Source organism: Homo sapiens, chromosome Y (assembly GCF_000001405.40).
Source record: "Homo sapiens chromosome Y, GRCh38.p14 Primary Assembly".
Lineage (NCBI taxonomy): Eukaryota > Metazoa > Chordata > Mammalia > Primates > Hominidae > Homo > Homo sapiens.
The window spans coordinates 4,667,328-4,739,416 of record NC_000024.10 but is presented as its reverse complement, the minus strand read 5'-3'; positions in this window follow the sequence as shown (position 1 = coordinate 4,739,416).

Here is a 72,089-nt window from a genome sequence, read left to right as displayed (position 1 = left end):
AGCCGAGCGTGGTGGTGCACGCCTGTAATCCCAGCTACTCAGGCTGAGGCAGGAGAATTGCTTGAACCCAGGAGGCAGAGGTTGCAGTGAGCCGAGATGGTATCAATGCACTCCAGCCTGGGGGACAGAGAAAGACTCTATCTAAAAATATATATATTTTAATTAAAGGTTTACAATATTCTCTGTATATGCTCCATGATATAATAGTATAAGTTAATCTTTTAAAAAAGCTCTAGCTTGCATGTTCTGAACACAAATTAGAATGACAGTTCTTCATTTCCAAATGTGGAGGCTTACAGGTGTTATTTCAGTAAGAAGAAGAAAATGTCAGTTAGATTTTATTAACCAAAAAGTGACTGAGACTGGTGCCTCAATTGGTAGAGTTTTATGTACCCGAAGTTTCAGGATGTGCCCAGCAAAACAGAAGGGACAGGAGTGTCTGTGTCCTGTGCTTTTTTCCAAAGAGGGTTTTGGGAATTTCAATATTTAAAGAGGCAAGAGCAAACAGGAGGAAAGAAAGGAAGAGAGTGTAGGCAGTAAGGGAAAACTTGTATTTTAACTTCAGGGGTATATGTGCAGGTTTGTTACACAGGTAAACTCATGTTACGGGGGTTTGTGTTACAGGTTATTTCATCACCCAGGTATTCAGCCTAGTACCCATTAGTTATTTTTCATGATCCTCTCCCTCCTCCCACACTCCACCTTCCAAAAGACCCCAGTGTGTGTTGTTCCCCTCTACGTGTTCTTATGTTCTCATCATTTAGCTCCCACTTACAAGTGAGAACATGTGGCATTTGTTTTTCCGTTCCTCCTGAATTTGCTAAGGATAATAGTCTCAATCTAAAGAAAATGTGGTACATATGCACCATAAAATACTATGCAGCCATAGAAAACAACATCGTGTCCTTTGCAAATGGTTACGTTCTTTTGTGCCTCCAATTAGTGCTCAGTAAATCTACATTTTACATATAAAAAGAGAGTAGAGAAGAAAAAGTCAGTTATGCATCCCTGTCCCAATTGGTAAATCTCAATTTTACATAAAATAAATATGAAAGGAGAAATTAGAGAAAAAGCCAACTAACTGTGCATTAGTCTCAGAATATGCAGAGGGATGATTTCTGGTCTTGTCCTTGTCCTGTACCTGTGAGGATAAGCTGGTTATTAATATTGTCGGGGAGAGATTCAATGGAGCTTGGTTTTAGGGCTACTTTATAGGGGAGATATATATCCTGATAGACTTAGGGGCTCACAAGGAATTCCACTGTCAGAAATTTGTGAGCGAGGCCATCCAAGGAGATATATGGCCTTCCATCATTGTGAGAACCTGGCTTATGGATGAAGGTTTTGAAATTACAGCTATACAGTTGAAAACAAAAGGAAACAAATACTGTGTGACTCAGTTCCTAAGCTTCACTTCCTTTTGCATAGTGAATTAGAGGCCCTGAGATTCCATTTTCTTTCACAGTTTAGAGTGTTTGCTAGCTACAGAAATTTACTAGACTTTTTTATTTCATAAACCTCCTTATGTTCACAAACCAGCTAATGTTGTAATTTTCACCATGTTACTACATAAGAAAAATTTCCATTATGTTCTGGGTTATCTAGAAAAGAAATTGAAGAATTTGAATATTATGGAGTTAGTTAATACAGACCTGTTAAATTACAGTAATAGAATATACTTACTCTCATAACTAACAGTGGTTTCAAGCCTGGGCTTACCATTTTTACTGCTTTTACTACCATCTGCATGTGCGTGTGTGGGTGTGTGCACGCGCTTTCATGAATTTTGTTCGGTACTTGAAAGTACACAGAAATCATCGAAAGAAATATATTGTAATGATTTTTAATGCCAGAACAATTATTTCAACTTATTAATCAACTTTGTGTATAAAAATACCTCTTCAGTAAGTAACTTTTTCAGAAATAAAAAAGAATAGATTTGAAATGTAGACCTTTAAGAATGTTTATTTAACTGCATATGTGGTATAAAGAACAAAACTAACGAAAGGAAGCAAATAATAAAATAGAAAAAAAGTGCCAGTTATTCAATTTCTTAGTAATAAAATAAAATTCCATCATGTACAATTTTCTTCCAAAAATTTTCAAGAACAGGAAACCAAATACCACATGTTCTCACTTATAAGTGAAAGCTAAATGATGAGAGCTACTTTTACTTAAGAATTGCGGTGGATAAATGATGAGAGCTATGTTTACTTAAGAATTGCGGTAGATAAACTATTGATTGAGGTGCGTATCTCTTCATCTTAATTTGCAAAAATTATTTTTTAATGATATACACTTTTTAAAAATTTGAAGAAATTCACAAATTTATAGAAAAAGTTATAAGTATGGTTCAGGGAATAGTTTATGCCAAAGCATTTGAAAGTAGGTTAACAACATGATTTTCATCACCTTTCTAATACCAGTTTAACGTCTATTACTTATGAACAAGGACATTCTTGATATAACTACAATACAACTATCAAAATCATATATTTTTCTTCTTCAGCCCTGGAATCAGTCATGTCTTTAACCAGTTCTGGTTCCTTTTATTACAAAGTAGTATTTATAAGTCAGGATCTGAGCACTATATTTGCTCTTTGAGATTATGATGTTGCTGCTCCAAAGCCTGTCCTCTCAGTAAATAAGCTAGGGTATGTATGTATTAGTGCATACGCAAAAACAAACCAAAGTTTATGGTAGTATTTCTTTTCATAGCTCTATATTTCGAAAACCATGAGCTCATACTGTATCTCAAATTCCAGTCTATACTACTGGGTTTATTCTAGTTTTATACTTTATCATACTTGAATTTCCTTTTTATTCTGATAGTGGAAAACCTAGCTTACATTATGCTTCGTATATTTACTCATTTGATCAGTCCCCCTGTATGTAATTAATCTCCTGACTTTAACTTCAGCCACTCCTCTGCACATATAACCTCATTGTCATGCTCAAGTCTGAGATTGTGCCCCAACTCATATCTCCATGTGGAGATCCTCCTCATCCTGCATAGTCCTGAATATCCCACACCAGGCTGACCACCACGCTGCTCTCACCCTGCTTGGATGCTGACATCTTGTGCTTAGCCACCTGGCTGCATGTGCCTGATATGGTTTGGATTTGTGTCCTCACCCAAATTTCATGTCAAATAGTAATTCCTAATGGAGAAGGAACCTGGTGGGAGGTGCTGGGATCAGGGGGGCAGATTTCCCCCTTGCAGTTCTTGTGATAGTTAGTTCTCATGAGATCTGGTTGTTTAAAAGTGTGTAGCACCTCCCATTTCACTCTCTTCCTCCTGCTCCAACCATGTAGGATGTGCCTGCTTCGCCTTCACCTTCTGCCATGATTGTAACTTTTCTGAGGCCTCCACAGCCATGCTTCCTGTAGAGCCTGTGGAACCACGAGCCAATTAAACCTCTTTTCTTTATAAATTACCCAGTCTAAGGTAGCTGTTTATAGCAATAGGAGAAGAGACTAATAAGGAAAATTGGTACAAGGAGTGGGATACTGTTATAAAGATGCCTGAACACATGGAAGCAGCTTTGAAAGTGGGTAATGGACAGAGTTTGGAACACTTTGGATGGCCCAGAAGAAGAAAGAAAGATGAAGGAATGTTTAGAACATTATAAAGACTTGTTGTATGGTTGCTGACAGTGATATAGACAACGAAGTCCAGGCTGAGGAGATCTCAGATGGAGATGAGGAACTTATTGGACACTGGAGTAAAGATCACTCTTGTTATGTGTTAGCAAAGAGGTTGGAGGCATTGTGCCCCTGCCCTAGAGATCTGTGGAAGTTTGAGTCTGAGAGTAATGATTTAGGGTATCCAGTGGAAGAAATTTCTAAGCAGCAAAACATTCAAGATTTGGCCTGGCAGCCGGTTGCAGTGGCTCATGCCTGTAATTCCAGCACTTTGGGAGGCTGAGGTGAGTGGATCACCTGAGGTCAGGAGTTCGAGACCAGCCTGGCCTACATGGTGAAACCTCATCTCTACTGAAAATACAAAAATTAGCTAAGCATGGTGGCACGTGCCTGGAATCCCAGCTACTCGGGAGGCTGAGACAGGAGAATTGTTTGAACCCAGGAGGCGGATGCTGCAGTGAGCTGAGATCTCACCACTGCACTCCAGCCTGGTGATAGAGTGAGACTCCGTCTCAAAACAAAGAAAGGATTTATCCTGGCTGCTTCTAACAATGTATGGTCATATGTTTGAGCAAAGATATGACCTGAAACCACAACTTATATTTAAAAGGAAAGCAGAATATAAAAGTTTAGAAAATTTGCAGCCTGACCATATGACAGAAAAGATTTTTAAAAAACCTTTTTCTGGGGAGGAATTCAAGCCGGCTGCAGAAATTTGCATAAGTAAAGAGGAGCCCAATGTTAATAGCCAAGATGATGGAGAAAATGCCTGAAACGCATTTTGGAGACCTTCACAGCAGCCCCTCCCATCACAGCCCTGGAGGCCTAGGAGGGAAGAATGGTTTTGAGGGCTGGGCTCAGGGCCCTGATACCTTGTGCAACTTTGGGACACTTCTTCCTTTGTCCTAGCCCCTCCAGCTCCAGCCATGGCTGAGAGGGCCCCAGATATGTCTCAGGCTGCTGCTCCAGAGGGCACAAGCCATAAGCCTTGGCAGCTTCAATGTGGTATTAAGCCTGCGGGTGCACAGATGTTAACAGATGAGCCATGGAAGCCTTAGCCTACAGTTTAGAGGATGTATGGGAATGCCTGGATATCCAGGCAGAAGTCTGTTGCAGGGGAGGGACCCTCATGGAGAACCTCTAACAGGACAGTACCGAGGGTAAATGTCGGTTTTGAGTCTCCACACAGAGTCCCCACCTGGTAATTGCTTAGTGGAGCTGTGAGAAGAAGGCCACAATCCTCCAGACCCCAGAATGGTAGCTCCATTGACACCTTGCAGTGTGCACCTGGAAAAGCTGCAGGCACTCAATGCTGACCCATGAAAGCAAGGTACAGCTTTGGGGGCTGTACCCTGCAGAGTACAATCTCAGAGCTCATGCCCAGTGCAGTGTCTTCTACCCTGTGTTCCATGTTTGACTACGTTTCACATCCAGGCCACACTAATGCAAGGGGTCGGCTCCCAAGGCCTTGTGCAGCTCTGCCCCTGTGCCTCTGCATGAGGGTGGAGCTGCACAAGGTCTTGGGAGCCCACCCCTTGCATCAGTGTGGCCTAGCTTGGGAACATAGAGTCAAAGGGCATTATTTTGGAGCTTCACAATTTAATGACTACCCTGCTTGGTTTTGGACATGCATGGGGCCTGTAGCCCCTTTGTTTTGGCCAATTTCTCCCTTATAGAGTGGAATCATTTACCCAATGCCTCTACCCCCATTGTATCCTTGAATGACTACCTATTAGGTACTATGCCTATTTCCTAGATGACAAAATTATTTGTAAATCAAACCCCTGTGACATGAAATTTATCCATATAACAAATCTACATACATATCCCTGAATCTAAAATAAAAGTTAAAAAAAAATACAGTTCACATAAATGATTTTCCTGAAACTTTTTAAAAAGCCCAAATAATTGATTTTAAGAAAATATTTTCTTCTGGTTGAATTAGTTTTTCTCTTCTATAATAAACCTCATTGAGAACTTTCTAAAAATCTGTCACACATATATTCTCAGTGACCTGAATCCTGTCCACCAGAAATCCTGAAGGACCCTAAAAATGCTATTTGTGGACTAGTTAAGTATGTCAGCAGCTGTAGAGCTTGACAAATCATGACTTCTACACATCGCATTGCAAGATATTTGACCATAGAATTATTACTGAGTTTCAAGAAGGGTGACTAAAGTAATTTTGAAAAAAAAAATAGAGAGTTTAGACTACTTGATTTTAAGATAGTATGAAGCTTCAATAATTAAGCCAGTGTGGTACTGGTAAAAAGATAAACTAATAGATCAATGAAATAAAAAAGGGAGCCCAGAAATATCCCTATACATATATGATCAATTGGTTTTTGTCAAAGGCAGTTCAGTGGAGAAAATGAAGAAAGAATGGTCTTATCCAAAAATGGAGCAGAAACAATTGGACTGCCATAAGAGAAATAAGTAGTTAAACCTTGTCCTATATATTTCTCATAGTATATACAAAATGGATCACAGGCCAAAATGGAAAACCTTAACCTATAAAACAAATAATAGGAAACAAAAGGGAATGTATTTACTACCTTAGCCTTGGGTTAAATAAATGTGTTTTTAGATATGACACAGAAAGCATGATGCATAAAAGAAAAAAATGATTATCACCAAAATTAAAAATTACTATTCCAGATTCTGCTTCTGCTTCTTTAGCATTTACCTCATAGTCCAGGCAAACTAGACTATGAATTTCCCACTCTGTCAAAATTTGACCTATTCTTCATAACATAATTCTATCTTTCTGGAGCTCCCCAGGTCCAATTGCTATGATACTTTATTGTGTTTCTATACCATTTTGAGTTTATCTCACTTGTTTTATCTTTCAAACTTTGTTTTGCAACTTATATGAATTTTACGGGCTTAAAAACACCTTCAGAACAAAGATCACATCTTCACATTTTCATCTTTTCTTACCCTTAGACCCAACAAGAGGCCTTATATATGCTGGACACTGAATAAATGTTAAAATATATCTCATTACATGGGAGATAAGCATTCATTTGTTTTAGGTCACAAGCTATATTCATCTGTATCAAATAGAAGTTATGGGCAAATTTTTTCCTTCATATAATTGGACTTGCCTGTTCTATAGTAGAAATTATTCATGGAATATCAGTCTGGTTAGGTAACAAACCCAAATATAGCCTGTTCTGCACACCTGTGTATCCAGAATTTTGGGGCTTCTTATTGCTCTCTATAGTGGGTTAGCTAATTCAACGAAGGCTCAATCATCCCTATGCCTAATCAGGAGAAGAAGAGGTAAGAGCAAGTAGCATTAAAGAAAGAAGAATATGCTTCCTTAATGGTGTTCTAGAGAGGGAGCCTTGAGAAGCTGAAGGTATAATTGGAAATCTCAGCAATTCTTGGTTCTCATTTTGAGAGCATCAGCTCCCTGTATGATCATCTACAGCTTTTTCCATTGTAAAATACTGAGTGTATTGGATGACCCTGCTTTAGTAGTAAATACATTGTATTTTTAACTTTATATCTTCTTAAGCAAAGGGATAAAGAGCTGTTTTATTCAACAGGACACTTTCTTGTTATAGTAGATAGAACTTTGTAGTGAAGGATGCTGTTGTATAATGAAGGATGCCATTGTATATTGAGGGTCCTCAAATAAACACATATAAAATGGGCTAGATTCAAAAGGTTAAATTATGTTGTCAATTTTTATATATTCATCTTTTATTAATTGAATCAAATGCAAAACAGTGTTTTCTTGAATTATGGTAGTGCTGATATATTCTTTCTGACTCTATAAAGATGGCAAGAAATGTTACACTTAATTCTTTATAATTTGGGTGTATGACTAGAATTAATATAATTTTCCATTATTTGGAATATACATGTTTTAAATGTTTTATTTAGAAATGTAAGAAAGAACATGATATTCTGCATATACAAACTCACTTTTAATCCTAAGTTTATTTTGCACTAAACTAAGATTTTTTTCTATGTTGTCTGACAGAACAGAGTTTATGAATTTCAAGTACAAGCTGAACAAATTAAAATCAGTAACTTGCAGTATAGTACTAAAAATAGCAAAACTACAAAATAAAAAGATTCTGTCTGATTTGTAGATGCCAAATAGAAATAAGTATCTTTCCCTTTGGAATCAAGTATAGTGAGGTCTCAAAATAAATGTTTCAAATCTTTTGAAAACTATCCAAAATGCTTGAGATTTTTCTAAGTATCTGAGCCTAGTTTTAGATCTCACCAATTGCATCTGCATAGTGTTTCAGCTGAAACAGATGCAGATAACGGTTAGGCTTATTTGCAGAATGTATTCTTAAAAACATAATATAGGCATAGTTGCTGATTGAAAGTAAGGGGAACAAGGATAATGAAACATATTTAATGTAAAAAGCTCATTCTTCTAATAACTTTACCTTTCTTCAAACACATCTAAACACATCTTTTTTACCCAAGCTACTAAGAAACAAGAAATGCAATGTTTATAATTTTACTTTCTCTTACTTATATGCCTTCTCTGTTGTGAGAAGTGAGTCAGCTTAAATAAGAGGAAGGTGAAAGAAGTAAAGAAATTGGATACTTCACTAACATGATAAGCAGATTTTTCAGTAGCAAAAATGTGTGGTTTCAAGAGGAAAAAAATCAATTATTTTTAAAAATATTTTTTAATTAATACATTTCCCACAAATTAACTGCCAAGATGTAGTAATCTAAAATGATATAAGATCATTAATTAATAAATACACAGACATTTATTGAACACTGGGTACAAGACACTGCACTGGACACAATCTCTGAGACTGTTGATAAAATAGAATCACTGCTGAGATCACTTCATTTACTGTGTAGATTTGGAAATTCTCGCATGCTTTTATATTTCCATAAACTTATAGTTTGGACTCATTTCATTGGAATTTGCATGTTATGTATTAAAGTCATAGTGTGACTATTAGGGACTCTAAAACACAGTTTTCAATAACTTCTCTAATCATTAATTCAGATACTGTTAATCAAATTTTAAAAAGGCTTGAACAGATACTTCGCAAAAGAATACATATGAAAAGATGTTCAACTTCATTAGCTATCAGAGAAATGCAAAGTAAAGCCAGCACTACATAGCCACTAGATGAGCTAAAGTTAAATTGTAGGCAAGGATGTTGAACAAGTAAACTCTCATATATAGCTGGCAGTATTGTAAAATGGTACAACTACTTTGGAAAACAATTTCATACAGTAGTTTCATATGAAGTTAGTAATACACTTACTATATTATCTATTTCACTCCTAGATTTTCACCGAAAAGAAACAAAAATGTTTTTCTACACAAATACTTACACATAAATGTTCAAACTAATTCTATTTTTAATAGACAAAACTTGGAAATAGACCAGTTGTTTTTCAATGCATGAATGGTTAAACGAACTGTAACACATCTGTCCATACAATGGAATACCAGTGAGGACAAAGAAAAAACTATTAATATGCACGACCACATACATGGATCTCTAAAACATTATTATGAACAAAAGAAGCCAGACACAAAATAGAATATAAAGTATGATTCCACCAGTATGAAACTCTAGATGTGACAAATCTAACCTATAGTCACAGAAAGCACTAGTTTTCTAGGATTGGTAGTGGAGGTGGGGATGGGAATTTACTGCAAAGCAGCATAAGGAATTTTTTGGGGCAATACAAATATCCTATAATTGATTTGGAATGGTAGTTACATGGGCGTATACAGTTTTTAAAACCAGTGAATTGTGCACTTAAAGTGTATGTTTTTCTTGTTGAATATAGACTATACTTCAATAACGTTGATTTTAAAAAGAAAAAATACTGTTATTAAGCATACTCATATAGAATAATGGATATTTTAAATACATAGCCCCTAGATTTACTGCCTTAGCCAATTTTAAGTATACAATATATGTTATTAACTATAGTTACTATGCTGCACATTGGATTTCTGGAACTTATTCATTTTATAACTTAAACTTGAAATTTGCTTAAGGAATAGATCTTAAGTGTTTTCACCACACGCGCGCGCACACACACACACACACACACACAAATAGTAATTATGTTAAGGGCTAGATATGTTAGTTAGCTTGATTATGGGAATCATTAAACACGGTAAACAAAACATCATGTTGTACATGTTAACTATAAATAATTTGTCAATCACACCTCAATAAAAATTTAAAAAGTAAAAATAAACAAATAAATAGGTAGCCTGTAAAACAATTGAATCAATTTTTGAAATTTATCTAGGTAGTTAACCATAATATTTATCATCTAAACCAAACACTTTTGAGAGTGAAAGAGGGATGCCTTCAGAATAAGAGGCATAACTGAGGACTGTCCCAGGAAAATAGGGACATATGGTCACTGTAAATATTGGTAATTGTTATAATGTGACTAGCCTCCAATGGCATGGTTTCATTTACTCCTTACAAACTTTCTCTTTTCCTTCCATCTATTTTTGTTTCTCTACTTACTCTACTTAGCTTCTATTCTATTTATTTATCTCCCTTCATAGATCACCTATATGTCATGACAGATGACAAATACTGATTTTTTTTTTTTGAGACAGAGTCTTACTCTGTCACCCAGGCTGCAGTGCAGTGGCACAATCTCAGCTCACTGCAACCTCTGCCGCCCAGGTTCAGGCGATTCTCCTGCCTCAGCCTCCCGAGTAGCTGGGATTACAGGCACCTGCCACTGCACCAGGCTAATTTTTGTATTTTTAGTAGAGACGGGGTTTCACCATATTGGTCAGGCTGGTCTTGAACTGCTGACCTCAGGATCCACCTGCCTCGGCTTCCCAAAGTGCTGGGATTACAGGCATGAGCCACCGTGCCCGGCCAAATACTGATAATTTTTACTGAACTATGAAAATACTGTTTTGTTTTTAAATAAATATAAATGTAGCTTCCTTAATGATTCTCAAATTACTATACATTCTAGTTACCTATGAGATTCGTATTGCAGTTAATTAGATAGCACAGTAACTATAAGGCTGAGTATAAAGTAAAATGATGCTTAAGCATAACATGACAATTTTTGAATTTCCTATCAGCATTTATCTTCATTTTAGCAGAGAGTTGTATGGTAAGTCCATCTTTGATGGGCTTTTTGAATTTTTATAAAACTAATCTAGAAGATTATGCACATTCTAGGATTTATAAATGTGCAAAGTCATAATCACAAGGAACATCATTTATATGGTTTTCACCACATGAGTCTTGTGAAATAATTGATATAAAAAAATTCCTTGCTTCTATGGCCGTTATCCCTTTTCAACTTATTTGTGAACTCATTCAAGCAAAGGTTAGGCAATTACCTTCCAGGGATACTTGGAGTGACTCTGGCTTTTCAAGACAAGTTGGATAGCTGACCTCTAAGGTTGTTTGTAACTTTCAGTCCTATTATTCTGTTAGAGAGGAGAAAGCGAGGCAGCTAGGCAAAGAACAGATGTGAACGACGCCTACCAAGCAGCTTAAAGTGTTGTATCTCCATTTGCATATAACCTGAATACAAATGCAATTCAATGCATATTTTAAGTTGTGTCATACCTGTGTGACGTTATTTGCAACAGAATATTAAATATTAAATAACAAGTCACACAATACTTTTGGTGTTGTATACTTTTGAAGATTTCATGTCTGTCTTAGCATAAATTTTGATCAGAGAGACCCTCTTTCGTTGATAAAAGAGAATTGTTTTTGCTCTTTGTGGAACACATGTGATTTTTTATGCTATGATTTATGTCATTATTAACATTGCTTTATTTTAGTGGAAGATTGGGGCTATTTACTATATAATTTAAGGACAATTAAGATGCAGAACTTTGAAAAAATATAATGACTGATTACTAAACTGTTTAATAATACTTTTATTTATCTTATTTTTCACCAATACATGTGTAGAGTAAAATAAATATTAAATTTATTTTTCTAACTTTTCTCCACTTTGGAGCTCCAACTGATTTTCTTTAAATAAAATGAACTTCTTTCACTGCTAGCTTTGTAGGGAGAAGGAACGTAATTGTCCCGTTATCAGACCAAAGGCCTTTAAAATATTTCATTTGGAATTTGTGACAGAGCTGCATTAGAAAAACTCTCACATCCTTATTTTTGGCTCTCTATGTGGGTATAAGATCATGGATAGTTTTCTAAGTATGAAGACTTTGCTGAAAGGAGAAATTGTAGAATTTCTTTCCATGGAACTTTCTCCTGCATTCTAAGTGAGTGATTTAATATAAAGAATGAATATTGACAAAATCAGAGAGTAATGAAATTTGCTCTGTTTGGCTGTGGATAAAAATGCCACAATAGGTTCACATTTTCTTTCTAAGTGGGGGATACATAATCTTTCATATGAAATATGCCTTTTTATTTTTATCAAATATTCAGTTATTTTGGAAAGAAATATATTTTCAAATCCATATTCTGTCTTTTTTGTCCCTTCCAGGAGCCTTCAACCATTACTTCATTAATGGTTGATGACTAAACTACTCTAAGTCGTCTCCTTAAGCTATATTTATTTGTCCTTTAGAGACGTTTAAGGCATTCATAAATATCATTAAAAGTTAAATGATAAGCTGTGTGTTTAACACTGTTTAATAGAAGAATTTTTATCCAATAGTTATTCATTGAGTAATCTGAGAAACATTGAATTAACTTACTTTCCAGATTATGACTTTTTAATTTTTCTCTAGTTTTTTAAACCCCCAAACTAGATATTTGTGAAATGGTTTCTGAGCAGAAATTGCCACATCATGTTCTTTTGCATAGCAACATGCAGCATTTTGTAGTTAAGACTATACCGCAGTAATAATGGAATATTTTTGAAACCATGTTGGTTATAGCAGTAGCTCAAATATCATGAGTATAAGATGTGTTTACTCACATCATTTTCATAGAAACAAAATGTATGATTCGAATTTTTTTTAAATCTCTATGGCAATTTTCTCCAAATTGTTTTCCCACACCGTAGCATTCTTACAGAGGAGTGGAAAATCAGGTTGTATGCATCTGCAGTCTCCTGCAAAGTAAGCATGACAGGATGAGGAAAAGTGCTTCCTCCATTAAACCCAAGAGTACAGAAAATAGCTGTAGTTTGATCTAACACAGCATCTTTTTCTTTGTAAGCCATCCCTATAAAAAACTGCCACGTGCAAAAAAATTCTTAGTGTTTGTATTTTTCACAATATTTGTCACACACAACTGTAACCTCTCCTACTGTGAACTAAATAGCCTTTTCCATATTCTCAGAGAGCAGCACTGTTCAGTATGCAGTAACTCGTTTTTATCCTTAAGCAGCAAAGTGTGAGACAACTCTCTCTGTACCCATTAGTATAGCCACATAAATGCGTTTGGTTAGGTTTACCCCTTGTTTAATCTTAAAATAGACTACAAATGCAGAGGGCAAATGAAAATAAATTACATAGCAATTTAAATTATTAAATTAATAGAAAAATAATATTTGAATAGTGTTAGCTACCTAAGTAGCCTACAATTCATGACAATTAATTTGCATAAAGAAAATTGAATTAGTATATACATTTTTCCAATTTGAAATATGTTTCTAGGACAATGCTGCCTGGAGGTTGTTTCTCTATTCTTTCTTTTCCTGCAATAATGCACCTATGAATGTGTTGAGAACTGTGAAGGGTCTAAGATTTTACCCTTCTTACAAGCTAATGAGTTAGGCTGCCATAGTTTCATGGATACTGGCAGAAGACATGAGACATCAGTCAGAAAAAGTAAGTTTTTTACTAATGTCAATAACAGTAGCCAGAGTGTCGGCATCAGCATTTGTCCCAGTTCTGTAAGCCTTAGTTCTCACAGAGTGATGTAAGAGGTTCACATGATGCCTATACATGCAATAGGTTACATTACAGAAAAGGAACCCTGAGCTCAGGGAACTTAAACTTTTTTCAGAGTCAGTAAGCCTATGTGATTATTGTCATGGAGGGAGACATTGTCTTTATTATACTGGACAGTAAACAAAACTGTTCCATGCTCTGGGGGAGAAATTATCCCTATCTTCTAAAGCAGTTCATGATATAAGCATTCTCAAAAAGATAGTCTGGAAGAAAGTCAGACAATGACTCTCTTTGCAAGACTTGCAGCAATGTGAGAAACCTACAGATAATTGTCTCCTAACTGTGTGTGTCTTTTAGCCAACATAAAAAGGAATAGAAAAATCTTAGATAAAATAAATCACTATATACTTGATTTAAAAGAGTATTTTGACATTTTGCAATTAGAGATTGTTTTCTTTTGATGTAACTATTTGAAGAAGGATTATCCAAATAGTCCAAAGTTTCACTATTGTAACTAGGAAATTTTCCACTGGCCTATGATCCTCAGATAGGCATAAAAGAAATAGGTGCAGAGAAAGAAGAAGGCTTATTCTGTCAACAAATGACCATGTTCAATAATATAAAAATAATTTTTCAACTCTACAGTCATTATTCTGGATACACTGCCACAGATTCCTAACAATAATAGTAAGGGCTATTATTGATTTTAAAGGCTGACCTATAGTGTCCAGGGCACAAATACACAAACAGTTTTAAGAGTTCTTAAGAGTGATTTTCATAATATGGCACTTTAGAGGTATGTTGAAACACATTATCAATATTAAAATGTCCCAAAGTTATGTTCCTAAGAGGCTATTATTTCTAAGTCAGTGTGATTGAAAATATAAGCAAGGGACCAACGTCTTCTCTCTTCTAGACATGAACGCGAAATAATGCCATTTGGTTCATAGTAAAGGCGAGTAGCTGTCTATGAATGATGTGTTGCTGTGTACCTATTGATACTTAATGTTTTGTGCAACATTTACAGTGTTAAGATGACGTTGGTTGTAAATATGTTCATATCATTATGTATTTTTCCATTTAGTAGCAACTTCACTATATTCATATTTATTATCTATGTGTATTATTTACTCTGTTTCAGTGGTAGAAAAGAATTTGAAAAATGATCTTGATGAAATTCATTTAGAAACCATATTAAACATATTGCATGTTAATGTCTTATAAACAAAACTTTTTTTTTGATACATAGTGTCTCTCTGTCACCTAGGCTGGAGTGCTGTGGTGAGGTCTTGGCTCACTGCAACCTCCACCTCCCAGGTTCCAGCGATTCTTGTGCCTCAGCCTCCCGAGTAGCTGGGATTACAAGCACATGTCATCACAACCGGCTAATTTTTGTATTGTTATTAGTGATGGGGTTTCACCATGTTGGCCAGGCTGTTCTCCAACTCTTGACCTCAAGTGAGCCACCTGACTTGGCCTCCCAAAGTGCTGTTACAGGCATGAGCCACCATGCCTGGCCAGAAACAAAACATTTGAACAGTAATGATTACTTTGTCACCATGAACTTGGTTAGAAGCTGATTCATAGGCAAGATTCCTAAAACATTTGCCATCTTTCTCAATTTCATGTTCTACTTCTTTGTCTGTTAGTGTAACATTAAATGCTTCCCTACACAAATAGTACATATTGTTAAAGCCTTTCAATTCTAGATAATCAAATGTCGTTCAGTGTATACACACTTTTTATAGTACACTGATTTGTTTCTTTTCTGTTTTAGATATTCTACCAACTATCAAAGTATAAAGAAGAGTAAGTATTATACCCGAGGTAAAAGTGTTATAGGAATATAGAGAAGAAAAAATTGATTTTTAACAGAAAGCTTCATGAAAATGGTAATATTCTAGCTGAACCTTGAAGGTTGAATATGATTTCTGGGGCATCGAATATTGAGCATGAAGCTATGGATAAAGAGATCATTGTGGCCAGAACACAAGTAACATAGAAGGATATAATAGAAAATGAGACTGGAAAGTTTGTACGGCCAGGACACCTTGAATGCTTTGCTATGACGTATTGATGCAATTTCCTGCATAGTGAATATACTCAAAATATTTCTGAGCTGAGTAGTGGCATAACCTTACCTGTTGAGAATAACCCTAGAAAAATAATAGAGAAAGCAGAAATAATTGGGAGCTTTGGTAACACTCTGGGCAAGAATTAATAAAGGTGTGACATATGACCATGGATAGGAAAGAAAAGATATGAAAACATGGTGGAAGCATGATTAGAAGGTCTTTCAATTAAATGAATGTGGAATGAAAGGAAAGAGTTACAATGATTTTGAAATTTCTAATATGTTATTTTTAAAGCATGTTATTTTAAAGGTGAGAACTGAAATAACAAGGAGTAGGACCACAAGAGGAAGAACAGGTTTGGTGACTCAGATAAGTTTGGTATTAGAAATGTCAGGTTTGGGATCCTAGCGGCATATTCACAAGGAGACACATGCCATGCCATATGTTGAAAATGAGTCTAGAGCTTGAAAGAGGAAGCAGGGCAAGAATTATAGATGTGGTAGTCATCAGCCTGTACGTCATAACGTTATTGTGAAGAGGAAGAAAAAAGATTTTTAAAAATGAGATAGTGTTTACAATGGTGTTGATGAACAGTGTCAAATACCCAGCGAGGATTGAGAAGAAGCATTTGGTCTTGACAGTTAGGAGATAACCAATTACCTGCAAGAAAGGCACTTTCATTTTGAATGAAAACTCGATAATGAGGAACAAAGAAACAGTTTGTAAGAAAATGAAAACCAATTCTAGATCATACTTTTTAAAAGTTTTGAATGTGAAGGGAAGGGGAGATGTAACATGATAATATGGCAATGTAAGATTTTGATTTTTTGTCTTTATTTTTAAGGAAAGTTGAGTAAGTTGATAACGCTTTTAACTAAAAAGGCTGACTGGAAAATAGGTTGGAATATTACAAGTAAGTATATATTGAAATATCACTCCAAATGAAAGGACACTGATTATGTCACAGGCTTAATATTTTGACATAACACTGGCATTATTTCCCAAAGAACCACATTAGAAAACTTGAGTTCATTATAAGAACATATTCACAAATCCTCAGTGTTTAAATATCAGATTCCACTCCCTAACTTTCTATATTTTCATTTTTCATTAGAAAATATTTTATAAATACCTAATTTTATTCATATTTAACCCATAGTGAACCAGACAGAAAGTATTACAAATGTTTTAAGACCAAATAAATATAAAAACTTGTAATCTACATCTTTCTACTAGAAAATAATTTTGAATAACTGTAAAACACATTATTAAGAAGTCTTGGCTTGGTGTGGTGGCTCATGCCGGTAATCCCAGCACTTTGGGAGCTTGAGGCAGGAGGATTATTTGAGCTCAGTAGTTCTAGAACATCCTAGGAATCATAGCAAGACTTTGTCTCTACTAAAAATAAAAACAAAAAAAAATGGAGACAAAAGCCAGGATGGCTGACTAGATGCAACCAGGAAGAGCATCTCTCACCAAAATACCAGACCATCGAGAAGATCAGCATACTCCAAGCAGATCTTCAGAAGAAGGGCATTGAGAGTGGACAGAAGGAGAATGCAGACTCTGGACTGAAAGAGGAGAAAGCTGAGAACCCTGCATGAGGCTGACAAACACCAGGACTAGTTCCTGGTCCCAAACAGCTCTTGGGAAAGGGATGAGTTAAACAGGCGAGAAGTGGTCCAATCTGACCACAGACTTGTAGAATCCTAGCTGCAGGAGATCTGATAAGCCCCATGGATATTTGACCTGAAAGGGAGGGCTGCTTTAAGAAGTATCAGGGACAGGACTCCAGACTGTCTGGAGCCCAGATGGTTTGGCGAAGGAATGGCTGCAGATGAACATGGCCAGGAATGCCCATTCCCCAAGGCTTGCCATGCTTTTCTAGGTGAGATTGGCTTTTGTTGACTATTGGACTTGGAATAAAACAGGGTAGTCTTGCCGATGAGATGGGGCCAGTATGACCTGAGCACCTCCCTGTCTGCCAGCCTCTCTCAGGGATCATGCCTAGCCATGCCCACTAGCATTGTAGCCTTGAACACTCAACAGGAGTGCTTCCTGGCAGCTGCCACCACAGCTCCTTCACTAGCAGACCTTTCATAACTGTAAGAGAGCTTCAGCTGACAGGCCCCAACAAACATGCCCCCACCCACCAGAAGCCTCTCCCTATTGCTTTGCTGGAACATACTCACCCACAGTCCCCTCCACTGCTCTGTCAGTGCGTATATGTGGACTGTCTCATTGCCACTGGCATGCATGAGTGGTTATGTTGAACTGCTGCTCCGCCTCCACTATTGTGCACTTGGAACACACAGAGCCACCACCACAACCAGTACACCCTGATGCCTTCAGTGATTAAAGGAACATCAGCCCACACAGATGGGAAAGAACCAGTGTAAGAACTCTGGCAACTCAAAAAGTTAGAGTGTTTTCTTACTTCCAAAGGACTGCACTAGCACCCCAGAAATAGTTCTCAACCACGTGGAAATGGCTAAAATAAGAGACATAGAATTCAGAACCTGGATAGGAACAAAGATCATCAAAATTCAGGAGAAAGTAGAAACCCAATCAAAGAAACATAAGGAATTTAATACATCAATATAAGAGCTGAAAGATGAAATAGCCATTTTAAGAAAGAACCAAACTAAACTTCTAGAGCTAAAAATTCACTACATGAATGCCATAATATAACTGGAAGTATGAACAACAGAATAGACCAAGCTGAGGAAAGAATCTTGGAGCTCAAAGACAAGTTCTTCAAATCAACTCAGTCAGACAAAAATAAAGAAAAAATAAGAATCAATGAGCAAAACCTCTGAGAAATATGAAATTATGTAAAGAGACCAAACCTGCAACTCATTGGCATCCCTGTAAGAGAGGGAAAGAGAGCAAGAAACTTGAAAAAAATATTTGAGGATATTGTCCATGAAAATTTCCCCAACATTACTAGAGAGGTCAACCTTCAATTTCAGGAAATGCAGAGAACCCCTGTGAGACACAGGTTATGGGATAACCATCCCCAAGACACCTAGTCATCAGATTATCCAAGGTCAACACAAAAGTAAAAATACTAAAGGCAGCTAGAGAGAAGGGACAGATCACCTACAAAGGGAACCTTATCGGGCTAACAGCAAACCAGTTAGCAGAAATCCTACAAACAAGGAGAGATTGTGGGCCTACATTGAGCATCAAAAATTAAATTCCAACCAAGAATTTAATGTCCAGCTAAACTAAGCTTCTTATCTGTATCTACTTATCTGTATATCTTTATCAATATTTATTTCATCTATCTATCTATATCAAGAGTCTGATCAGATTTACCCAAATGTCTAAAATTACAGGCTTGAAGAACGCTAATATTCAATTTGCAGAGGCCCCCCATTTTCTTTAAACACAATTTCTAACTACTGCTATCTTTCCCACTTGTGGATGATAGAAGTTATCAAGTTAAAGAAACACATCCCATGCTCATGGATGGGTAGAATCAATATTGTGAAAATGACCATACTGCCAAAAGCAGTCTACAAATTCAGTGCAATCCCCATCAAAATACCACTGTCATTTTCCGCAGAACTAGAAAAGACAATCCTAAAATTTATATGGAACAAAAGAGCCTGCACGGTCAAAGCAAGACTAAGCAAAAAGAACAAATCTGGAGGCATCTGACTTCAAACTATGCCACAGTCACCAAAACGGCATGATACTGGTATAAAAATAGGCACAGAGACCAAAGGAACAGAATAGAGAACCCAAAAATAAAGCCAAATACTTACAGCCAACTGATCTTCAACAAAGCAAACAAAAAAATAAGATGGGGAGATAATACTCTATTCAACAAATCGTGCTGGAATCACATGAAAGCCACATATAGAAGAATGAAACTTGATCCTTATCTCTCACCTTATACAAAAATCAACTCAAGATGGATCAAGGACTTAAATCTAAGACCTGAAACCATAAAGATTCTAGAAGACAACATCAAAAAACCCTTCTAGACGTTGGCTTAGGCAAAGAATTCATTACCAAGAACCCCAAAGCAAATGCAACAAAAACAATGAAAAATAGGTGGGACTTAATTAAACTAAGAAGTTTCTGAATGGCAAAAGAAACAGTCAGAAGAGTAAACAGACAACTCACAGAGTGGAAGAAAATCTTCACAATCTATACATCCAACAAAGGACTAATATCGAGAATCTACAAATAACTCAAACAATGATAGACAGGATAAAGAAAATGTGGCACATATACACCATGGAATACTATGCAGCCATAAAAAAGGATGAGTTCATGTCCTTTGTAGGGACATGGATGAAGCTGGAAACCATCATTCTCAGCAAACTGACACAAGAACAGAAAACCAAACACTGCATGTTCTCACTCATAAGTGGAAGTTGAACAATGAGAACACATGTACACAGGGAGGGGAACATCACACACTGGGGCCTGTTGAGGGGGTGAGGGGCTAGGGGAGGGATAGTATTAGGAGAAATACCTAATGTAGATGATGGGTTGATGGGTGCAGCAAATCACCATGGCACGTGTGTACCTATGTAACAAACCTGCACATTTTGCACATGTATCCCAGAACATAAAGTATAATTTAAAAAAAAAATTTTAAAGAACTCAAACAAATTAGCAAGGAAAAAACAAACAATCCCATAAAAAATTATGAATGGACAATTCTCAAAAGAAGATATATAAATGGCCAACAAACATATGAAAAAATGTTCAGCATCACTAATGATGAGGTAAATGCAAATCAAAACCGCAATGCGCAAAACCACCTTGCTCCTGCAAGAATGGCCATAATAAAAAAATAATGGATGTTGTTGGGGATGCAGTGAAAAGGGAATATTTTTACACTGCTGGTGGAAATGTAAACTAGTACAAACATTATTAAAAAACAGTGTGGAGATTCCTTAAAGAGCTGAAAGTAGAACTACCACTTGATCCAGCAATCCCACTACTCAGCATCTACCCAGAGTAAAAGAAGTCATTATACAAAACAGATACTTGCACAGGCATGTTTATAGCAGCACAATTCACAATTGCCAAAATATGTAACCAGCCCAAATGTCCATCAATCAATGAGTGGATAAAGAAATTGTGATATACATATATATAATGGAATGCTATTCAGCCATTTAAAAGGAATGAAGTGACGGCATTCACAGCAACCTGGATGGAATTGGAGACCACTATTCTAAGTGAAGTAACTCAGGAATGGGAAACGAAACATCATATGTTCTCACTCATAAGTGAGAGTTAAGCTATGAGGATGCATAGGCATAAGAATGATACAGTGGACTTTGGGGACTTGGGGGAATGTAGGGGAGGGGGATGAGTGATAAAAGACTATAAATTGGCTACAGTGTATACTGCTCAGGTGATGGGTTCACCAAAATCTCACAAATCACCACAACTTACTGATGTAACCAACTACTACCTGTTTCCCAAAAACCTTTGGAAATAAGAAAAAAAATTTTAAAGTTCATGACAGAATAGGAAAAAAAAAAAGACTCAGAAACTAAAGGCCCGACTTAAAAAAAAAAAGAAGTTACCAAGTCAATCATGTTTCTCTGATTCAAATTGATATTAGTTTTATGACATGAAGAACCATAATTGATAAGTCAAAACTTTAAAATCATTTGTGGAAAAGTAATGATTTTAAAGAGTCTAAATCCATAGACTCCCATCTGATTAAAGCTATCTCTTATTATTCATTTTCAACTCCCTATAAAAGATGTTTCCTTTCATGCATATTCCTTTTGCCTACCACCATCTAAAATAATAATTTTGATTTGAAATAGTAATTTAGCTTTTAGTAACCAGAAAGAGAAATGTAAAGTCCTCTGAAATATAACTTACACTCAGTTTATAGAAAAGCTGCCTTTAAAATGGCCAGTGCAATATCAGACACAGAGACTCAGCAGGTAAAAGGCACATGGATGGACAGCACAGCTGCAGCCATTTATTTGCAGGGAGAAAGACTGCATCCTGAGGTTTGCCTTGTCAGAATTTCTTACAGGCTCTTCACAAAGGTGAAAGATATTTATTCTTTGGCATGCCAAGTGAATTTCTCCACAGTGCTCTGCTATGTGGTTAGAAGTTTGTCTACTGTCCAAATTCAACCCCTTATTAAAAATATCATTGAATAATAAAAATATCTGGTGTCTTTGAATATATAATATCACTTACTAGTTTTATTAATTCATACCTCAATAATGAATTACACTCCTCTAATTATGTGGAAATTAACTTTTCATTAAAGTGGCAATTCTATACCTATTTTTCTTTCTTGTCAAGTCCAGAACCATGATTTAGACATATGAAATACTGTTCTCATCAAGGATTGGTTCTGTCTTGTATTTTGTTTCAATGAAAATATTAAAAGAGAAAGTAATTCATTTAAATTTTAGCTGTAAATGATGGGCCTTACATTTTTGTCCCCTATGAATTACTTATGGTGGTTGACAAAAATATAGATTCCTGGGATCCATACCTTGATATTATTTACTCGGTATTTATTGGGTTGGACCCAGGAATTTTCATTTTGAAAATCAACTTGGGTGATTGAGATGCAATGATTCGTAGAACACACTTTGAGTCTTATTGGAAAAATTCCCCTTGGTAGAAAATGTTTAAGTGTTTTTTTAATCCTATCTTACCAACTCCTGATTTGATACCAGAGCTTGTTTAAATTAAACCCTGTTTAAATTAAAGTCTGTTTAAATTAAAGCCTATTTCTGGTAATACAACTAGCTATGTATCCATATTAACACTGTTACTGAAACTATTTAAAGATGTTGGATGAAATATTTTAAAAAATTTAAATACATGGAAGAATAAACAAGACAGAAAAGATTTATCAGGTGAATGAAGCCATTAAAATGGTAAGAAAACTACCGAGCTATTTTTGCTCGAATATTGTTTTCCAAAGCTGGCATCATTTAGTATGTATTTTTATGATGTTGAGTGATTTGAGAACACTGCAAGCAAAAGCCAAGGCATAACCAAGATGAGATGTGAATCAGAAGACACCTTCCTCACAAAGCTGGAAAGCCAAATACCTATGCCATCAACACAGTTTCCAACCAGAAACAAACTCTGTTATATTAACATACCTACTAGAAACATACAGCTAAAGTTTCTTTGGTACTGAGCAATGCAAGATTGAAATAAACGGCAATGAAACATAATCATAAACACAAACTATTTCTTGAAGTATTTTAACCTCAAGTTCATACTGCCAAGATAAGCCATAAAAACTCAAACCTTTCATTAAGGCAGAGTACCCCCATACTGGTGGTGCCCAAACACATCTTGCAGAAGTAAATGCAAGTCCTATCCAGATAATTCCACCTTTTTTCTATCTTTCAAATAATCCCAACAATTATTTTTAAGGAGTTTTAGCAGCTCTCTGTCAAAAACTAATTGACATAAAAGAAAAGAATACAAAACAGAATGCTATGTATGAGGTATCAGAAAAATAAAACAATAGAAACATGTCCACAAAGACTTCATTTCGTTGACTTATCTGATTCAAATTTTAAAATAACTATGTTTACAATATTTAGGAAATATATGACAAGCATGAAAATATCTGCAAAGAAGTGTAAATCATAAAAATGATGTAACAGATTTGAAAAAGTAAAAAATGTAAATTATAAATATGAGAAAATATTTAAAAATGGTAATAGATGACCATAACAGCATATTTTAGGCACAACAAAGCAGTTTAGAGACTGACATTACTAAGATGGTGGACTAGGAAGCTCCAGGACCTTGTTTTTCCATCAAAACACCAAACAAACAAACAAACACATACATATTAGCTAAAATAACTTCATGGGAGCTCTGGAACACAATCTAGTATCTATAACAACCAAGCCAATGCTCAATCAAGACACATTCAAAACGGTAGAAAATTTTATAACACTTTTACTCACTCTTGCCACACGCCCTCTCCAGCATAGTGCAGCAAGGTCAGGAAGAAGCGGCTTATTTCCTGGTTCCCTCCCTTGTGACGGAAATAACAGAATGGAAATAGTTGTCAATGTTTTAGTCTATCTGTGGGCTGCCAGAGTGACTGGTCTATCTTATTAAACTTAAAGTTCAAATGGAATTGATGGCACATTTGATTAATGTCTAAAGATGAAAGTCACAGAAGGCAGTGGTTACTGCTGTGGTGCATGAAAACCACAGGGGAACTTCAGACCTGTAGATGTCTGGGATCAAGAGATTACAGACAAATATATGCAATAGAACACCTAAGTTCCCCACAAAATCTTGGGTGAGAATATTTTAAAATTTAAGGCTTTTAAAACTATCCAGGGGGAAAACAGAAAAGAGTACCTAGACAGGCCCAGAAATGAAGCATACCTAGGAAAAGAAGACTCAAGCCTTCACCCCAGGCTGATTTCAATATTCAGAGGCCCACTGATTAGTAAAAGTCTTCCATAACAATCTGTAAAGAATCAGAGGGGGCCGGGCGCAGTGACTCACGCCTGTAATCCCAGCACTTTGGGAGGCCAAGGCCGGCAGATCACGAGGTCAGGAGATTGAGACCATGCTGGCTAACACAGTGAAACCCCGTCTCTACTAAAAATACAAAAAATCATAGCCGGGCACGGCGGTGGGCGCCTGTAGTCCCAGCTACTTGGGAGGCTGAGGCAGGAGAATGGCGTGAACCCAGGAGGCGGAGCTTACAGTGAGCAGAGATCACACCACTGCATTCCAGCCTGGGCGACAGAGGGAGACTCAGTATCAAAAAAAAAAAAAAAAAAAAAAGAATCAGAGGGGTAGATGATTCTTCAAATGTTTAAATATCACCGAAAATTCACAAGGGATATTAAAAAAAAAAAAAAAAAAAAAAAAAAACAGAAAAATATGGCCCATTCAAAGGAACAAAAATAAATCTCCAGAAATAGTCTCTGAGGAAACACATGCTAAGACTTAATAAATGAAGGCTTTAAACAACTGTCTTAAATAGGTAGGGGGAAACATACACAAAGAAATAAATAAAAATAAGAAAATGATACATGAAGTAAATGAGAATATCAACAAAGAGATAGAAATTACTTAAAAACAAACAGAAATTCATGAGCCGAAAAATACAATAGGTTTACTGAAAAATTCACTAGAATGATAAAATAGATAACTCAAAAAGGCAGAGAAAATAATCAGTGAACTTGAAAACAGGTCATTAGAAATTATGAAGCCTGAGGGAAAAAAATGAATACAAAAAAAATACTTGTAGCACAGTATAAACCAGACAAATATATAAGTCATGAAAGTCTTTGAAGGAAAAGAGAAGTAGAAAAAGGAGCAGAAAGCTTATTTAAAGAAATAATGGCTGAAAACTTCCCAAACTTAAGGAAAGACATGAATACACAAATGCAAGAAGTTTAATTAACTCCAAATAGGATTAACTGAAAGACACCCACATTATGACACATTAAAATCGAACTGTCAAGAGACAAATCAATGAGAGAATTCTGAAAGCAGCAAGAGAAAAATGACTTGTCACATTCAAGGGATTCCCCATAAGATTTCACTGGATTTCTCAGCAGAAACTTTGCAGGCCAGGAGCACTGAGATAACATATTTAAAGAGCTGAAAGAAAAAAAAACCAAAAACACTTTTAACCAGGAATTCTATATTTGGTAAAGGTATTCTCCAAAAAAATAGGGAAATTATGATATGCCAAGATGAACAAAAGATGAGGGGACTAATTAAATCTAGACCAGTCTGTCCTATAAGAAATGCTAAAGAAAGTCCTTCAAGATGGAACAAAAGGATGTCAGACAGAAACTGAAAGCTACACAAATAAAATGTTCTCCAGTAAAAAGTAAGTAAACGGATAAATATGAAAATGTGTATTGTCATAATTTTGGTTGTAACTTCGCTTTTTAATTTTAACAGAACTTTAAAGATAAAAGCATAAACAATGATAAATCTATTTTACAGGGTGCACAATATATAAAGATATAACTTGTGGTGATCAATAACATGGGAGATAGAGCTGCAAAGTTTTTTTTTAAGTGTTGGAAATTAAATTGGCAATTAAAGATTGATTATTATAACTATATGAAGATAAATATAATCTTTCTGCTAACCTCAAAGAAAATATCTATAGAATATATAAACAAAAGAAAATAAGATTTTCAAAATATACCCCCACTCCCCAAAATCAAATAAACTAGAGGAAGACAGACATAAAGAACAGGGACAAAAAAAACCTGTAAGACATACAAAAAAAAAAAAATGGAATAAGTAAGAGTTTCTCTATTTGTAATTACTTTAAATGTAAGTATATTAAACACCATCATCAAAATATGTAGACTGGTAGAATAAATTTTTAAAAAACATAATTAAACTATATGTCATCTATAAAAAACTCACTTTAAATGTAAGGACATACATAGATTGAAAGTGAAAGGAGGAAAAAACATATTCCATGTAAATAGTAACCCAAAAAGAGCAAAGGTTATTATACTAATATTAGACAAAATAGACTTTAAGTTACAAACTGTTACAAGCAAAAAAGAAGGGCAATACCTATTGATGAAACGATCAATTCACATAGAAGAGATAATAAGCATATACGCATTGAACATCAGGGCACAGATATGTATCAAGCAAACACTGACAGGAATAAAGGGAAATATGAACATACTTACATGAATAGTAGGAAAAATTAACCCTACTTGTGTCAGTGGCTTCAACATCCAAACAAATGATCAAAAAGGAAATAGAAGACCTAAACAACACTATAAAGCAATTGGTACTAAAAACGTAAAAAAGTCATCTCACCAAAAACCAACAAAATACACTTTTTTCTCAAGTTCACATGGAACATATTCTGGGAGGTACCAAATGTTAGGTGACAAAATGAGTCTTCATAAATTAAAAAGAAAAAAATAAAATCAAACACAGCATCTTTTCTGATCACAATGGAATGAAACTAGAAATAAGCAGCAGAATTAAAACCATAAAATCTACCATTATGTGGAAATTAAACAACTCTCACTTAAACAACAAATAGGTCAAAGAAGAATTCACAAGGGAAATTACAAATTATCTTGACACAAATTGAAATGAAAAGACAACATATTCAAATGTTTGGGATGCAACAGAAGCAGTCTTAAAAGGGATATTAAGAGCTATAAATACTTACATTAAGAAAGTAGTAAGACCTCAATTTTGTCAACCTAATCTTGACGCTATAAGGAACTAGAAATACAGAAACAAACTAAACCCAAAGTTGGCAGAAGGAAGAAAATAAAAAAGAGTAGATTAGAGATAAAATAGAGATTAGAAAAACAATATAAGAAATCAACAAAAACAAGAGTTGGCTCTTCAAAAAGATTAATATATTTAACTATTATTCAGCTAAATTAAGAAAATAGAGAGAAGACTCAAAAACCTAAAACCAGAAATAAGAGGGGAACATTACCTAAGTGGGATTTATACCAGGGATGCAAGGATGGTTCAACATATGAAAATTAATGTATATGATATGCTATATCAATGGAATAAAGGACAAAAACCAGGAATAATTTCAATTGATGCTGAAAAAATGTGATAAATGTCAACATCCCTTCATGATAAAAACTCTAAAAACAAACTGGGTACAGAAAGAACATACCCCAACATAATAAAAGCCATATATGACAAACCTATGGCAAGTATCATACTGAATGGGTAAAAACAGAAATCCTTTTCTAAGTTCAGGAACACGACAAGGATGCCCACTTTTACCAATGTTATTCAATAATATAGTCCTTGAAGTCCTAGCTAGAACAGTCAGATAAGAGAAGGAAATAAAGGGAATACAAATTGGAATGGAAGAAGTGAGATTATCCCTGTTTGCAGATGATATGATCTTATATTTGGAAAAACCTGAAGACTCCACCAAAAAACTATTAGAAAGACATTCAGTAAAGTTGCAGGATACAACATCAACATACAAAAATTATTGAAATGTCTATATGCCAGCAGTGACCATTATGGAAAAAATAATCTTACGATAACTACAAGTAAAATAAAATACATAGGAATAAACTTAACCAAAGAAGTGAAAGATTCTACAATAAAAACTATAAAACACTGATGCAAGAAATAGAAGAAGACACACAAATATGGAAAGATATTCCATGTTCACTGATTGAAATAATATTATTAAAATGTCATGCTATGCAAAGCAAACTACAGATCCAATGCAATCCTTATCAAAATACTAATGACATTTTTCAGGGAAATAAATAATTATAAAATTTATATAGAACTACAAAATTCCTCCTGGAATAGTCAATGCTATCCTGAGCAAAACAACAAAACTGGAGGAATCACATTACCTGACCTCAAATTATACCACAGAGCTACATTAATAAAAATGGCATAGTACTGGCATAAAAACAGACACATAGGCAAATGAATCAGAATAAAGATCCTAGAGCCAAATCCATACACCTACAGTGAACTCATTTTTAACAAATGTACCAAGAACATACATAGGGGAAAGAGCAGTCTCCTCCATAAATGTTGCTGGAAAAAAACTGTATATCCATATGCAGAAGAATGAAACCAGACTTTTATCTCTTGCTATATATAAAAATAAAATCAAAATGGACTAAATACTTAAATATAATACCTTACATTATAAAACTCCTACAAGAAAACATTGAAGAAACTCTCTAGGACATTGATCTTGGCAAAGATGTCTTGAGTAGTAGCTCACAAACACCAGTCAGCAAAGCAAAAATGAACAAATGGGTTCTCATCTAGTTAAAAAACCTTCTGCACAGCAAAGGAAAAAAAGAAAGTATCTTCAATAAACACTTTCAAGAAACAGTTTGAAATGTTCAAGAAAGTGAAGAGACAACCCATAGAATGGGAGAAAATATTTCTAAACTACCAATTTGACAAGGGATTTATAACCATAATATATAAGAAGCTCAAACAACTCTATAGGAAATATTCTAATACTCTGATTAAAAAATGGAAAAAAAATCTGAATAGGCATTTCTGAACAGAAGACATAAAAAAGGCAAACAGGTATATGAAAAGGTGCTCAACATCATTGATCATCACAAAATGAAAATTAAAACTATAGTGAGGTGTCATCTCAATGCAGTTAAAATGGCTTTTATCTAAAAGTCAGCCAATAACAAATTCTGGCAAGGTTGCAGAGAAAAGGGAACCCTTATACACCGTTGGTGGGAATGTAAGTTAGCACGACCACTGGGGAGAACAGTTTAGAAGTTCCCCAGAAAACTAAAAATAGAGCTACCATATGTTCCAGCTCCTAGGTATATACATCCCACTCCTAGGTATATACCCAAAAGAAAGGAAATCAGTATATCCAAGTGATGTCTCCACTTCTATGTTCATTGCAGCCCTATTCACAATAGCTGAGATTTGGAAGCAACCTAAGTGTCCATCAACAGATAAACAGATGGACAGATAAACAACAGACAAAGAAAATGTAGTATATATTACACCATGGAATACTACTCAGCCATAAAACAGAATGAGATCCTGTTATTTTCAACAACATAGATGGAACTAGGGGTCACTATGTTAACTGAAATAAGTCAGGCACAGAAAGGTAAACTTCACATGTTATCACTTATTTGTGAAAGCTAAAAATTAAAATAATTGAACTCATGGGGATACAGAGAAGAGAGACTGGGAAGTGTAGTGGGGTGGGGGTGGGGGTGGGGTTGAGAGGAAGTGGAGATGGTTAATGGGTACAAAAAATAGTCTGAAAGAATGAATAAGATCTAGTATGTCCTAGCATAGCAGGTGGACTATAGTAAAAGATAATTTCATTGTACACTTTAAAATTACTAAAATAGTTTAATTGGATTATTTGTAACACAAAGAATAAGTGCTTGTGGTCATAGATTCCCTATTTACCCTGATGTGATTATTACACTTTGCATGCCTATATCAAAATATCTCATGTAGTCCATAAGTATATATACCTACTATGTACACACAAAAGTTAAATACTTAAAAAAAATGTGCTAGTTGTTTTCAGTTTCTGAGACTAAGTCTACCTTCTGGTCTTCTGGTCTTTCCTGGTCATAGGCATGGTCTTTCTAGAAAGGTCTCTGATTGGGACCTTGATTTGTTTTAGTCTCCTGGGTCCTTTAGGAAATCTAGTTCTGCCCTTTAAATGTTCTAGCTTAGTTTGCTAAATTCTTACCTCTGATTGATTCAGTACTGGCACACGGCCATATACTTGGAGAATGTATTTATTTCCTAAGCCCAGAAAAATCAGGAAGACTTTTTTCTGCCTTTTAGAAACTTTCTGCTTAGTTTTCTAGCCACCTGCACTGCACCAGAATTAAGGAAATGTCTCATATTGAATCTTGACTTTGTGTTTTGGTTTCTTTAATTGTTCAATTTGCCATATTAGCCAGCTGCAAAGAACCACAGAAAGCTTTTCTGATTTTCCTGTTAGCAGGGGCATTCTGCCTAGGGTAGTTTGCAACCTGGGAAAGTCGGATACATTTGGTACACAGAGAATAGGTATACTCCCAGGGAAGTAATAACTGGAGATAATCAACTCATCCCAGAAAATGCCTCCCACACCTTTTAAAAAATATATTTTAGTTCGCTTACTTATCCTTGCTTTTACATCTCTGATTCCTTTAAAAATATGTTTTGTAATTTATCAGGCTGTTTCTACTTGTTGTGGTGGTACTATTGGCCTGAAACTACAAACATGTTATTCAGAATCAGAAGTCAGATCATGGGAATTGTAGGGTTTTCTTTTCTTTTCTTTTCTTTTTTTTTTTTTGCACATTTTTCAATTATATGGTTTAAAATTATTTACTTATTGCCAGTTTCCTACATGATAAACTTGTTTTTGAAAACATCTTGCTTTTTCAGTAAACACTCTCTTTTTATAATCTATTTTCTTTCTAAATGTTTTTTAAACATGGAAGTAGAGGCTGGGCTGAGAAAAAAATGGCAGATAAGAGACAGGACTAATGTGCAGCTCCCACTTGAACAGACAGAAGAGTGTATGGAGACTCATGTTGTGAACTTTTGCTCCAAAAACCATTGCAAGGACATACCAGGAAAACCAAAAGAATTCACAGACACTTTGAAATAAGCAGCTTGCTGCTGCAAACTCTGTGAGACAGTCAAAAAACTGTGAGTCCCCAAAGTGTGAGAGGGGGAAAAATCTGACTGCAAATAAACATCCTCACTGGAGTAACTAAAAATCCAGATCATGGGAGAAGGAACTAACCTTACCTAGAGCTGAAATGGATTTAGGGAGATGAGCAAAATACAAAAGCAGAAGTAGCAGGCAGTGGGAAGAGCCCTGTAGGCACTCCCAGTCCCAAGCTCTAGCTCAGGGAAGCTATCCCTGGCTATATTTCATAGCAGTCCTCAGGGAAGGCAGCCAGTGGAACTGCAGAGGGGCCACAGGGTGAAGGAGGCTCCTTGCTGAAATTTGTATTAATTTTGACTGAGCATGATTTTTTTCTGAGCAGAATGCGGGGGCAAATGGGAAGTGCAAATATGATTGCAGAAGCCACAGCCAACAGTGAAGGCAGGCAGAGAGGGGTGAGAACTGAGAGCCCTCTTTGCTTTCTCTCCAGGGAAGCATGTAGCCTGGGGCAAGATCTCAGTCCTGCTCACAGATTGCCTGAATATACACTTGTGCTGTTGGCAGGGCACAGCAGCAGGAGTGAGACTGGCCTTGCTGGCTGTGTGGGAGATGAGTGAGGCCTCTCATTGCCAGCTTTCCCCCACTTCCCTGGCAACCTGTATGTATCACACAACTGAGGCAGTCATATTCCCCCTGGGAGCATAACCCCATTAGCCTGAGAACCAGCCCCCACCCACAATGGCTGCTGCAAGCTCTGGGCAAGGAGAGTCTGAGCTCAGATCCGCCTAACCTTGCCCCCAATGGATGGTGTTACCCTACTCGCCCTGGTAGCAAAAGACAAAAGACATAAACTCTTGGGAGGTCTATGGCCCTGCCCATCACCTGAAAAAACTGAATACTTATCCTAGTCAGTACAGGGCAAGATATTGTCCCCCTTCTACCATCTCAGCTGGTGCTCTCTTGAAAGCAACATCTCCTGGCTGGAGACCAATCAATTCAAGCCATTACAGCAACTCATAACAGAACAACCCTGTTCCAAAGAATGAGAAAACAACAGATAATTCCACCACCCGCAATACCCTGGCTAATCATAGTCCTGATTCTGTCCACATGACAACTTCACTGCTAGCATAACCGGCATTCAAGAAAACCAGTGCACTAAATAAAACTACAAGCAAGGACTCCCACAGAGTTCACTTTACCCCCCTGTCAGCTTCATTGGAACAGGTGCTGGTATCAATGTCTGGGAGACCTGAAGACAGATCACATCACAGGACTCTTTGCAGACATTCCCCAGCACCAGCCCAGAGGATGATACCCTCTCTGGGTGGCTAGAACCAGAAGTGAAATAATAATCACTACAGTCTGGCTCTCAGGAAGCCCCATTTCTAGGGGAAGGAGGAGAGCACTACATCAAGGAATTACCACGTGGGAGAAAATAATCTGAATAGCGGCACTTGAGTTCCAGATCTTTCCACTAAAATAGTCTACCCAAATGAGAAGGAACCAGAAATATAATCCTGTAACAGAAAAAACAAGGTTCTATAGGATCCCCAAAAGATCACACTAGCTCTCTAGCAATGAATCCAAATCAAGTAGAAATCTCTGAATTGCCAGGTAAAAAATTCAGAAGGTTGATTATTAAGCTACTCAAGGAGGTACCAGCGAAAGGTGAAATCCAGCTTAAAGAAATTGAAAAAACAATACAGAATATGGATGAAAATGTCTCCAGAGAAATAGATATCATAAAGAAAAGATAATCACAACTTCTGGAAATGAAACACAAACCTAGAGATATGCAAAATTCACTGGAAAGTTTTAACAATAGAATCAAACAAGTAGAAAAACTAACTTAAAAAATGAACACAACCTTCAAGATATTTGAGATAATGTTAAATGACCAAATGTAAGAATAATTGGTGTTCCTGAGGAAGAAGAGAAATCTAAAAATTTTGAAAATTTACTTGAGGAAATAATCAGGAAAAACTTCCCTGGTCTTTCTAGAGATCTAGACATCCAAATAAAAGAAGCTCAAAGAACACCTGGGAAATTCATCACAAAAAGATTATAGCCTAGGCACATAGTCGTCAGGTTATCTAAAGTCAAGACAAAGGAAAGAATCTTAAGAAATGTGATGCAAAAGCATCAGGTAACTTATAAAAGAAAATTTATCAGATTAATGGTAAATTTATCAGCAGAAAACCTACAAGCCAGAAGGGATTGTGGTTCTATCGTTAGCCATCTTAAACAAAATAATTATCAGCCAAGAATTTTGCATCCAGCAAAACTAAGCTTCAAAAATGAAGGAGAGATAAAGTCTTTTTCAGACAAACAAATGCTGAGATAATTGACCACTACCAAGCCAGCACAACTAGAAATGCTAAAAGAGGTTCTAAATCTTGAAACAAAACCATAAAATACACCAAAATAGAACCTCCTTAAAGCATAAATCTCACAGGGCCTGCAAAACAATTGCTTAATGAAGAAAAACCCAAGGTCTTCAGGCAACAACTAGCATGATGTATAGAACAATACCTCACATCTCAATACTAATGTTGAATGTAAATAAAATAGCAATCCACTTAAAATTTACAGAATGGCAGAATGGATAAAAATCCACCAATCAAGTATCTCCTGTCTTCAAGATACTCACCTAACACATAAGGACTCACATAAACTTAAGGTAAAGCGGTGGAAAAAGACATTTCATGCAAATGGAAAACAAAAGCAATAAGAAGTAGCTATTCTGATATCAGACAAAACAGACTTTAAAGCAACAATGGTTAAAAAGGACAAAGAGGGACATTATATAATGATAGAAATATTAATCCAGCAGGAAAATATCACAATCCTAAATATATATGCACCTGACACTGGAGCTCCCAATTTTTGAAACAATTACTACTAAACCTAAGAAATGAGATAGATGGTGACTCAATAATTGTGGGGGACTTTAATACTCCACTGTCAACACTAGAAAAGTAATCAAGACAGAAAGTCAACAAAGAAATAATGAACTTAAATTATACCCTAGAAAAAATGAACTTAACAGATATTTATAAAACATTCTACACAACAACTGCAGAATATACATTCTTTTCATCAGCAAATGGGACATTCTCTTCATCAGCATATGGAACAGTCTCCAAGATAGATGAAAGAATAGGCCATAAAACAAGTCTCAATAAATTTAAGAAATTCAAAATTATATCAACTATTCTCTCAGACCATAATGCAATAAAATTGGAAATAAACTGCAAAAGGAATCCTAAAATCTACATAAACACATGGAATTTAAGTAATCTGCTCCCGGATAATCTTTGGGTCAAAAATGAAATCAAGATATTAATTAAGGAATTCTTTGAACTGAATAACAATACTGACACAACATGTCAAAACTTCTGGGATACAGCAAAAGTGGTACTAAGAGGAAACTTCATAGCATTAAATGCCTACATCAAAAAGTCTGAAAGAGTACAAATAGACAATTTAAGTTGATACCTCAGGGAATTAGAGAAACAAGAACAAACCAAACCCAAACCCACAGAAGAAAATAAATAACAAAGGTCAGAGCATAAGCAAAATGGAAACAAAAAAAAATACAAAAGATGATGAAAGAAAACCTGGTTCTTTAAAAAGATTAAAAAATAAAAAGATAGACAATTATTAGTAAGACTAGCCAAGAAAAAAAAAGAGAAGTTCCAAATATGCTCACATAGAAACAAAATGGAAGATATCACAATCGATAACACAGAAATACAAAAGATCATTGAAAGCTACTATGAACACCTTTGTGTGCACAAATTAGAAAACCTAGAGAAAATGGATAAATTCCAGGAAATATGCAACCCTCCTTCATTAAATCAGTAAGAAATAGAAACTCTGAACAGACCAATAACAAGTAGCAAGAATGAAACAGTAATAAAAAAAATGCAAACAAAGAAGTCCAAGACCAGATGGATTCACAGCTGAATTTTATCATACATTCAAAGAATAATTGGTACCAATCCTACTGAAACTATTCCAAAAGATAGAGAAAGAGTGAATCTTCCCTAAATCATTCTATGAATCCAGTATCGCCCTAATACCAAAAACAGGAAATGACATGAAAAAGAAAACTACACACCAATATGCCTGATGAATATAGATGCAAAAATCCTCAACTGACTACTAGTTAACCAAATAAAACAGTATATCAAAAAGATTATACAACATGATCAAGTGGGTTTCATAAGACAGTTGTAGGGTTGATTTAACATACACAAGTTAATAAATGTGATGCACAGCATCAGCAGAATTAAAAAACAAAAGTCATATGCTCATCTCAATAGATGCAGAAAAGGCATTTGACAAAATCCAGCATACATTTATAATTACAACCATCAGCAAAATTGGTGTAGAAAGGACTTACCTTAAGGTAGTAGAGGCCATCTCTGACAAACCCACAGCCAACATTATACTGAACAGGGAAAAGTTGAAAGCATTCCTCCTGAGAACTGGAACAAGACAAGAATGCCCACTTTTACCACTTCTATTCAACATAGTATTGGAAGTCCTAGCCAGAGCAATCAGACAAGAGAAAGAAATAAAAGGCATCCAAATCAGTAAAGAAGAAGTCAAACTGTCACTCTTTGCTGATAATATGATTGTATACCTAGAAAACCCTAAAGACTCATCCAAAAAGCTCCTAGATCTGATAAATGAATTCAGTAAAGTCTCAGGATAAAAAATCAATGTACCAAAATCAGTAGCACTGCTATACACCAACAGTGACCAAGCTGAGAATCAAATAAAAAACTCATTCCCTTTTTACAACAGCTGCAAAAATAAAATAAAATAAAATACTTAGGAATGTACCTAACCAAAGATGTGAAAGATCTGTATAAGGAAAACTACAAAACACAGCTGAAAGAAATCATATATGACACAAATGGAAACACATCCCATGCCCCTGGAAGGGTAGAATCAATAGTGTGAAAATAAGCATACTGCCAAAAGCAATCTAAAAATTTAATGAAATTTCCATCAAAACACCATCATCATTATTCACAGAACTAGAAAAAAATACTAAAATTAATATGGAAACAAAAAAGAGTTCCCATATCCAAAGCAAGACTAAGCACACACACACAAAAAATCTGGAGGCATCGCATTACCCAACTTCAAACTATACTATAAGGCTATAGTTACCAAAACAGCATGATACTGGTATAAAAAGAGGCACATGAATGATATAACAGAATAGAGAACTCAGAAATAAAGCCAAATACTTACAGCCAACTGATCTTTGACAAAGTACACAAAAACATAAAGTGGGGAAAGGACACCCTATTCAACACATAGCGCTGGGATAATTGCCAAGCCACATATAGAAGAGTAAAACTAGATCCTCATCTTTCACTTTACACGAAAATCAACTCAAGATGGATCAAAGACTTAAATCCAAGACTAGAAACCATATAAATTCTAGAAGATAACATCTGAAAATCTTTTTTTTTTTTTTTTTTTTTTTTTTTTTGAGATGGAGTCTCGCTCTGTCACGCAGGCTGGAGTGCAGTTGTGTGATCTCGGCTCACTGCAACCTCCCCCTCCCTAGTTCAAGCAATTCCCCAGCCTCAGCCTCCCGAGTAGCTGGGATTACAGGCGTATGCCACCAAGCCCGGCTATTTCTTTCTTTCTTTCTTTCTTTCTTTTTTTTTTTTTGTGTGTGTGTTTTTAGCAGAGATGGGGTTTCACCATTTGGGCCAGACTGGTCTCGAACTTCTGACCTCAGGCAATCCACCCACCTCAGCCTCCCAAAGTGCTAGGATTACAGGGGTGAGCCACCGTGCCCAGCCTGGAAAAACTTTTCTAGACATTGGCTTAGGCAGAGTTCATGACCAAGAACCCAAAAGCAAATGCAACAAAAACAAAGATAAATAGATGGGACTTAAACTAAAAACTTCTGCATTGCAAAATAAATAATCAGTAGGATAAAAGGATTAAAGAATAATCAGTAGGATAAATGGACAACCCACGGAATGGGAGAAATTATTCACAAACCATGCCTCCAACAAAGTACTAGTATCCAGAATCTATAAGGAACTCAAACAAATCAGCAAGAACCAAAAGAAATAATCCCATCAGAAAGTGGGCTAAAAACATGAATAAACAACTCTCAAAAGAAGATATATAAATGACCAGCAAACATATGAAAAAAATGCTAAACATCACTAATGTTGATCAGGTAAATGCAAATCAAAACCGCAATATGATACCACCTTACTCCTCCAAAAATAGTCATAATTTAAAAAGAATACAAAAAATAATAGATGCTGGCATGGATGTGGTGAAAAGGGAACACTTTTACATTGCTGGTGGAGATGTAAACTAGTACAACCACTATGGAAAACAGTATGAATTCCTTAAAGAGCTAATAGTAGAACTACCACTTGATCCAGTGATCTCACTCGTGGGTATCTACTAAGAGGAAAAGAAGTCATTATATGAAAAAGATACTTGCACAGGCACATTTATAGCAGCACGATTCGCAATTGCAAAAATATGGAACCAGCCTAAATGCCCATCAACCAACGAATGGATAAACAAATATGGTATATATATTCCGTGGAATACTACTCAGCAATAAAAATGAAAGAAATAATGGCATTCGCAGCAACCTGGATGGTGCTGGAGACTATTTTTCTAAGTGAAGTAACCCAGAAAAGGAAAACCAAACATCGTATGTTCTCACTTTTAAGTGGGACCTAAGCTATGTGGATGCAAAGGTATAAGAATGACATGATGGACTCTGGGGACTCGTGGGGAAGGATGAGAGGGGGTGAGAGATAAAAGTCTACACATTGGGTACAGTGTACACTGCTGGGGTGATGAGTGCACCAAAGTCTCAGAAATCACCATTAAAGTACTTTTCCATGTAACAAAACACAACCTCTTTCCCAAAAACTATTGAAATTTTTAAAAAATGGAAGTAGAGAGTAGAATGGTGGTTATCAGAGTCTAGGAAGGGTAGGAAGCACAGGAGAATCAAGAGATTTTGGCTAATGGATACAGACATAATTAGACAGAAGCAATAAGTTCTATTGTTTTATAGCACAGCAGGGAGGCTATAGCTATCAATAATTTATTGCATATTTCAAAATAGCTAGAAGAGAAAATTTATTTTTTTTATTTTTGAGGAATATACTTTAACAGGAATTGAAAGAATTGGAATTGATGCAATTGAGTTGATAAGAGGAATTGATACAATTGGAAAGATATTAATAAACACCAGCACAGAAATCACTAGTCTGTCTCTGAATGCAGATTTTCTCCATTCCAGAAACACAAGGTCTTCATCTTAGTTATGCTATGACAAACTGACACAAAGAAATAATGAATGTTGGAGGTGATGTATATGCTAAATACCCTGATTTAAACATTATGCATTATATGCATGGATCTAAATATCACATGTACCCCTTAAATATATACAATTATTATGTATCAATAACACTAATAAACTGTAAAGAAGAATAGTTTTTATTAAAATTTTAATATTGTAAATGATACATTTAATTTTCTCATAGAGCAATCATGTATTGTGCTTTCTTTCTTTTTAAGTAAAACAAAACAAAAATCCAAACATTTTGTGCACTTCAGTTTCTTCTTGAAATTTGTTTTTCTAAAGCTAGATATGAAACTGGATTAAATTGGTAAATAATTTTAATACAATGATTTTTAACTCTAGTTTTAATAAAATAACTGTTTAACTCTTATCACATATTTAATGTATGGTGTGGCATCTTTGCCAGAAGGTTAGAGACAGTGTAAAATAGGAATAAGAACTTATTGCAGTAGAAAGGTTCCTTGGCTTTTTGCTTGTTTTTCATTCTGCTATTAATACAAAGGGAAAAATGGACAATCTTGTTTATTACTGAAAAAGAATCTGATTTTTGTTCAAACATAAAATTCCACAGACAGGTAGAATAATTATTTTCTTTAGGCTCAAGTCATTTCTTACAACCAATACAAAGTCAAGCTGGAGTGGAAAATTTCAGACTAACCTCACCTACTTCTTAAACAGTTTGACCTTCTTTCAAGATTCTATGAGCTACTTACAGGGCTATGCCTACCTGTTACTAATCTGTTAGTAATCATTCCCTGTGGACTTCCCTTCTTTCAATCCCTCTTTCCTTTGGACCCCATCAGACTTTTATGTCACTTTTCTCTAATTCCCTCTGGTCATTCCTTCATTATCCATGGCCTTCTGTTAAGGTTTCTAATATTTCATGTCTTATTTTACACTGAAAACTGTTTGTAAAGCTCAAAATCCTATAGTGAAAAAAGGTGAATAAAAACTACCTTTACACGTTCAGATTCAAAACCAAAAATTAATGTATCAGTTATCTAATTGCTGCATAAAATGCGACTTCGTGACTTGAAATGAAATAGTTATCTGTTGTCATTTCCTTTATTTCTGTGTGTTTACTGGGCTTAGCTGGGTGACTCTTGTTTAGAGTTTCTCATGTAGTTGAAGTACAGTGTATAACTGGAGATGGAGGCATCCAAAGGTCAGACTGGACTGCATGTCCAAGGCGACTTTTTCACTCACATGGCTAACGTTTTAGTTGGGATGTTGGGAAGACATGAGAATTGGCTAGGCATCTTATTCTTCCTCTCCGGACTCTCCACATGGCTGGCTTGAGCTTTGTTACTGCAAAGAGCTTTCAAGTTGTCAATTCTTGCATGGTGGCTGGCTTCTGTCAGGTAATATGTTGCCAGATATCAATGCAGAAGCTAGAAGGTTTACTATAACCTAGCCTTGGATGTTTCTCACTGTTACTTTTACTACATTCTATTTGTTACACATAGCCAGCTCAATTTCAGTGTTGAAGGGGATTATACCAGCTCTTAACAGATGGTGTGTTTCATTGGGATGCCACTTTTGAATAATGGCTACTGCAAGCTACGAGATGGGCCACTGTGTAAAGAATTTTAGGTTGTCACCAAACCTTGAGATCCTGTTAGCAGTACCCTCTGTAGGTCTAGAAAAACAAACATTTATGTTTGCTTTTAAAGCTATTAACTTAACCCTGTCTGCAGAAGGATACTTCATATTACATACGAGTGACAAAAACATGAAATATTACGTTGTTGGAAATCTGGACAGATAAAATGGAATAGAAACAAATGTGGTGAGGCCAAATAGCAACAACTGCACATACATCTACCCAACGTAGAGAATAAATGGAAAATGTGGAGAATATTTTGAAAACTATCTAAAATTTTTTTCTTGTTTAAGTTATGAAATGGAAAGCAGACTTATGAAGCTGATAAATGTATCCTGCAGGAACAAAGAATAAAGTGTTTGCAGCATCAAGATTTATGAACAGTAGGAGTATATACATTTTCACGTATTCATCGACGTAAAAATGCCAGTCATTTCTTAGGTTTTTTTTGTGTGTGTTTTTTTTTTTTTGTATTCTCATTCCAAATTGGATTACAGTCTCTAAGGATGCCTGTTAAAGAAAGGTTTTTGAACCCACATTTTAGATTTGTAAGAGAGAACATAACATGGCTGTAAGTTTAATTGCTGTATTTCTGTCTAAAAGCCTTAATGTCCCCTTTGATCAAATTCAAATCCTAACAAATGTATGATTGTTGTCTTTACAAATTTGATTTTATTTAAATTTGCATGGATTTTATGAAACAATGTGTTACCTAAAAGTTAGCCAAACCATCATCAAGTGTTTATTTACTCATACAGTTGACAGTAAAACCCTCAACATGTAGGAAGCAATATTTGATTGAGTTAACATTTCAAAAAGATAAAACATTACCTTTATATCAAGATTCTTTGGGGTTAGATTTAGCTTCCTAAAATAATTTTCCCAGTTGTGTTCATCGTTTAAGTTTCCCTGTAGTTACCTTAATTTAAAGTTTGAAGAATATCCAGGAAAAACAGCTTTTGATAGGTTTAATCAAGAGCACATTCATTTAATGTATATAGTGAAGTTTCAAATATGAGGAAATGGCTGTTAATAGTGGTTAGAACACACCTACAATTTAGGCTTTTAGCTTACTTCTCTGTTTTCGTTGTTGTTGTTTTTGTTTTGTTTTGTTTTTTTCAGGAACAAGTCCCTATGATTACAGTTGGTAGATATCAGAAAAACATCTATCACAAATAAGCACCTGAAACTTTGATTGGGTTCCAAGTGCTTCTTTCTTAGGAAAATATTTTTTTATGAATTGTTTTGGATTTTTTGGACGAAATTTCCGTGTCAAATATTTTCGCTTTTTTTTTCTAGATTTTTAGTTTGCCACTTTGAAATTGCAGTTGTTTATAAATAAAAAATAATAATAAATTAATTTCCTAGAGTATTTACAGTTTTAGGCTAAAACTCCTTAATTAGACATCCGAGTGAGCAATGTGCTTGGGAAGTATGTTGATTATCATAAAATCATTCAGTCTTTTGCCTTGCAGAGTAAATTTTCCAATAAAATTTCCAAAGGTAACATCAATATAAATGAATAATTTTAAAGCCATTTTAACCTGTTAGATGAAGCAATGATAGATGCGTGTGTTCTATATGCAAAATTTTGGCGCTTTTCAATAACAAAATGTGGAGAGACGTACTCATGGTTTCCCCTCTGGAATGCTCAGCAAAAATGTGAAAGATTTTTATAATATAGACGTATACATAAAGAGTTTAAGTTAATTACTCCCATAGAAAATAAACTGAGCACTTATTCTGGCTACTCAGTGCTAGGCACTGGAGAAGACTAGGCAGGCAGCAACTATGATGTGTGAGAAATGAGTAGGGGGAGGAGGAAAAGGTTCAATGTAAGGCTGAAAAGGGTATTGAGATAAATTGTGACACCATAATAAGAAATTTGGACTTCATCTTGTAAATAACCATTGCTAAAGTGACAAGATTAGATATGGGTTTCAGAAAGGTGATTTAAACCTCATTTTGAAAGACAGATCAGAGGAAAGATGTATCTGAGAGACAACTACTTTGAAAGTTCTTGCAAGAGAAAGTCTGTCTCAGGGAAGGAAGAGTAGGAATGCAGAGGTGAAACAGACTTAAGTGGACGTAGGAAGCAAGAGAAGGCGTTTTGGGTGACACAATATATATTTTTAACTTCTTATTATCAGTTACTAGGTGACATTTCTGTATCAGGCACTGTGTGTTAAGTGTTGATGGGCCGATATCGAAGGGCAAAAAACTATCCCTGAAAGAGGCTTTCAGTTACAGGGCTTAGCTGGGTAATTTGCTTCTTTGCTTCTTTAAATTGTTTTGAAAAAATAAATGTACAGTTACTTCCCACTCTTCTTTTGGTCTCTTTTTCCACCCGTATTTCGACATATGTTAAAAAGGGGTTTCTTTACTGGTGCTATCTCCAACATCACAGTTCATCCCTGATCTGACTTTACGTATCAACAACAAAAACACTGTCAGCAGTTTGAGTTCACTTCACATGCTCTTTAGCCTAAATGTCTTTTCATTTCTGTGAACTGTTCGAACGGTTTTCCTCATTTTCTTAAAATTCTCAACTGCCTAACCACCAATACTTGTATCAGATTTAATTTAGAATTTAAGATCAGAGGAGAACTTCCTTTAAGATAAAGAGAAGTTTATTTCCCTTACTTTACGAATAAGAAAACCTAGAGAGGAAAAGTGATTTGCTCAAGTCTATAATTAAATACCCTGAGAACAACATCCCAATTTCTTGATAAAGACATTAACAGTTTTTAGCTTTAAGGCCCTTTTATAAGTTACCCATGTTTTATCTTCTTGATTTTGTTCCTCATTTATCTTCATTTTAATACATTTTCAGCTTTTTTTTTTACTCATTTACACGTCCCTTCAGCTTTGAAGAGCCATCCACTGAATAACTTTTTATTTGCCAAGCTTTCTCTCTTTCTCATATATCTCATCTTCTTTTCACAGTAATGATGATGGTAATATTAATGGGTTTGGGTCATAATCCTGAAACAGCATAATTAGGAAGCTGAAATCCTAAAATATCAAAATCCCTAAAGTCAGAATTCTTTCAGCCTAAAATATCTAATGTCTAAAATCCTGAAAATTGCATTCCCCCAAAATTAAAATCCTGAATGTTAAAATTCTGAAAACAGAATTCTGAGTAAAAGATTAGTATGTTTTTAGTTGTATACAAGATAATTGAAACATGTTAGTTGTATCATGTGAAGTGTTATTGTCTTTATTTGAAAATTATGGTTTAAGGAGATGAATATGGGTGAAAAGTTGACACGAGTGGACTTACGTACTTAATGTTAGATGTCAACTTGGCTGGATTAAGGAATACGTAGAAAATTGGTAAAGTATTACTTTGAGTGTGTCTGTGAGGGTGTTTGCAGAGGAGATTCATGAGTGAGTCTGAGTGGACTATATAGGAAAGATCTGCTGTTAGTGTTGGTGGGCACCATTCAATCAGGGGAGAGAAAATACAGAAGGCGATTTGGTCTCTCTCTGAGAACAGGGAGAGGCTTTGCTACGTTGCCTGTCAGAAATTTGACTCCACAACAGTGCATTATCACAACTTTGACTTTGTGGGTAAGCATTGTGTATGTAAAATGTTGAAACTTCCTCAATAAATGAAGAGATGTCCTTTTGTACATGTGCATTTGTGAAAGGTAAAACTTCTCGAGATCTCAGCTCTATGAATGACTGCACATGAGGTGGTGACCCATTGCGATTTTTGATCAATCTTGTCAAAAGTCTTAGGTTGTTCACCACAGTATTTCAAGTGACTGCAGTTATACAGCTGAGCTCGCACAATTACCCACCACAGTTATATGCAATTATATATTTCTCTTTTTGACCTATTTCTATATGAATACACCTCATCTGCTTATAACTGGTTTACTTATGTGACTGTCATGAGTATACTGCAGTGCTTATGCTCGCAAAAAAATATATATGTTATTATTGCCTATTGTATCACATAAAGTGGCCTGGGAACTCTTCTGCTGTGTTTTTAGATTTCTCAAATAAACATCCCTTTAAAATGTAATTTTCATACCTGTTATTTTATTTTTTAATACCTGTTATTTTATTTTTTTAACTTGTTAAAAGCTTTTCATTTTAATTGTGCGGGTACATGGTAGATGTATATATTTATGGGATACATGAGATGTTTTGATACAGGCAGGCAGTGCATAATAATCACATCATGGAGAATGGGGTATTCATTCCTTAAAGCATTTATCCTTTCTGTTACAAACAATCCAACTATACTCTTTAAATTACTTTAAAATGTACAGTTAAATTACTATTGACTATATTTACCCGGTTGTGCTATCAAATAATAGGTCTTATTCTTTCTATTTATTTGAACCTATTAACCATCTCCACCTCACCGCTACCACACCACAATGCTTCCCAGCCTCTGGTAACTGTCTTTCTTCTCTCTGTCTCCATGAATTCAATTGTTTTTATTTTTAGATCCCACAAATAAGTGAGAACATGTGATGTTTGTCTTTCTGTGCATGGCTTATTTCACTTAGCATAATGACCTCCAGGTCCATACATGTTGAAATTGACTGGATCTCATTCCTCTTTATGGCTGAATAGTACTCCATTCTGTATAAGTATCAAATTTTCCTTTATCTATTCATCTGTTGATGGACACTTAGGTTGTTGTTAAATCTTGGCTATTCTGAACAATCCTGCAACAAACATGGGAGTGCAGGTATCTCTTCAATATACTGATTTCCTTTTTTGGAGAGTATATACCCAGCAGCGGGTTGGCTGGATCATATGGTAGCTCTATTTTTAGTTTTCTGAAGAACCTTCAAACTGTTCTCTATAGTGGTTGTACTAATTTACATTCCTACAAACAAGGTACAAGGGTCCCCTTTTCTCCACATGATTGTCAGAATTTCTTATTGCCTGCCTTGGTTATAAGCCATTTTAACTGGGATGAGATGACATCTCATTGTAGTTTTGATTTGTATTTCTCTAATGATCAATGATATTGAGCACTTTTCATATCTCCATTTGCCATTTGTATGTCTTCTTTTCAGAAATGTCTGTTCAGATCTTTTCCCCATTTTCGATGGGATTATTAGATTTTTTCCTATAGAGTTTTTTGAACTCCTTATATATTCTGGGGACTAAATCCTTGTCAGATCAGTAGTTTAGAAATATTTTCTCCCATTCAGTAGGTGGTCTCTTTACTTTGTTGATGGTTTCTTTTGCTGTGCAGATTTTTTTTAACTAGATGCGATCCCATTTGTCAATTTTTGCTTTGGTGGCCTGTGCTTGTGGGATATTACTCAGCAATTTTTTCCCAGACCAATTACTTGGAGATTTTCCCCGCTATTTTCTTGTAGCACTTTCATGGTTAGAGGTCTTATATTTAAGTCTTTAATCCATTTTGATTTGATTTTTATATATGGTGAGATAAAGGGTTCTAGTTTCATCGTTCTGCATATGGATATTCAATTTTCCCCACATCATTTATACAAGAGACTGCTTTTTCCACAGTGTATGTTCTTGACACTTGTGTTGAAAATGAGTTCAGTGTAGGGATATGGATTTATTTCTGAGTTCTCAATTCTATCCAAGTACTCTGTGGGTCTTTTTTTATACCAGTACCATATTATTTTGGTTACTATAACTCTGTAGTATAATTTGAAGTTAGGTAATGTGATTCTTCCAGTTTTGTTCTTTTTGCTTTGGATAGCTTTGTATATTCTGGGTCTTTTGTGGTTTTATATAAATTTTAGGGTGTTTTTTTTTTCTATTTCTATGAAGAATGTCATTCATGTTTTGATAGGGATTGCACTGAACCTCAAGATTGCCTTGGAACATTTTAACAATATTGATTCTTCCAATCCATTAACATAGACAATCTCTGCATTTTGTGTGTGTGTCCCCTTCAACTTCTTTAATCACTGTTTTTTAATTTTCATTATAGAAATATTTAGCTTCTGAGGTTAAGTTAATTTCTAACTATTTAGTTTTCTTTTGGCTATGGTAAATGGGATTCCTTTTCAAATTGCTTTTTCAGATTGTTCACTGTTGGCATATAGAAATGTTACTGATTTTTATATGTTTATTTTGTATCCTGCAACTTTACTGAGTTTGTTGATCAGTTCTACTTACTCCTTATCATTTTATAGTTTTATAGCTTCTTTGTCTCTTAAAGTTTTTGTCTTGAAATCTATTTTGACTGATGTAAATATAGCTACTCCTGATCTATTTTGTTTTTCGTTATCATGAAATATCATTTTTCATCTCTTTATTTTCAGTCATGTGTGTCTTTATAAGTGAAGTGAGTTTCTTTTAGACAACAGACCATTGGGTCTTGCATATTAATCCATTTAGCCACTATGTGTTTTTATCCATTTAATTTTTTGATTGGAAAAATGTAGTCCATTTATTTTCAATGTTATTTTTGATGAGTAAGGACTTATTCTTAACATTTTATAATTTGTTTTCTGTTTTTTTTTGTGTGTTCTTCTCTTCTTTCTTTCTTTTATTCCTATCTTCCTTTTACTGAAGGTAATTTTCTCTGGTGATATGGTTATCTTCCTTTTTTTAATGGTTGTGTATTTGTTATAGATTATTTGGGTCGAGGTTATATGAGGCTTGCAAATACTATTATTTTAGGCTAAAATAGCAAACTGTCACATAAACAATAAACAAACAAAAAATGAAAAGTAGTAAAAACTCTATGATTTAACTTTATTCCCCCACTTTTTAACTTTTTGTTGTTTCTATTTATATCTTATTGTACTCTTTATGGTTTCAAAGTTTTTCTAGTTATTAGTTTTGATTGGTTTATTGTTTAGTCTTTCTACTTAGGATAAAAGTAGTTTACACACCACTGTTATAATATTGTGGGTTTTTCTGTGTATTTACATTACTAGTAAGTTTTGTACCTTCAGGTAATTATTTACTGCTAATTAACATTTTTTTCTATCTCATTGAAGTATTCCCTTTATCATTTCTTGTAGGACAGGTCTGGTGATAATTAAATTCTTCAGCTTTTGTTTGTTTGGTAAAGTATTTCTCTTTCATATTTAAAGAATATTTTAGCCAGATATACCATTCGAGGGTAGTAGGTTTGTTTTTTTTTCAGTATTATAAATATGTCATGTCTCTCTCTCCTCACCTGTAAGATTTCCACTGAAAAGTCTTCTGCCAGACGTTGGAGCTTCATTGAATAATATTTTTTTTCTCTTGCTGTTTTTGGAACCTGTTTTTAAATCCTTGATCTTTGGGGGTTTGAATATTAAATGCATCGAGATAGACTTCTTTTGATTAAATCTGCTTGGTGTTCTATAACCTTCTTGTAGTTGGATATTGATATCTTTCCCTAGGTTTAGGGAGTTCTCTGTTATTATCCTTTTGAATAAACTTTCTACCTATCTCTTTCACTACCTCCTTTTAAGGCCAATAACTCTTAGATTTTCACTTTTGAGACATTTTCTAGATTCTCTGGGTATGCATCATTTTTTTTTTGTCTTTTGTCTCCTCTGACTGTATTTTCAAGTAGCCTGTCTTCAAGCTTGCTATGTTTTCTTCTGCTAGATTAATTCTCCTATTAAAATACTCTGATGAATTATTTAGTGTATAACTTCCATTATTTATCTTCAGAATTTCCGATTGATTTTTTAAAATTATTTCAGTTCATCTGATAGAATTCTGAATTACTTCTCTATATTATCCTGAATTTCATTGTTTTCTAAAAACACTTATCATGGCTTCTCTGTCTGAAATTTCACATATCTTTGTTTCTCCAGGAGAAACAAAGCCTGTGGCTTACTTAATGCATTTTGGCAATGTCATGTTTTCCTCGATGGTCTTGATACTTGCAGATGTTCATCTGTTTCTAGGCATTGAAGAGTTAGGTATTTATTGTAGACCTCACAGTCTGGTATTATTTGTTTCTGCCCTTCTTGGGTAGGTTTTCCAGATATTTGGAAAGATTTGAGTACCGTGATCAAAGCTGTATCTGCTTTAGGTGGTACCCCAAGCCCAATAATTCTACGGTCCTTGCAGACTCATAGAGGTACTGCTTTGATAGTCTTGGGCTGGATCTGGAAGAATTTTCTAGATTAACAGGCATAGACCCTTGTTCTCTTCCATTACTTTCTCTCAAACAAATGGGCTCTCTCTCTGTTCTGAGCCAACTAAAGCTGAGGGTGAAGTGAAACAAGTACCCCTGGTGGCCACCACCACTATGACTGTGCTGGGTCAGACATGAAGGAAACACAGAACTGGGTCTCACCCATGACCTGTTCTAACCAATCCCTGGCCACTGACTATGTTCACTCAAAGCCCTGGGGTTCTACAATCAGCAGGTGGCAAAGTCACCCAGACCTGTGTCTTCCCCTTCAGGGTGGCAAGTTCTCCTAGGCCCTAAGCAGGTCCAGAGGTGTTGTCCTGGATCTAGTTACCAGAGTCAAAATCCTTAGAAATCTACCCGGTGTTCTATTTTATTGAGGCAGAGATGGCACTCAAATTACAAGAAGCAATCCTTCTCATTCTTCTGTCCACTTTCCAAAAGCAGGGGAGCCTTACCCCATGGCTCTCACCACCACAGGCCAATGGAGAGTACTTCCAGACTACCACTGATGTTCTCTTAAAGCCCAAGAGCTCTTCAGTCAGTTTGTGGTAAATGCTGCCTGGGCTGGGACTCACTCTTTAGGCCAGTGGGCCCCCTTCTTTCTTAGGATAGGTCCGGAAATGCAATCCGAGAATCAATTCCTGAAATCAGAGACCTCAGGAGCCCACTTGCTTCTCTACCTTTTGTGGCCAACTGGTATCTAAGGTGCAAGATGAAGGCCCCTTTACTTTTTCCTTTGCTTTTATCAAGTAGATGGAGTCTTACCCCTTAGCTGCCACAGCAGGGAATGTGCTGAGTCTCACCTGAAGCCAATATGTCTCAGAAGCTTACCCAAGGCCCTTGATGTGGTTCCTGGGTATCATTGCTGGTTATTCAGGGACCAAGAACTATTTATTTAGCAGATGATGAATGCTGTCAGGCCTGGGTCCTTCCCTTGAAGGCAGTGGGTTCCCTCTGGCCAAGGGTTTGTCCAGGAACTAGGGCCTGGAAAAGAGGCCTCACAACTTTGACCAGTGCCCTATCATGCTGTTGCTTAGGTGGTATCCAAGATGCAAGATACAATTCTCCACACTCTTTCCTCACCTCTCCTCAAACAGAAGGATGGGATCTCTTTGGAGCCACAAACTCTGCCACCTGGCTTTAGAGGAGAGATCCAAGCACTCCCTTAGCTTCCCTAGCTGGTATATGAGTAGTTCCTGTGCCCTCCCATTCCTCTGGTTCTGGGCCCAGTTCAGCACTAGGACTCAGCTAGGAGTTACAGCCTAGACTGACCTTCAAGTTTCTTTAGAGCCCCAGAGCACTTAAGTCCACGGTGGTGAGGCATGCAGGAACTCAAGTTCTGACCACTGGGATCTGCAGTTCCCCTCTGGCTAGAGCTGGTTTAAATGCTCCCTCCATGGGTGCATGTCAGCTGAGTTTGGTCTGGTTTTCTTTCCTGCTTCAACAGGACAGCAGTGAGTTAAGTGCCTCACAACTCCTATACTCTCCTTCCCCACCCCAGCCCCCTGCCCCCAGCACGGAGAACTGTTCTCTGTGCCATGCCTCCAATGCTGGTGGATCAGGGAGTGGTAGTATTGGCAATTCAAGACTGTTTTTCTACGTCTTCAGTGCCTCTTTCAATGATATGAAGTTAAAACCAGGTATCGTGAGTGCTCACCTGATTTTTGGCTCTTATACAGGTGCTTTTTTTGTGTGTAGAGAGTTGTTAAATTGGTGTTTTTTTTTATGGAGGGGACGATCAATAGAGCCTTCTATTTCACCATCTTGCTCAGCCTAGTCTCCAAAATGTAAATTTATTTTAAATTATTTTTTCCAGAATTATTTCAGGATGATAAAATTTGGGATTTTAATTTTGAGGATTATGGCTTTTGAGACTATGTCTTTCAAGATTATAATTGGCTCCTGATATTAACACTTACCACTTATGTGTCATGTATTACATTAAGCCGTTAACATGAATTATCACTTTACAAACTTACTGAAATCTTATTAGATATATATGATTACTCTCATTTTGTATTTAGAGAAGTGTGGATACACACTGGTAAAATCACTTATTCAAGAGTACAGCTAAAAATTTACTTGGATTTGATATAAAAATGTTCAAAATTTGATCACAGAGTTACTAGAAATTTTTTTGTACTTCCTGATTTGCTAAGTACAACTTCCATAGTATAAGTATGGTAAACAATTACTTCTCATCTCATTGGTATTAAAAATGAAATAGACAGCAATGAAAAAACTTGTAAAATCTTCATGGTCTTTTTATCTTCTACTTAGCAAAATATATTTTGTTTATGTTTTATGGTATTTAGCATATTTATATTAAAATATAAATTAAATACAATAAATATAAAGAAATCTCTAGAAGCTGGCTTAGCATACATACCTGAATGAACAGTATCCATATTTCATACTCCTAAATTATCCATTATGACAGTTAGATGAACACTGGATAGTGTGTAAAAATGATAGGTGGTAAATTTTGAGTGGTCATTATATACTGACCTTGAAATAATTAAAATAAATTATGGGGACTAAATGAATTATTTATTTTCTAAACTTCCTTGTTTGGCTTGTTGTAGACAATGTTACAATTTGTCCTTTACAACTGACTCCTCTACTTACATTTGTCTTACTTTGTCCAGTTACAGAGCTTCAGGCTCCCTAAAATGCCCATTTTCATTTCTTTGAATGTATATTTACTTCCATTTTTTATCTGCTTCATTATGCATATAATTTTCCATGTGTAATAATTTCACCATATCAGCAATATCTTCTATGTTAACAAACACATTTCAAATCATCTTTATTTCGCCTTCTAAAGCCTATGCTCTTCTTTAGTGGCACTAAAACTCTTCTTTCTATAGGTCATTCATATTTTGGAAAATAAGATCATTTTGAAGAGATCACATAAGGACTCTATAATTTGGCTTGCTTATTTCATGTTGAAGACTTGATGCCAAAACATCGATACAGATTAAGTAATAGTGCCCCTAACTCTTTAGATTTAACTCAGAGGTACGAAATTGAGTGTTAGACACTCACAAGAATATTGTCAATGTTGATATGTAAATTTCCTCAGATTCTCCTCTGACAAAATATACTGGGAAAACTGTTAGATTTCCAAATAATTTCCTCAGGGCAGCTTTATTCAATCCAGCCTCTAGCAGCTTAAGCAAATGATCGGAAGCCAAATGAGTACTCATTTTAGAGAACTAAGGGTTATGAAAATTTCCCTGGGATAACCTTCCCATGTCACAGCTACAAAGTCTCTGGACACCTATATTAAATGTATCTGGATTCTCCTCAACAAACTGTGTCTTAATTCTCACTCTTTGTAGTATGATAAAGTCATAATTTAGCCTTGTTGGTAGTTTCTTATCTTCTTAACAGGGATTTAATTAGGAAATGTTTTACTTATGTGTGGAGTAGGTGAACATTAATTATCTAATTCTCATAATTTCCTTCAAAACCATGATTTTTGAGATGGAATATTCTGTAACATTGTATGTTTATTACTAAGCATGAGATTTGGCTTAGCTTCCGTAAGTAAATGACAGTTTGGACAATGGGGAGTGTTTTCTTCACTATTTTTTTATATTCTATTGGTTTTCTTTCATAAATCTAGTTCCACCTTGCTATCAACTGAATAAATCTGATAGTAAAGTATTGAAGTAAATGTCAATGTGTCAATTCTTAGGTAGTTATTTTAAAAGTCCCAATATTTGTATATTTTCATTTTGTATGTGCCATTAAATGTTGATTTGTAAAAGACACCTCCCCACAAGGCATTTGCAAACAATAGTAATGCAGAAATAAGCAATTATATATTTCCCAAAATATAATTTTTCAAAGGATAAGCAAGGCATTTCACTGTTTCACTCCCGTCCAAATTCTAGTAGGTATTTATACATAAGATTAAAATTATTATTAATAGAATAATGTAATTTTATATATAAAATTAATATAATTTATATTAATATAATTTTATATATAAAATTATTGTGGGGCAGAAAAGTGGAAGTAGTGCTAAACTAAAAGTATAATATTCAGTACTAGAAATTATATTATATAGAATTTTCTGACAAATAATTTTATTATTATTATTATTATTATTATTATTTTGAGACAAAGTCTTGCTCTGTCACCCAGGCTGGAGTGCAGTAGTGCAATGTCAGCCCACTGCAACCTCCACCTCCTGGGTTTAAACGATTCTCCTGTCTCAGCCTCCCCAGTAGCTGGGACTACAGGTGGATGCCACCATGCCTGGCTAATTTTTGTATATTTAGTAGAGACAGAGTTTCATTGTGTTGGCCATGCTGGTCTCAAACTTCTGAACTCAGGTGATCCACCCACCTTGGCCTCACAAAATGCTGGGATTACAGGCTTGAGCCACTGCACCCAGCCCTTCATTTTGGTTTTTAAGTAATTAAGAGACCAAATTCAAATCCTGGTTGCACATACCAAGCAAAAATATACAAAGACTGATGCATGTAGTGCTCAGAAATTACTCTGGTACAACTGGGCACTAAAATACAGACACAGTATTCTCTCTATCATGTTATACTATCTCCTTGTTCTAATGACATCAGCACTTTAGAAGACTACTGGTCAGGTATTTTGGAATTTCTCCCAATTTTTGTTTCTCTGCTCTTTTTTCATGATTATACCGAGGAAACAGATTTTGGGGGAATAACACAGAGATAAAGTACTCTTCTCATCATACCATTTTGGGGTAAAATAATATCTGCATTACTTATTATTGGTGATGTTAAACTTGACCACTTGACAAAGGTGGTATTTTCCAGGCTTCTGCACTGCAAAGTTACTACTTCTCCTGTTCCATTCTGTGTTTTCAGAAATGAGTCACTAAATCCAGCCCACGCTCAGAGGAAAGAGAATTAAACCCCAGGTTTTGGAGGGAGAAGTATCAAATACTTTGTGGACACTTGTTAGGAAAAACACCACTGAAATTAGTAAGTATGTTTGGGAAGATAATTTGAGTCTATTCAAATATACTGTTTCTTTTTAAAGTTGCTTCCAAAATGTTTAGCAGTCATTAATGGTTCTTGCTTGTAACAATTACTGCTGTAGTATTCCACTGATTACTTTTTATTCCCATCACTCTTAATTCCTGTGTTATATGGAATTCTTCTGGACTAAAGATATGTCTCTTTTCTCGTTTATTTATTTATTTGGTCATTTATTAATCAGTATGGAACTGCTAATGTGTATCTACCTTTTAGCCCCCTCCACAACTCCAAAACTATCATTATTAATTTTGTTTCTCAAACTATTTCAGATTTGGTCATTGGAGCTGCTCTTTCACATGGGCTCCTTTGTCTTCCCTCCCTCCCTCCCTCCCTCCCTGCCTGTCTGCCTTCCTTCCTGCCTTCCTTCCTTCCTACCTTCCTTCCTTCCTTCCCTCCCTCCTTCATTCCTCGCTTCATTCCCCTTTACTTCCTTCCTTCCATCCTTCCTTCACTCCTTCTGTTTTGACTTCCTTCCTTCCTTCCCTCCCTCTTCCGTTCCTCACTTCATTTCCCTTCCTTCCTTCCTTTCATCCTTCCTTCACCCCTTCCGTTTTGACTTCCTTCCTTCCCTCCTTTCTTCCTTCCCTCCTTCCTTCCTTCTTCCTTTCTAAGCTCCCTCTGTGTACTGAGCCAGAAATAATATGTATGAGTGCATGTACACTAACCCATATATAAATATATACATCTATAGTTATCTCTATATTTATATATTTGTATCTCTATTAACATAAACACTGATATTTCTCAGTTAGTTATGCCCCACAGGGTTTATTCTTGCCTTCCTTGTTTATTTAATCTACTCAAAACACTGGTTGTCAAAGTTACTTAGGTTTGTTATTTTTCTTTTCGAACCCTTCCGTGAAGTTATGTTATACAATTACAACACAGCTGGGTTCATTTTTCTTGTCTGCAATCCTTCCTGGGTTTCCTGACATCCTGTTTTGTTTTTTGCAATTTCCATATGGTAAAGTTTATCTTTTGGATTGTACAGCTCTATAAGTTTTGAAAAATGCTTAGTCATGTATCCACCACCAAAGTACCATGCAAAACAGCGCATCTTCCTAAAATTTTCCTGTGTGTCCTCTTTGTAGCCACGTAATCTTCCTTCCCATAATCTTTGGCAACTACAGATCTGTTTTTCATTCCTATAGTTTTGCCTTTACCCAAATGCTTTTCAAATGGAATAATACAATGCTTAGCAAAATGTATATTAGATTTAGCCACACTGTCGTTTGAATCAACTGTTTGTTCATTTTTCTTGCTGAGTATTATTACATTCAATGGATATATTACAGCTTGTTTATCCATTCACCTGTTGAAGGATTTCTGGCTTCTTCTTTTTGTGATTATAAGAGAAAGTGCTATAAACATGTGTTTACAAGCTTTTAGTAAATACGAGTTTCCAATTCTTTTTGTTAATATCTAAGAGTGGAATTACTGGATCATATGATAAATGTATGTATACATTTGTAAAAAATTGCTAAACCATTTTCAGAGGTGGCTGAACAATTTTGCATATCATCTAGCAACTAATTAAAGTTGCTGTTAACTTGCATCATTGCTAGAATTTTATCTTGTCAGGTGTGTGTGTGATTGTTTTGTTGCCATTTTAATACTTGTGTAGTACATTGTGGTTTTAATTTGCATTCCCCTAATAATTAATGATGTTGAGTATTTTTTTCACATGGTTTCACATATCTGTTTTGGGGAAGTGTCTTTTTAGACTTAAAAAATTATTAAATTTATTAAAATTTATTAATTTTGTTGCTTTTTTCCTTATTGTTGACTTTTGAGTGTTATTTATATATTGTACATGGAAGATTTTATTGGAGATGTGATTTTAACTGCAAATATTTTCTCTTAGTGTGCGTGTTACCTTTTCATTCTCCTTACAGTGTCTTTTACAGAACAAAGTATTCTAATATTGATAAAGTCTAATTTAACATTTTTAAAGTAGATCACGCTTTGTATTTTTTAGTTAAGTCTTACTGTTAAACTAAAGATTATATAGGTTGTCTCATGTTTCCTTTTAAAAGTTTTATAGTTTTGTTATACATTATGGTAAATGACATATTTTCAGTTAATTTTTGGATAATGTATCAGGTATATGCCTGTAGTTTATTAATTTCATATGGATTTACAGTTGATACTGCAATATTTGTTGAAAAAATCCTTTCTTTATTAAATTAGTGAATCTCTGTAAAAAGCAATAAACTGTATTCTTATAGGCCTATTTCTCAGCTGTCTCTTCTATTCTGTTGATGTATATGTTATCTTTTTTTCCAATACCACAGCTTTAATTATTAAAGTTTTATAATAAGTCCTGAAATTGGACAGTGGGAGCCCTTTAGCTTTTTTCTTCTTTTTCTGAATTGTTTTAGCTATTGTAGTTCCTTTGTTTTGCCATATATATTTTAGAATCAGCTTCTGATATCTCACTAAAAGCTTGCTGGGATTATGATAGGAATATCATTAAGTGCATATAGCAAATGAGAAAGGATGGACATGTTAACAATATTGCACCTTCTAATTTATGAATGAGGGAAATATCTTTTTCATCTCTATTGATTTAGATATTTGATTTCTTTTACCAGCGTTTTGTAAGTTTCAGTGCAGACATTCTTCACATATTGTGTTAAATTTATACCCAAGTACTTAATTTTATTTAGTACTATTGTAACTGACGTCATTTAAAAACTTCAGATTTCTACTCTTAATTGCTGTAATATAGTAATATGATTGATTTCTGTATATTTTCTTTGCATTATGAGACCTTGCTAAGTTCACTTATGAGATCTAAGAACTTTTTGTACATTTTGTATGTTGACTGTCATGTCCTCTGAAAATAGAGGCAGTTTTGTTTCTTAGTATGCACTCTATATGTCAATTCTTTCTTTATTTTGTCTCAGTTCGCAGGCTAAGATCCCCAGTGTGATGCTAATAGGAGGAGTGAAAGCAGATATTTGTCTTGACCCTGCTATTACAATAGCATTCATTCTTTTACCATTAGGTATAGATGTTAGCTGTAGATATGTTAAATGTTTTTTAATAGGCTATTCCCTTCTCATTGCATTTAAGTGAAAGCTTAATCTGTGTAAATTTTCATCTTCTGCTCAAATTAAATAACAAAAAGTTCTAATCATATTTTAAATTTGGAAGCAGCTATGTCTAGTTATGTTATTAAAATTTTCTATAAGCCTTTTGCTCTGCATCCTCAACAGAATTTGATCTTGTCAGGTTTGTTTGTTTGTTTTGTTGCTATTCTTATATTTGTGTAGTGCATTGTGTTTTTAATTTGCATTTCCCTAATAACTAATGGTGTTGAGCATTTTTTTCATATGTTTCCACTTATCTGTATTTATTAAGTAGAATAATATAATCTACTTAATAAAAAGCATCTGATAAAACTGTACCACTAGTAAGAAAAACAGCTCTTTATATGCAGTTTCTGTTTAGGAAGTTATGATTTAGGGTTAAGGCCTTAAGATATACCATCTCACGCCAGTTAGAATGGCAAAAATTAAAAAGTCAGTAAACAACAGATGCTGGAGAGGATGTGGAGAAATAGGAACGCTTTTATACTGTTGGTGGGAGTGTAAATTAGTTCAACCTTTGTTGAAGACAGTGTGGCAACTCCTCAAGGATCTAGAACTAGAAATATCATTTGACCCAGCAATCCCATTACTGGGTATATACCCAAAGGATTAAAAATCTTTCTACTATAAAGACACATGCACATGTATGTATATTGTAGCACTGTTCACAATAGCAAAGTCTTGGAACCATCCCAAATGCCCGTCAATGATAGACTGGATAAAGAAAATGTGGCACATATACACCATGGAATACTATGCAGCCACATAAAAGGATGAGTTCATGTCCTTTGCAGAGACATGAATAAAACTGGAAACCATCATTCTCAGCAAAGTAACACAAGAAGAGAAAGCCAAATACCACATGTTCTCACTCATAAGTGGGAATTGAACAATGAGATCATGGACACAGGAAGGAGAACATCACACACTGGGGCCTGTTGAGGGGTGGGAGGCTGGGGGAGGGATAGCATTAGGAGAAATACCTTATGTAGGTGACCAGTTGATAGGTGCAGCAAACCAACATGGCATATATATACCTATGTAACAAACCTTACACGTTGTGCACATGTACCCCAGAACTTAAAGTATAATAATAAAAAATTAAAAATAAAAGATATACCATCTCCTACAATTTATTCAGAACTTTTAGTCTGAGTACATATTGCTTCCTACATATTTTATTTATGTTTTTATTTCTCTTTCTTATGTGTACTTTTCTGTTTTTTAAATATAACTGGTTAAAATTGTTAAGTATTGATATTTGATCAGAGAATCTAGAAGTAGAGATGAAAAAGACCTATTGAGTCTTTCTCATTCCACTGTGGAGATGCACTGACCACCCAACTAACTGTGTTTCATCTACATAAAGCTATAGGTGGGTCTATTAGTCCCTGCAGAAATAATGCCAGAGGGGCTTTTCTTATTCAGAAAAAAATTTTTTTTCACATGTATTACTATTTCATCCTATCATGATTTTGCATTTGAGAGGTAAATTGAAAAGAAAGATAAATTCCTTAGCAAATGTTTCTTTTCAGGATAATTTCTTTAAATATTTTTCACCATAAAGAAGTCATTAAGACTATCACAGAAAGTTTCAACTTCTCTATTACATGAATTGATTATTACTTAGGGGTTTCGAAAAATCTCAGACAGAACAATCTCTGCAGGCAGGTTTGTAAGAAACTAATGAATAGAAATGAAAGAAGCAAATAAATGGAAGTAAGGGTAGGTCAGAGATGTTTGTGAGAGAAATGACATCTAGAATGAGCTGAAGTAGACAGAACATTTTAGTTGTCTCAAGGTGAATTGATCTTTATGAAATGTTTGCTATGTGAAGCTTTATTTGAAAATACAGTTCTCCAATTCACAGGAAGGTATCACTTTAGGATTAGGCTGAGTAAGTGGCTGAGTTATACGACCAAGTGTACCAACGGCAAGTAAACTAATCTGTAGTTAGTTGTAGAATGTGGTCAGATCAGTTTACCATATCTATCTACATAGTTTGACAGACTACAGATGCATCCCCTGGTGGAAACCTTTCACCTGAATCCAGACAAACCACAGGAAGCAGATACATGCGTTGTATGGTCAGTTTACCCCAGGACTACTGACTAGACACTGATCAAGACCATTTCTTTCTGCTTGCCTGTGACTTCATAATAGTCACATAGCTTAATTCATACATTATAATACTCAAATACACAAAGTGGAATGGCAAGTTTAATTATTTTCTTATTATCCATAGTATTTGAAAGCATTCAAGATCCTTTATGTGTTACTACTCTATAAGTTAACAATGACATTAATGAAATTTATATAGCCAATTAGGGAGATATAGCCAGTTATATGAAAGCATATCCTCACTGTTCTGTGTGTAACAAGGCTACAGTGTGAATAAAGATGCTTTCACAATGCCTGAAATGCCTCCCAACTCTCTTCTTTTTCATGCTTAATACCACAACCTTTTTCCCAGTTAACAACTCAATGTTAAATATGTATTATATGTATAAACATACATAGTGTTCTCATTTGTTAAAAGCATTATATCTTCTTTTCTTTTTAACTAGCACAAAACAACCATGTGTAATCTTAAAATCCTACTTGTTACACCTCTATTTAATTTTATAACTTCTTTCTGTAGGAAAAGGCATTTTTTTTAAAAAAATAGACATATGATGGTAGACAGTAAATTGCTTTAGCCTAGAAAACAAAACTAAAATGATGAATTTCTAAAGGATTTTTTAGAACTGTATGAAATTTGGTTTCATACAAGAAACTTTCATTGAATCAAAAGATAAAAAAAATCTTCCATGGGAGATATAATCAGTGCACTGACAGATTTGATATATTGCAGCTGAATTATTAGTCCATCAGATTAACCAAATGTGTAAGTATTACTAACTTTGTAATACAATGGTAAAAATCCAGTTTATGGTCATTAGAGAAATGCAGATCAGAAGCACAATGAGATACCATCTCATGCCAGTTAGAATGGTGATCATTAAAAAGTCAGGAAACAACAGATGCTGGAGAGAATGTGGAGAAATAGGAACACTTTTACACTGTTGGTGGGACTGTAAACTAGTTCAACCATTGTGGAAGACAGTGTGGCGATTCCTCAAGGATCTAGAACCAGAAATACCACTTGAACCAGCAATCCCATTACTGGGTATATACCCAAAGGATTAAAAATCTTTCTACTATAAAGACACATACATGCACACGTATGTTTATTGTAGCACTGCTCACAATAACAAAGACTTGGAACCAACCCAAATGCCCATCAATGATAGACAGGATAAAGAAAATGCGGCACATATACACCATGGAATACTGTGCAGCCATAAAAAAGGATGAGTTTATGTCCTCATGATGAAGCACAGATGAAGCTGGAAACCATGATTCTCAGCAAACTGACACAGGAACAGAAAACCAAACACCTCATGTTCTCACTCGTAAGTGGGAGTTGAACAATCAGAACACATGGACACAGGGAGGGGAACATCACACACCAGGGTCTGTCGGGGTTGGGGGGTTAGGGGAGGGAGAGCATTAGGAGAAATACCTAATGTAGATTACAGGTTGATGGGTGCAGCAAACCACCAAGGCACGTGTATACCTATGTAACAAACCCGCATGTTCTGCACATGTATCCCAGAACTTAAAGTAAAATTTAAAAAAAAAAAACAGTTTATATTGGACAGATTAAAGATCTATTTTTATAAATCTGCAGCTTAAATTAACTCATTTAGTCTTAGTGAATAAAAATTTTTATAAATTTATTTTAAAACTATATTTAATTTTGTCTATATAACAATAAAATTAACCACAAATTTAAAAATACTGTGTTATTAAAACATATAATTCATAAATACGTGTTTCTTTAATGACATTTTAATGCTATTGTAGCTGAGAATATGCCTTGTGAAACACACACAAAGAGACCCACAAACTAAGAAAAAGAAATTAGAAGACAGCAATATTATACATCAGTTATTCCACTCTGGAGGAATCATGAGAATCAAATTATTTGTCTCAGCAATTCCCTTAAATTGCTTTTGTTTTTTAATTTCTTTAATGAAACTATTAAAAATACCGTTTGGATATTCTCAACAACATCAGTGATAATAACAATATATTTGATATTCTGGAAAAGGAGAAATATGGTGAACATTTTTATTTTTATATACAGTATTTTTAATATAAATTACAGTAACTATAGCATGAGAAAATTTGAGATACAAGGTATTGATTTCCAAAAAAATGAATGGTCAAGATAAAGAACAGAACACAAATGGATTTCTAAACTGTAGGCTTATTATATTGCCCAGAAATTATTAAATAAGACCTAAAGCAGAAGTAAACAGTGGTGCTAAATATCTCACATTCTAAAGCAGTGGTTTTTATAACTTTATCGTGTGTCAGAATCACCTTCAGGGACTGCCAAAATACACATTGCTTGGCCCCACCTCTAGGTCCTAATTCAGTACATCTGAAGAGAAGCCTGAGAGTTGGAATTTCCCACAAGTTTATAAGTTATGTTAATAATGCTGTTCCAGAAACACCCTTTAAGAACCACTGCGATAAAGAGAGCTAAATACATTTCTCAGGGCTTCAGAGTTGACCAAGCCTGCTATACTACCACTTGCCATTGACTCCAAATTCTGTCTTCCCAATTTGTATAAGAAAAATTAGAACAGGAGAAATAAATAGTTGTTAGATTCAATAGCTTTTAAGAAGTGTCAAGGTGATTGTGAAAACCATTTCTGTTCTTATTCTGGCTATAGGTCCATCTAAGAACTCACACAACCCAGCCAGCCTTTTCATGCCTACCAAACACAGGTTATTAATGATTGATGTTAGACACAAGAGTATTGACAATCCACAGATAAATGACTACAATAGTACCGGATATCTCTTCCTTTTCCTTCCATCCTTCATATTTCTGCACACAGGAGAAACTTAGTCTTAATGAGGGAAAGGTTGCCTCAGGTCCGGATGGCAGTTCAAGCTTGTGATTTCAGGGTGGTGGGGAGGAGATGAGATTAAAGTGTGGCATTCACAAGTCTCTCAATCTGTTACCTGTTCTGTAAAATGGAGATAATTGTAAATTATATGGCCATTGAAAAGTTTAAATGAGATAATTCACATAAATTACTTAACATGGAGTCGGCACTCAATGAATGTTAGCTCTTTATTAGCTATATGTGATGAGATGTCATAGACAATTTCCAGATCATGTGTTAACATGTTGAAATTATTGTTCAGTGAAACAGTGTAACAAACTCAATAACATCATTCTGGAATTAAACATCCTGGGTTCAAATCTTGTTTCCACAATTTATAGCTGTGTCATTCCACCTTTTTTAAGGCTCAGGGTTTTATCAGTATATTGAGGATAATAGTTCTTATCTCATAGGGCTATTGTGAAAATTAAATGTTAATGGTCTTGGTAGATCCTTTCGCCTAGCACTCACTGTATAGTTAGTGCTAATAAATGCTGGCCTTTAGCAGTGTAATGTTAGAAAGATGGTGGCAGAGGCAGCTGGTAGATGAATGGGGACAGACTGTAAGCAATTGTTTAGGAATTGTCACTAACAGCCTTGATAATAGCAGTAAAAATTAAAATGAAGATAAAGTGCCAGATTCATGAGAAGTTACAAAAGATGAATTAGTAAAAGTTTGTACTTGATTGTAGTACAAAAGTTATTTAAAAATAATTTTTAGGCAAGTAAACAGGGTAAAGGTTTTTGGTAAAAACTAACAGAAACGTGGCTTAGAAAGCCAAGCCAGCAAGCTTCAATATACAAATGCCAACAAATGGTAACTGGGTCTACCCAACATGCCGATTCCCACCATCTTCTCCTTGTCACCACCTGTGTCAAGTGTCATGGCCACCTCCAAATAACACCATGTGCTCAAAACATCATGGCAACCCACATTTGCATATTAAAAAGGTAAGGTGGAAGGGCCAGGTTTTTCTTTGGCTACATAAATAACACACCTAGTCAAACCAATCCCCTGGGCCCTATGTAAACCCGACACTGCCTCCTCCAGCCTCCCAATATAACCAACAAATTTTCTGCCACAGATGAGGTTCCTTTTTGTTCCAAGCCCTCCTTCTTCTGTCTCTATATGAAGAAGCTGTTTTCTCCTTTCTTATTTCTGGCCTATTAAACTTTTTGCTCCTTAAAACCACTCCACATATATCTGTGTCGTTAATCCTATTGGCTCAAAACCAAGAACCCTGGTGTTCTTCCAGTCATCAAAGCGATATCAACTGGATATAGAGAATAAAGGAGAATAAATAGCAAAATATGATTCTAAGATTTTGACTTAGTTTAACTTTAGTGTGGTGTGGACAAAAATAGTAGATTAAGGTATGATAATTTTGTGTGAGTGTTTGTGTGTGTGTGTGTGTGTGTGTGTCCATCCATGCCTGTGTTTATAAAAGAAATATAATGAACTTAGTTTGTTACCCGAAAGTCTGAGACAACTTTTCCAAATTGAAGTAACTAATGCTTTTAGTTCTGACCCATGCTTTTCAAGACATTTACATAGACATAATGGTTGAAGTGGTGAAGTAGCTGCCAAATTTATACTTTGTTGTTTACAAATATTTAAGTATATAAGAATTCAAACACACCTGCAGAAATTCCTGAAATGAATGCTGTTCCTATTTGTTCTAGATTTTGTATTACCCATGTTGAAGTCTTTTTTTTTTTTTGGCCTTTGGCAGATACCCAGGATCCAGATTTTTTTTTCCCACACCTCGACCTCAATTAAAATGCATAAAACCAAAGTTTTAGAAAGTTTTAGTCATTCAGTGCTTAGACACCAATTTGTCATTTAACAAACAAACTCATGCTGTGATAGCTCCCTGGTTACTATTTGGATTTTGACAAGTACAGCACATCCTGGAAATTATACTCTTTAACCCTGCAATGCGATTTCAATGAAATTTCAGACTTTACTGCAGACAAATTAGAATGCGTGATACATTTGATAGAATTTATCTATCAAATTATACCTAGCGACAGCTATTTATTCAACCTATGAATAAATGCTTCTTGTACTTTAACGAACTGACCAGGAAGAATATCTAATATATTTCATATAATTAAATAACCAATTGCACTTCAATTTGCTCACCTGTGAAAGGCAGGTAACATTAGCGTCTATATCATAACTTTGCTAAAGGTGAAGTGAAGTAATACAAACAAAAAGGTTAGTGCCTTAAACAAGGTAAGTCCTTGACACATATCAACTATTATTTTGTACAGGATAGGGTTATTGTTAAAAAGTGTATGTGAAAAGAAAATAGCATGCCTCAAAGTAAAATCATATTAAATAGTAGAACGTTTCATTTTATGCATGATGAGTTGACATGCTAATATAGAAAAAGACCTTACCTAGTTTGATTTTTATATAAGCTCAAAGTTATTCTAAATTTGCACAATTTTTATTTTTTGCTATGTAATCCTTAAAAAGTAGTTTAAAGAAAACATACTGGCTTTTTAGTAGATGATACAAAAGTTGAATGCAAGGTAGATTTTCAGCTAGGAGAGCTTTAGATATGCAGACAACTAATTTATGTTTGTGTATTTTTACCTGTCTTTTTCTTATTTTTTGGTTCAAATATTTTTTCAATGTACATAACAGGGTGTCTACTCTGCAGCTCATAAATAAAAGAATGCCACAAATAATTAAGTCTACACTTTGGAGTTAATTTCCCATTTCAAGTATATATGGTCAGCTGTTGGTGGTGACATTTGTCTCATTTTACGAAATGAAAAAGCAAATTGAAGCAATTTTATGAAAACTTTTAGTCTCCTTAAAATATTTCTAATAACTTGATAGTACTAAGAGTATGGAATTATGAAACAGCCTTTTTTTCTTCAGATAATCGTTTTCACATTTGACTAGACAGATGGAACAGACACGTTTGGGGGTAGGATCAGAATTTTTGAAGTGAGGCTGCCAGGTAGTCATGGTTTTGACTTTGTATATTTGACTTAAGACATGAACTTCTTATACCTCTGATTAATGGAGATTTTCTTCAGTCTCTTAATTCCCCAAATGAGTAGCTCAAAATTTATTTCTGTTTTTGATTCAGGATTTAATTGCAATTGAAGAAAATGCATAGATGAAGAGACTCTGATTTAAAAGGTAAAATATTTATGTCCATTCCTTTATCATAGTATTTAAATAGTACTTATTCCAGATAAGAAAGCTAAAAATACATAATTAAGAAAATCTGATCTCTCTGTAAACTATTCTGGCATTCCTCACTTACTATCTACTAAAATTAATCTTTGGAATTAGAGGGGGCACAAAATTACTTAAGATGGTTATCAAAAAAAGATGATATTACTATAATGTAGTTATTATGTTTAATGTATTTGATATTCCTAAAATCATTCAGAATATTGACAATCTAATATCATTGATAAATCTAATACTGATAAATCAGACAGATGGACAATCTAAGTATATTAAGCTTTAACCATTCAGAATAACAATTGCAATTTTTAACTAATTTTTAAGGATTACATAGCAAAAAACAGAAACTATGCAAATTTAGAATAACTTTGAGCTTATATAAAAATCAAACTAGGCAAGATATTTTTCTATATTAACATGTCAGCTCATCATGCATAAAATGAAATGTTCTACTATTTAATATGATTTTATTTTGAGGCATGCTATTTTCTTTTCACATACCCTTTTTAACAATAACCCCATCCTGTACAAAATAATAATTGATGTGTATCAAGTATTTAACTTGTTTAAGGCACTAACCTTCTTGTATGCATTACCTCACTTTACCATCACAGTAACATTATGATATGGACACTATTGTTGCCTACATTTCACAGGTGAGCAAATTGAAGTGCAAAGAGGTTAAGCAATTTAACTAACAAGTAGTTAGTGTATACATACGGGAGTTTTTTGAAAGGTTAATCTGCAAGGGAGTTGTTTGGAAGGTTAAGATACATATTTAAATTAGAGATTGCTCTTTTGGTGCAAATGAATTTGCTTTTTGGTGTGTTCAGTGGGTACATCTCCTATCTTTCCCACTTTTTCAACATCTGAATTTTACAAATACTGCCGATATCACTGTATTTAAAGATTGGAATCACTTTTTAAATTTATTTGTTTTGTAGACTAAATATTTCTTTTCCCCAGACTCCTTATCATTCCTACTATTCCACAGAAATTGATTTTCTATATCCATTTCTTATACTGGTAAACATTAATCTCTTTGTAAATGATAACATGCCTGAAATATTGAATTGACTTCACCATGACCCAATTATTTGTTTCCAATAATAAGAGCTTTGTTTTTGAACATATAGCCATCAGAAAGAGTTGTTTCTTTATTTGGAGCCTGTGGCTTGTTTGTATGTTATGTATTAATTGTAGTGCTTTATATAGTCCAGAAACACAGTTTCTTCAGAATATATTTTTCTATGATGACACAAATATCATTTTGTTCTGGAGAAAAGGAAGCAATTGGCATGCTCACAAGGATTCTCAATTCAAGTTAGATAACCCATATTCCATTTTGTGCATGGCAAGTTTACGAAAGTTTACAAACGATAGTTATCAAAGGCTTCATCCAAGAGAATTTCTACTCAAGTGTGGAAAGCATTAATCATACTGAGGAGGAGAATCCCTCAGAGTAAAAACAACTGAAAAGTTCACTTAAAGCTCTTCATCTTCTGAGAACAGAATCTCAGGAACAGTATTTCTTTCTATTGCGTTAGCAATCTCTCAGCAGATTTAACACCCTAAAATATATTTTATATCTTTAAAAGTCACCTTTAATTATCTAAGAAAGACTATTGAAATGTGTACATTTTTCATTGTAAGTGTCTGTCTTATGAGAGAAAAAAAATGGTAAGAGCTTTTAGTAAAAGTAGGGGCTTCAGACTCATTACACGTACTTTCCTACTTTCCTGTTTAACCATAAACACAAAACACAGCATCTATATCCACATCATGGTTATAAACAAGTGTCATCTTTGCTACTAATGTTGTTGATGTTTTAGATGGTTTAACCCAACTTGCTTGATTGAACCACCACTTTAGACACAATTTATTTGGGCAGAATGAGTATTTAAGACATCAAAAATTATTTACTGTATCATATTACCCTTTGTCTCTCACTCCCTTTCCTTTTATCATATTCCTGCTTCCTCCAATTTCTGTTTTTTATTTTATACGAACCGATTAATAGTTGCACACTCTGGTGAAAAATGTTATCCAGAAATGCTGCTGGTTCCTCTGGCGAAAACTTCAAAACATCGCCCCTTTATATTTAGTGATTACAAGATACATATTTATAAACAGCCCAGACTGACCTCTGCTTCTGCGTGCTGGAATTTCTGCACAGAGTCTCTGCTTATGGAGAGTAGGAAAGTGGATGATTGGCAGGGCTTCTCTTTGTGATTGCACTAGCATGGTCCCATTGCCATTTGTGAGTTTTACAAGCAGACCAAAGCTGAAAAAAGAATACAAGTTGGATAGAATAAATAATTGTCCAGAAATGAGTTCTCAAAGTTATGGGGCATACTCACAGTATTTTATGGACTTTTGATTGTTCTATGATCATTCTACAAATGTAATGAATTTTAGAATCTGAAAATAGAACACAGCCAATGTCGTCACTTTTATTCTTGTTTCCCGGGAAGCTTTTAATCTTTAGGCCTCCCAAATCTCTAGCATTGTTCATGCAAGCTACTTGAATTGTCTTAATAATTCTCATATGCAAACTTGCAATAATTGAATCTCTTTTTTGGTTTAAGCGTGATAAAGTCTCCTCTTTATACATTCTACTTTTAAATGATAAGTAGATAACTTTTGGCATTGGTAACTTCTACACCATGAAAATGATCATAGTGTCTGGGAATCTATTCATTTAAAAACCAATTTGAGTAACAATTAGCTTTCTACTTTACTACTCTTAATGATGAATTAAATTTATGACTATATCTTTTATATTCAAAAATTTTGATCTGCTTAAAATATTCAAAATCTTGCTTTTTAAAAATGTAATTGAAAAAACTATAATGCTATCTTTAACATTTTGTCAATTGTTTGTATTTTGATTCAATCATAAGCAGAAATAATGCCTTTGTAATATTTTTTTAGCCAGCAAAAGGTTTGGATTCATAATTATTTTTAGGCATATCTGGTGCTGTCAGTTTAAATGCCAAATACCAGATTATTGCAGCAGAAATGAACGAATGCAATCATTGACAACTTTGGAGAGAGGTCCTTCTCCCTCATAGCAAACACCTGCTGCTGTCTCTAAATGTCATCTTCTTCTCAGTTTAGGCCACCTGCTGTGCTTCCCAAATGACACCTCTCCCTCAGCAGCCAGCCACCTGCAGTTTGTACCAACTGCCTCTTTTACCTTGTTCTCCTCCTCAGAGAAGCTACTTGCTGGGGGGAAAAAAAAATAATTGAGGGTGTGCTTTTTTGGCTAGTGCATTCCCTGCTTGTGTAAAGATGTAACTGCTGGCATTTAGTCACTGCATAATATTTTTATACTCAATGAATTAATTGTTTTGTCAAAAAGAATTCTTATTGGTTTATATAATACTTCATTTTAATAGAGAAATTCCACGTTTTATTTAGTAACTTTTCAAAATAAACTTTTAGGGTTGATTGGCCAAGAAACAAAATTATATGCATAGGAAGTTCATGAGTATTTAGATGTAGTTTGGAAACAGAAGACACCAGTATTGATATTACATTTATTCAGAATTAGGTTTCAACAGAAACTTTAGTTACGTTTCTAGTTTAGTTCACAGATGAAAATGTTCATTCAATTAGACTGAGAAAAGCAAAGAGTTGACTCAACAAAGAGTTTTATCTAATTAAATTCTGGGGGAAATGTGCTAGAGCTTTGCTTGTATTTCTAGATTCATAATATAATGCCATATATGTATTATATTAATGTAACTTACAGTTTTTTAAACTCAATTAAATAGAGCTTAGTATATTTGCTTATCAAGTACTGAATGAACTACTCAGAGGAAGACACACTTCCGCAGAGTTATTTTACCTTCTTAGTACTGTTGTTAGCAGTGATGAATCTGTACAAGTCTGCAGCAACTCGATTCTTGCCTCCTTGGAGAAAATAAATTGGCTGAGGTGCATAAAGCAGAAAGAGAGGCTGAGGCAAGTTTTAGAGCAGGAGTGAAAGTTTATTTTAAAAGTTGTAGAGCAGGAACAAAGGAAGGAAAGTACACTTGGAAAAGGGCCAAGGCCAAGCTCGCGACTTGATAGATCAAAGCGCTTCATCTGGTGTTTTTTTTTTTTTTTCTTTTTTTTTTTGGAGACGGAGTCTCACTGTCTCCCAGGCTGGAGTGCAGTGATGCAATCTCAGCTTACTGCAACTTCCGCCTCCCGGGTTCAAGCAATTCTCCTGCCTCAGCCTCCCGAGTAGCTGGGACTACAGGAGCACGACACCACGCCCGGCTAATTTTTTTTTTTTTTTTTTTTTTTTAGTAGAGACGGCGTTTCACCGTGTTGCCCAGGCTGGTCTAGAACTCCCGAGCTCAGGCAATCCGCCCCCTCGACCTCACAAAATGCTAGGATTACAGGCGTGAGCCACCGCGCCCGGCCGACTTGATGTTTTTATACATAGGCATGGTTCCAAGGTTTCCGATTCTTCTCCCTTGATTTTTCCTTGAAATGGGCTGTCCATATGCACAGTGGCCTGCCAGCACTCGGGAGGGTCTGTATGCGCAGGGTGTTTACTGAAGCTGTGCATATGCTCATTTGAGGTGTTTTTTCTTACCAGTCGAATGTTCCTAGAGGAAGGTCACATACCAGTTAAACTCTGCCATTTTGCGTCTTAGTGCTGTGCTTGAGCTCACTTGCACAATTCCTGAGATTTTATCAGGAGGCTGCTGATCAGCCCCTTCAGGTGTTTTCTGTTAGGAGCTTGCCTTTCCTTGGCGCCGGCTGCGACCAATTATTATTTTAGAGAGACAGTTTAACAACTGCCTGACCATTATCTAATGGTTGACTGACATTCCTGGGGGGCCCTCTTCTGTCTTGCTTATGTGTGTCTAACTACCTACTTTAATACTGTCGTAACATTTTAAAACAGATAAACATGTTACACATATATATTTTTTAACTTAATAAAGTGATGGAACATAAGAGCTATTTGATCATTCTTTCCTCAAGGTACTTACTATTCTGTTAACAATTCTGGTTCTTTTCTAGAACTCAGGGCTGTTGAAGAAATGTATTAGTTATTTTAAGATTAAAATATTAACATAGATTTTATACTCCTTACCAGTTATTTGATTTCATGCTGAGCTTTATCAATCCAAGCCAAACCTTAATACAAGCTCTGGAGGTTGTGGGTCAAAAGATGAACTGATCTAAAACAATTATCTAGGCCCCAAGGTATTCTATATGTCTGCTTAGATAATGTGCAAAGATATTCCAGCTGGACGAATTAGTTCTAATGTCTTCCTTGAGCATTCAAATTTACTTGGCAATGACACAATCCTCTGTTGATTTTTTCCAGAGTGGTCGTGGATCAGAACAAGGTCCCACATTTCCCTACTGCTAGATTAATTCTGCAATTTAGGATTTCCCATGAACTGCTCATGGCATTAAGAGTTTGTCCTGGCCGGGCACTGTGGCTCACGCCTGTAATCCCAGCATTTTGGGAGGCCGAGGCGGGTGGATCAAGAGGTCAGGAGTTCGAGACCAGCCTGACCAATATAGTGAAACCCCGTCTCTAATAAAAATACAAAAATTAGCCGGGCGTGGTGGCGGGTGCCTATAGTCCCAGCTACTTGGGAGGCTAAGGCAGGAGAATGGTGTGAACCCCGGAGGCGGAGGTTGCAGTGAGCCAAGTCCCACCACTGCACTCTAGCCTGGGTGACAGAGCAAGACTCTGTCTCAAAGATAAAAAAAAAAAAAAAAAAAAAGAGTTTGTCCTTAGGATGGTTAGAAAGCCTTAGTCTGTTTTAAGTGGCTCCTCCCTTGAGATTTATTGTGGAGATTTATTGGAGTCTTAAGCGAAAAGTTCAGTGGAATATATAAGCTATGAAGTAGACTATAGCATTTAAAAGTGTACAGCAGTTGTAGAGTAGACCAAATGTTTTATCATCTGCATAGTGGAAGAGTGGGTACACCAAAATATATGTATATATATTCGAGACAGTCTCACTCTGTTGCCCAGGCTGGAGTGCAGTGCAGTGGGCCAATCTCAGCTCACTGCAACCTCTGCCTCCTAGGTTCAAGAGATCCTCCTGCCTCAGCCTCCTGAGTAGCTGGGATTACAGGCACGGGCCACCACACCTGGCTAATTTTTGTATTTTTAGTAGACACAGGGTTTCACCGTGTTGGCCAGGCTAGTCTTGAACTCCTGACCTCGTGATCCACCCACCTCAGCCTCCCAAAGTGCTAGGATTACAGGTGTGAGCCACCGCACCCCACCTAATTTTTGTATTTTTAGTAGAGACAGGGTTTGCCATATTGGCCAGGCTGGTCTTGAACTCCTGACCTTAGGTGATCTGCCCACCTTGGCCTCCCAAATTGCTGGGATTACAGGAGTGAGCCACTGTGCCCAGCCTCAGAACACTTTTTATCTACAGGTTATACAGAAAAATCTGGGGACTCCAGTGTTTTATTTGCCTAATTAATCTAGTTTTCAACCTAATATAATGATATGATGCTTGTTGTAAAAAACCGTTGAAATTAATCTGTAAGAAAATTGTAAGGCTCCAAGTATAGTGTGGATTTAATGATTAAAATCTTTGGTTGGAAACTTGTCACAGGATTCATTTTATGGTGAAGGAAGACATAAAGCTCTGTTTTGACTTTGAGTACAGGGAGTCATGAAAAATGTGTCTATAAAGGGTGATTAGACACTGGAATGGGGTTCCAAAGGTGACTTCTCAATATTCTTTTTTGCATGCCTTTCAAACTAGAACAGATGACAGACATCTATTTAGATGACTTATACACAGAACTGTCTTAATAGTCTTATGTTGAACCCATAGATAATATTATAGTGTCAGTGTAATTGCATAAAATTAAAATTAAGAAAAATGACAGGTAGAACTGATAATACATAGAGGTAGCCAGTTGCAATGAATAGAAAAAAGTGTTTTTTAATATATTAAGAAGTATCTGTCCCCCAAATTTTTAGGGAAAGCCCCTGGGCTCCAAAGAAATAGTAAGTTTGAAGCATGCTTTCCTGTACACAGTTCCTTAGGAAGAAGTTGAAATTAATTTTCTAACTATAGCCAAATTTGAGTGAGTTTGCAGATTATTTGTCTCCTGGCTAGCTGTGGATAAAATGATTTTCAGAACTTCTTAAAAATACATTTCAGTAATATACCACCGTGGAAACTAGTAATAATAGTAACTTATCTTAATCCTCTAACATCAGAATTCCATTGAGCTTGTGTTCTTTGCCATCCTTTGCTTACTTCAAAGCTGGAGTCACCAATATAACAATAACATTTTGTTTTTCATGATGGAAAAATTTTACTTTAAAGTTTTCTATTTTTTTTCAAAAATATACTTTCTAATGTCCATCAATGGAAAAAAACTTTCAAAGAAGTTTTTATTTTTCTAATGAAATAATCTTATTTCTTGTCAGAAGTTAATTATTAATAGTATTGCAGCTTATTACATCTTGATTATGATTTGTAGGTTGAGCTTTAGGGGTCCTGCATAAATATCAAAATATATTGCACAATAAAGAAAATGTGTATTTCTCTGTTTCATCAATTTGGCATATCTCCTTTTATTTATAAAATGAGGCATTACTATTGAAGCCATGAGGGAATTTTTCTACAATTATATGATCATGACATTTTATTTCAGATCAGTAACTATTTATTTAGTAACCCAAACATTGCTAGGTGCTGTGATACAAAATTTTGGGGAGTACAAAGATAGTCTTATAAATGCTGTGTTGTTTCATAATTCGTTTTGAACCCAGTGGAAAATAATAATAATGCAAATAATGTATTCATTTTGATTATAGTATTAAATAGCTATATGACCACAGGAAAAAAAGGACAATAAATCTACAGATGTTTCCAGTGTTAAGATTACAATAATATAGAGTTGTTAACATGAATGGATGTTAAATTTTATTGAAAGCCTTTTCTGCATCCATTGAGCACCGGC